This window comes from Lygodium microphyllum, chromosome 2 (assembly GCF_053477565.2).
Source record: "Lygodium microphyllum isolate KBCC chromosome 2, Lygodium_microphyllum_v1.1.10, whole genome shotgun sequence".
Lineage (NCBI taxonomy): Eukaryota > Viridiplantae > Streptophyta > Polypodiopsida > Schizaeales > Lygodiaceae > Lygodium > Lygodium microphyllum.
The window spans coordinates 104,238,055-104,310,143 of NC_141136.1; the positions used below are offsets into that span (position 1 = coordinate 104,238,055).

The 72,089-nt window shown below is 42.4% G+C and overlaps 2 protein-coding genes across 5 annotated transcripts; one reads left to right on the plus strand and one right to left on the minus strand.

Moving 5' to 3' along the window:
• Nucleotides 1-1,963: 1,963 nt before the first annotated feature.
• On the plus strand, nt 1,964-42,713 carry LOC148040124 (ferrochelatase-2, chloroplastic-like). 3 transcript variants are annotated; one of them, XM_087696852.1, is made up of 10 exons: nt 1,964-2,336; nt 2,914-3,223; nt 3,303-3,446; nt 34,948-35,049; nt 38,760-38,863; nt 38,966-39,092; nt 39,940-40,092; nt 40,200-40,300; nt 40,404-40,605; nt 41,540-41,711. In XM_087696852.1, exons 1-10 carry the CDS (start codon nt 2,251-2,253, stop codon nt 41,564-41,566), a joined length of 1,356 nt encoding a protein of 451 aa, XP_087552978.1. In that variant the 5' UTR covers nt 1,964-2,250; the 3' UTR covers nt 41,567-41,711. The 3 variants fall into 3 exon arrangements, with proteins under 3 accessions (XP_087552978.1, XP_087552974.1, XP_087552968.1); XM_087696842.1 differs by having other exon boundaries at nt 1,968-2,336; nt 41,520-42,710; XM_087696848.1 differs by lacking the exon at nt 34,948-35,049 and having other exon boundaries at nt 1,966-2,336; nt 41,520-42,713.
• A 1,476-nt stretch (nt 42,714-44,189) lies between these two features.
• On the minus strand, nt 44,190-49,115 carry LOC148040125 (DEK domain-containing chromatin-associated protein 2-like). 2 transcript variants are annotated; one of them, XM_087696862.1, is made up of 11 exons: nt 48,599-49,115; nt 48,306-48,339; nt 47,827-47,909; nt 46,463-46,522; nt 46,012-46,122; nt 45,857-45,934; nt 45,724-45,771; nt 45,188-45,641; nt 44,965-45,050; nt 44,849-44,879; nt 44,190-44,773 (listed from the first exon to the last, which is right to left on the minus strand). In XM_087696862.1, exons 1-11 carry the CDS (start codon nt 48,941-48,943, stop codon nt 44,607-44,609), a joined length of 1,497 nt encoding a protein of 498 aa, XP_087552988.1. In that variant the 5' UTR covers nt 48,944-49,115; the 3' UTR covers nt 44,190-44,606. The 2 variants fall into 2 exon arrangements, with proteins under 2 accessions (XP_087552988.1, XP_087552982.1); XM_087696856.1 differs by having other exon boundaries at nt 45,179-45,641; nt 48,599-49,114.
• Between the last annotated feature and the right edge of the window lie 22,974 nt (nt 49,116-72,089).

The window sequence follows — 72,089 nt, forward strand, 5'->3', positions numbered from 1 at the left end:
TTCGAACATAGCTGCCTAGCCCATCACTCCATGGATCGACATCTTGTTACCTCAAGTGGAGTTCAAATCCATGTTTAAGCATTAGGATGAGCTAATAGTTAAGTACCGAGCCAACCCTACTATTTTCCATCTTTAAAAAATGACATTTATGTGAAGCAACACATTGTCAACCTTTCCATCTTATAAAAATAGCACCTACTCAAAGCATTATATTGCCAATCGTTCCTTCTACCTTAACCACATAATTTTGATGTTCTCCTCCACAATGGAAGTAAAAACCCTGCATGTGATGCTGCAATCACTCCAAGTAGGATATCTCCTTTTAAAAAAAAGGCAAATCCAAGCTTATAAGACGTTTGTAGCCATGGCTTCCTTAAGGGCCTAAGTTTTTGTTTATGAGCCTTCCAATGAGTCTAAAAAAGCAAACCAATTTTCCATTGTAAAAGCAACCCATGTGGAAAACCTCCCCCAAGAAAGGTGTGTCCTTGTCATAAGGTGGAGTTAGACTTTGGCATCCTCATTTTCTCTTCATAGGGCTAACTAGTGAAGACCAAATTATATCATCATCCAGGCTCGTATATTGGCATCTTTATCTATAGCCTTGAATACCCTCCCAGGTTCTTTAGCTTTGATCTACTCAAAGATCTATTATATGTTAGGTTGCCATAGTATTGTGAGAATACATGTAAGTGGTCTCTAGTCTCCATAGTAGTAGACTTCTTCCATGACTCCTCTCATAGTAGAAGACCTTGGCAAAAGGCTTCACCAATAAGGGTTATATTTGACAATTTAGGTTTATCATATGGAAATTGCCTCTAGATTTGCGTTACATAATGATGTTGCAAACCACTTTCACCTAGGCTAGGCTCACACTTGTTATTTGAAAAAAGTTCATGATGAGGCACTCACCTAGCCTATGCATGACTTAGAGAAGGCCTATTAGGAAGTGATACACCACATGGTTACAAGAAGAACTTGAGTAGTTGCATCACCCTCCTTATGAGCAAGAGTCTTGCTGTGCTTTAAAATAAGAGCTGTTATTTGAGGCTCAAAGTAGTGGTACCAAACTATTGCTGTAAAGTAATCCAAACCCCACACAGCATCCAAGAAACCTCATTTGGAGATCCACAAGGAACCCCATAGAAGTCAACATGCAAAGTATTTAGAAGCAAATTGCCACATTTAACAACATTGGTAGCCAAAAGTCTCCTTATTCTAGCATTCTCTAATCCATATCTCTTGCAATTGCATCTATCTCTCGCAAGTTTGAATGGTTGCATCTATCTTCGTGTCCCAATTGAGTTGCAACTTTCCTCTAACCTCTAGCAACTCTTTCTTTCAAACTTGTGATGAGAGAGAAGATACACCAATTTGAAAGGAGGGGGAACTTTTATAGGACCTAATGGTTTATAACTAAACAAATTGAGAAAATGATCAAAACTTGCAACTCGAGGCTTAACTTCATTCTCGGATGAAGGGTTTATCCACCATGCATCATCTGTGATCTAATATTAATCCAACCTTGCAGCTTGACATTTGCATTGAATTCCATGCTTGTGACCTATCATTGGATTTTACAATTACAAGCTTACATTGTATGCACACGGGGTAGAAAACGCTGTACAAATTCATGATCCCTATTTGTCCAAAGTCTAGTTTAGTTAGGTGTATACAAAAAAGATGGTTGAGAGGTGTGGATGGCATCCCTTCTAGATGCATTGACCTTTTGCATGTTGCAAGCTAGGGCTTGCAAAAAATCATTTGACACGGTCTTCCAACTTCAACCCCTATTACATGAAAGACGGTCTTTCAACTTCAACCTCTATACATGATCTTTCAACGGCCACAGTACACAGTCTTCCAACTTCAACTCGCATTACCGACATTGGTTAGGTTCCCATCGAGGGTGATATTTCTAGTCTTTCTAAGACCAAGCTGCAACTTCTAATGTAATCTTCCAAGTGATAATAATTTACAGAAAATGAGCAAATTTGTAAGGCTCCCGTCCCCCATCTAAGGCTCTCTCCTCCTCGCGTATTCACACGCGCGAACAATGGAACTCTGTGAAAAGCGGCCTTGATTCCCATTCTTGTTAGAGCTGAGGCACCTTTCCTAACTGCAATTGAGCTCAACTGTTCAATCTCTCTCCCTCTACTCCCGTCCCCCCCGTCCCCCGGCTTCCCGCGTGTCTTAACAATTCTTACCAGTGATTCTGCAAACACATGCGTTTCCGTCGACTGTAAGATCAGAATGCAAGCAGAAGCAGCTCCCGGGGGACAGCTCGCGAGCTCTGTCTGTGGACCAAGCATTGCTCGACGTGCCAAAGGCGCCTGTCGGTACGTCTCTATTCTATCTGTGGAATGAAATCGAATTCTTATAGAAACGATACCTTCTGTCATTAAGACGTTCCTGCAAACGAAGTCTTTGTGGAGGGATGCAGCCCGATTTTGTAATAATCTCTTCAATTTGGAGAAAACTGATGCACACATATAATGCATATGACTGTTGTCAATTTCCTAGCCGTCTCATAAAATGATGGAATGTTATTCTGGTCGTGTGTCTCATAGGTGCTGCCATAATGTGTGCATATTTGTGTATCGGTGTATATGCACGCACATTTTGTGCATATGCATCATTGTGCTATATGTAGCCTACAAATGTCACAGCATCACATTGTAACCTGCCTTCATGTATCGTGGGGCTTAACATGTCTACAAACCGCCTCTCAAACTAAACGGCCAGTTTGCTGGCAGTCACATACAATCATGGAACATTGTTGTGAGTTTATGTTCATTGACTTAGTTGCTGTTGTAATGTGTGTATGTGTAGACAGGTGCGCATTTATGTATGTACATTGTTGTGTTTTTTGTAGCCAACAGCATCACATCATAACCTTCCTTCATTTATCTTCAGGTTTAAAAATGTCTGCAAACTGCCTCTCGAACTAAATGGTCTGTCATGCCAAGAAGCCTTAAAGAAGAAAGCTATATCTACAGTTCGAAGAAAGAACACACCAAGTTCAAGCACAGTCAAGAGGACTATATTTTGTTCATCAAACAAGATTCGGCTACATGCAACTGGTGCAGCAGTAAGTGCAGTTAAAGGGGCTACAGAGCGATCTAAGTTTGAGAAAGACAATATTGGGGTCCTGCTACTCAATCTAGGAGGGCCTGAAACATTGGAAGATGTCCAGCCTTTTTTGTTTAACCTGTTTGCAGATCCAGTAAGGAATCTACCTGAATCTTCTCTACAGCTGTAAATGGCATTGTGTTAATTGCAGTTCCTTATGTGTTTGGAAGCAGGACATTATTCGTCTTCCAAGGATTCTGAAGTTTCTTCAGCTGCCTTTGGCTAAGTTCATATCCATGATGCGAGCTCCAAAAAGTAAAGAAGGATATGCATCGATTGGTGGAGGCTCACCACTACGCAAGATAACTGAAGAACAGGTGAATGAGCTCATCTGTGCTATTTCTCACTTTCTTACTCTTGTGATTTACAAAGCAGTAGACTATCCCACGTCGAATTGATTTTATAGAATTGCGTGGTGGTTTAATGTGTAGTTTCTGATGTCCATACTGTGTCTTAAAAAGCAGTACACAAATTGCAGTACATAAGCTCTGATGATTAACATTGGTGTTCTAGTTGTGGAATTTGCTTTACCTTCTAGACATCTTATGATGTGCGAAAAGGATAATCCAACACTAACTTACTGCTTAAGCTGTCAAACGAGAAAGTTTTCATGAATTTGCCAGGTACTGTTCATTGTGTGCTTAGCTGATGTAGCTGCAAGTTAGATGTTTTTTCAATCTTTAGTAATCTCCCCTCTGTTCTGTCACATACATAGAAGCATTTGTTTGATGCAAGTTCATAACATTAATAGACCTTAGAGTGAATGGTTTTACTTGTTATCCTAGTTGTGTTAGAGCCTGCAGTTCGGAATGAAAAGTATTGCGGTGGCAGCAAAGAAGATATAGCTGGTGAGCCCTGTGGAAAAAGTCTAGTATGCAGTTCATAGGGTGAAAAGCACCCAAGGTGGTTGTCATCATTAGCCTTATGCACTTCCCCATACTTTTGTGGCTATGTTGCTGTGTGAATCACATAAGAGTGGTGTAAATAATAAAACTTGGTTCTCTTAGCCTTCTCCAAAACACAGCAAGGATTATGAGATAACACAATATGTATGCATATGACATCTCTTACATGCAAACTCTATACCTCAGAATGTGCACATTTCAATAGAAAGTTGGTATGAGTAAGATATTGGCTACAAGGCAGTAGCCTAGTGAAATTGATATTGACTATCACATTTGCCATGGAGATTTGCATTTTTGTGGGGCACAGTGTCACAACTTGGAAACTCCATTTTCTAATAGCTATCTTTGCTTTTGTTGTTTGGTTGTTTCCTAAGTTGGGCCAAATATCACCCAAAGATTGCTCTTAGTGCTTCTTGGTTGATCCTTTGCCAAGTTATGTTAGTGTGCCAGCTTTCAAGTTATTTCAGTGTGCTTCTCAAACTTTTTCCTTTCATACTTTGTGTCATATAGAAGTTTACATGTTGGATAGCATTTTCTGGACATCATTTGGTAGCTATTTCTTAGTCTTGAGACATTACTGGTGGACTAGGTTGGCCCTTGTCATTGCCGTTTCCATTGCATGCAACCATGTTTGGCAACTTGGGATCTTGTTTCTCTAGTTGTCTACACCATCTTGTGGTTATCAAAGAGCTTTGGCTTGGCTAAGAGTGGCAATGGAGTGGAACTATAGTGCTCATTGGATGTATCTTGCTTCCTCTTCAATTTCTTTGTGTCATCACTCAGCTTTTTGTTAATCTTGAGGGGTCCTTTCTTCCTTGGTGCATACCAAGTATGTGTAAGGCTTGGCCCATGTCCTTCATCTCAAAGCTCTTCTTGAGCAGAGTCTTTAAAGCATCCAACTCAGCATGAGCACTCCTAGCAATAAGCATATCATCAATGTAAAGCTCCAAGATAATAAGACTACCATCATGGGCCTTCTTTGTATATAGACGTGGATCCATATCACTTGGGAAATGCCCATGTGAATGTATGAAAGCATCAAACTCATTCCTAGTTCCCTTGTCGTTGGCCTTTTGGGTCTTATCCTACCAAGACAAGCTCCCATCAGCCACATGCTTCAACCTTGATAGGGTATATAGACATCTTATATATGCTGAGCTATCTAGTGTTGCTAAAGGGTTACCTTGGGGGATTTGTCCAGTATGGAGGTTATACTAAACTACCAAAACATGCCTCCTAAGTTAATTCATCCCACCCCCTCATCCTTTATCCATGTTTTGTGCTAGGCTCTCCACCATCCTCCTCTCATCAACCTGCTGCCACCACCATCTCTAGAGTGCTGCATCATCATTTGGAGGATTTTTGGTTAGATAACTTCATCACCAGTCCATGCATTATCTTCCATTGCTGGTGTCTCCCTCTAGGTTAGAAACTGGGTGGGGGTCCTTATACCTCCCCTTCCCGAGAGGTCACCCATCCTAGTATTGTTCATGCCAGTGCATGCTTAATTGGAAGTTTTCCATAATTGGGCTAGCCATCTAGCCCCCAAAACCTTAAGGTGATGGATGACCTCTAGTCTATTCAATTATGGAAACCTTCCTCCATTTGGCCTAGGATTCAAACCTAGTCTCAACACATCACTGCTACATTTATAGTGAGCTAGTTTTTTGTTGCAAGTGTGGATTGCATTTCCAGCACCTCCTTGGCTGCATTTTCATCATCATTCAGCTGCCTTTACTGTTGATCTACCTGTGGAGGTTTACTAGCAACTATATTTTGTGTCTCAGCACTCTTTTTCACCTGTAACCACTGCTGTTCAGCCATCTGCTCACCTTGGGGGCCATGTTTTCACCATCTGAGTGCTATCCAGCACTGAATCAACATTTGTTGCAGTCACCAGCATTCTCAGCCCTCTCTCGTGCTTGCATTTTGGGACTACTACCCAGCACCAACATCAACATCTGTTGCAGTTACCAGCACTCTCATCCTCACCGATGCTTGTGCTTTGGTTGCCAATTACTGCTCACTTCATCAAACTTTGTCGGCAGGCTATACATTGCTATGCACTTTCATTCCAACTTCATAGACTGCTGCATTTTTGACATCCAGCTTGCTACCTTACTGTCTTCAGACTTCAGCCCTTTGCACCAGGCATCTACTCCATGACATCATCTATTGAATCGATTGTCCCTTGGTGGTTGTGTTTCATCACTCTCAGCTCCAATCTACTTGATTGTTATCATTTTTAGTTGCACTTGGGATCCATTCTTGTAGAACGACACTCTCTAAAGCTTTCCTCAGTCCACTTCAACGAGAGAGAGTGGCTGATGGCAGTCTCCACTCCTTGGGCTCCCTACAGTTCTATTACATTCTCTTCATCCATTCATTTGTTAGCATTAATTCATCACTTTTTTGTTCTTTCCTTTTGCGTTCTTGTTTGAGATCATTGTGTCTTAGTCGTGTCTGTACACTTTGAGTGTTTTTTGTGTGCAAACCATAACATATCTTCACATGGCATCAAAGCGGATGCTCTTTTGAGAGTATTGTGCGGCTATTTTGAAAAGCTTTGTATGCATGAGTGACACATATCTAACTCATAATGGCTTAGATCTCTTCATCTTGGGATCCTTTGGTGTCTTTTCAAGCTAGTCCTTCATTGGAGCATAGTTGTCAGGTATGAAAAGTACGGTACGGTATGGTACAATAAAACACGGTACTAAATGGTACCTTAAGATTTTATAAGGTACGGTACGATATTAGTACGAGAAAAAAATTAACTTCATTATTTTGAACTATAGATGATAGAACAGATGTTTAAAGTCTAAATAGCAATGCTATTGGAGTATATAAGATGAATACTTGAGGGTAACATGCAAAACCTCTGTGGCATATGCTGCATGCGCAACATGCGCTACAACTTACAAGTACATATATAGGAGTGGATACATCATACATGAATGATCATACAAATAAGAGGCATGTATGCTTGAGAGAGAGAGAGAGAGAGAGAGAGAGAGAGAGAGAGAGAGAGAGAGAGAGAATGACATGAGATGCTTTATTAATGTCTACAAGAGGCCAAAATGGCCTGTGAGACCAACAGTTACCAAACAAACAACCAAAGGTTTTGGTAAAAGATTTATGAATTTTGTTATGGTTTTGTTTGGCATTGCTAAGGCTAAAGTAGCTACCGATGGTACATTCACCAATTCGTGTACTCTCAAAAGGTACATTAGGCCAAGCTATCCTCTGGCCTAGTTTTATTAGCAATGTGTACTAATGCTTTGGGTTGGGTGGTGCAAAACGAGCTGTGAACATAGGTAAAATCAATAGGATTAAGCTACTTGATGATTCTCAAATGGTGCTAGATTTATTTATTGATGACACTAACATATTGTGAAAAATGATGGGACATCAATTAGAAATGTTTGGAACTGCTTGAATACCTTATGTATGGCCTTTGGCTCTAGGATAAATCATAACAAAACATGTATGAGGAGTCTAATCAAGCTTCCACCCCCTTTCTTGGTTGATCGATCAAGGCTACAAAATCACCACCACCACCACAACAACAACAGTCAACAACCCAAACCACCACCACCAACCACGCAAAAAAGAAGAAGGTACGAATTCGTACGGTACGAATCGTATAGTACGAACCAGTTCGTACTACGTACGAGTGCAACTATGCATTGGAGACCCTAATGAGGCATTATGGTTTCGTTGTGGAGGACATTGTTCTATCATCTTGCTCCACTTATTTTTCACGTAGGTACCATTCACTAAAGCCCTACTTTTCTTCTTTTCATATTCCTTGTTTCGAAGGTGCTTCTTAGTTGAGGCACTCAATTGATGAGATTGGTCGGCTCTCAGATCAAAGACGATACAAAAAATACGATTGGAAATTTTAAGTCTTTAGATTAGCTGGACTCTTTGGCAAGTTCATACAATCCATTTTTGTGCCATCTTGATTCGGGCTATGTTGCTCCTTCTGTTATGTAGAAATCAGTTCTAAGCTACCATTGAGACCCAAATCACTACTAGTATTATTAAAGAGGAAACTGTGCGATCAAAAGTGCTCCACAAGGTACACGCATACCTTCTGTTCCATTTAAGTACGAGTTTGGTTCAAGGAAATGCTCGAGCACCGATAGATAAACACAAAGCATATGACAAACACTGTATGTGGAAGGTCAAGATGTAGAATGCATAGATGATTGAATGAATGAGTAATTCCTTGAATATGCTACAAGGACCTCAAACCTCCACATCTTGGAGATTAGGGTGAGGTGATTGAGAGTGGTGTGTTAAGAGACATGGGGAACAACTTTGAGATGTGTGCCATACTCGTGATGGATCCCGTAACACAGCAAGAGTAGTCCACCAGGCTAGATGATGATGTTGATGACAATTGAGGGAGCAAAACTCAATTCTCCATAGTTAGTGAAAAGCCAGGATCATAGTGGTAGTGTAACACATTATAGATGCTAGAAAATGCAACTTTGATGATGAGGATGATGGTGTTAGTAGGTCATATAGCAGTAGTAGATGTGATGTCAGCTTATTGGCATGTCTGAGTAGGTACAACTGAAAAAGTCTGCTTGGAGCAGCCAAAATGACAGTGGCAATGTTGAGCCACTTAATTAGGGTTTTCACCTAATACTAGATTACAATGCATTAATCCCTATTTAGTTCTCCTTAAATAGTCCCCAAAAGCAATTATTGCTTGTTACAAAAAGTGAATGGTTTGAAGAGTTGGACAAATTTACCAAAATCCTCTATTACTAGACTGAATTGTTAGGCATCCCTTCATCCTCGATCATTCATTCTCCCCAGCCTTTCGGTCCCCCATCCTACTACCCTAACATTGCTGACCATACTCATTCAAAGGAGCTGCTGGTCATCTATCAGTTGTTGCTATCATCCCACTTGCTTCTGTCCATGTGGAGGACATTGCCATCGGTGGAGAATCATCTTAGCTTGCTGCCCAACCAGCCACCATCTGCATGACCTATTCTCGTTGCATTTTGGTGGTTGCATGTTGTGTATTGCTGCCCTACAAGTCATGCCTTGTTGGCGACCTCGTTTCTCAACACGGTGACCTGTTGGTGACCAACCTATTAAGAAAACTGCTAGGGTTTGCATTGAGGACACATAGAGTGTATGACCACAACAGAAACACAAAGAGACAGACACAGACACAGAGGGCAAAACTCAAACCCTAAATGCAAAACTCAAAACTCAAACCCTAAACACAAAACTAAAAACTCAAACAGAGAAACTCAAACACAAATAGAAGAAGGGAGAGAGAGAACACAACTATGAAGTGAATGAATGCTGTAAATGAATGTAGTGTATAGTGTGCTCAAAGGTAGAGCAATGTCGAAGTGTGACGTCCACCGGAGATGGATTCCAAGTCTGTGACCACCAGTCGGAGTGTAGGAGTGTTGAATAGTGAATGACAACAGGCTGGTCACCAAAACACAGCAGTCTCGAGGCTGGAAACTGGTAAATGCAGCAGTGTACCATCGATTGGAGGCTGGAAACTGTGCACAGTCTGCTGTAAACAGCAAGCTGAAATAGTGTCTAATGTGGCTGGCGATAATTGGATGATCAGATCGCAGTAGATGATGATGTCGCCAACAGCTGACTTCAACATGGATGAAGGCGCCAGTAGCAGGAGCAAACACAGATGGAGTGGTAGCAGTCTTGAGGGTTGGACAGCCACGTGGGAGGAGGCTGATGGCTGAAATCTGCACGTGGAGTGAGAAACTTGCACAGACGGAATTAGGGCTGAATGGGGGCAACTGTGTATTTATAGATGAGGAAGGGTGCCCCAAAAATTCGAGTTTCCACTGAACTTTGTCGAACTGCTCCCCGTTTTAGGGTTTTACTCTAAAAGAGCATTTTTTCATGTGTTTTGGGGCTGTTTAAGAGGCTAATCAGCAAGTAATGCATGTTTTAGATCAACACCCCATCTCAGGCCCAAAACTGAGCCAAAAGGATAGGCCAACCACTGTGATGTTTATTGACCCTAAGGTGTCCCACCCCAAAGCAGCCAGGGCATTGGACAAAGGGTGCACGTCGGCTGCTCAGTGGCCTATCAAGACTACATAGGTGATGGTTATCTTACATGGAACCACATGGAACTTTTTTTTTGTTTTTAAAATTTTTTTTAATAAGGGAGGTAAATTTTATGGGATGCGGCTGATTGAGTAAAAGTGACCCAGAAGACGGGAGTAGGGAGGGTATACCCAATACATCACAAAACAATACAGGCTAACCCATCCACTCAGGATGTTGATGACGAGGAAAAATAGGTGATGAGGTATCCATGTGATGAAGGAGAATGGTGGTGTGGTAAGAACAGCCACCGGTGGAAACAGCTTAGGATCCACTCAAGTGGTGCTCTGCACAATGAGATGCAAAGTATGCTACATGCTGAAGAATGCTCATGCAGTAGGTGCCACTTGGACAGTGTCCCTCATGGGAAATTGTTCACTTGCCCAAGCGCCCTAGTACAAAGATAATGAAATCATGCAATGCAAAGGGTAAGGTACAATAGGGGGGAAAAAGCCGATATCGAAGACAAAGTGTTGAAGCTTGTAGAATACCAAGAAGGGTAGGAATCCCCCTCTCAACTTGGATATAGATGCTGAAGAAGGAAGAGAAGTCTAATATCGGTCTTTGTATGGTTCTGAGAACCATAAGGAATGAAAGAAGAGGAAGTGGACGAAGCTCCCTACTAGAAGAGCAAGGTAGAAGTCACCACCATGATAGCATCGAGAGAGATGCTGCACGATCCGTCTCGGGAAGGGAAACCCCGATGCTGGAAGAAGAGCAAGCACTCCTAGGATGATGAAGCCATAAAGGAATGGTGCGCATCTCCACGTCTCTACCCTAGGTAGACCAAAGCAATCTGCAAGTTAGCCCTACACTGAAAGACAAACCTTGCAAAAGAGATGAGAATCTGCAAACATAGAGATTAGTGGTGAGATGCTCCAAAGCAAAACATAACAGAAAGGAAATCTAACTCAAAATAAATGCAATGAATGTGTATGTGTGTGAGTAAATGTAGCAGAAGTCAAAAGAATGGAAAAGCTAAAGACAATGAATCCTATGGGCCTGACTCTAAGAGCGCGAAAAATGAATCCTAGATTGACCTAGGGTATCGGAAAGGACCTAGAGACATGTGAGTCTAAGAAGGTGGCCACCATCGCGTACGTCCAGTAGCAGGGCTCTGCCAAGGGAATGCTTGACGAGATGGGGAGGAAGGTGAGATAGATGCATGAAGAGCAACGGGATCAGAACTTGCAGACCAATCAGCCAATCCCTCAGGGGTAGTGAAAGAGATGCGCTGCTAAGGCTGTACTCGAGCCACATGTCTAGCAGCAACAACGGGTGCTAAAGGAGCAGATGAAGCAGAAGCGGAAGGCGTAGCCCCGTTGGACTGTGGAGTGGTTTGCTGAGGCTTTTTAGGTGGAAAACCTTGGTCCTTAGAGCGACACTCCTCGTCCACATGGCTTGCTCTCTGGCAGTGTGTGCAAAATCGTTTTTTTTAGGGAGTTGCTGCCAGATAGGTCTAGATTCTTTGGTTCCATCTGAGGAAGAGAAGTCACCCTTTGATTGGCTTGCCTTCTCATCTTGTGAGTTTTTGCCACTGGTGGTTTTCTGTAATGTGTCCGCCTATCAGCTTTTCTAGCACGTTTTAGTGGTCCATTGAGAAACGAATCTAAGCGTCACCGCCCGGCACTCCCATGGAATGTTCTGTGGTTTGTTGCCTAGGGTTTCTCGAGTCCGTCTCGCAACGGAACGTTCACGGCCAAACCCACTAGGATCGACTTGAAATCTGGGTTCCTAGGGCCAAGGTTTCCTAACAACATTCCAGCGTCGGGTTTTGGACATTCTACTTTATGCAGAGATACTCAATCCGAAGCAGATCCATACCGCACTTGGCTCAAAGAGAATGGGAAACGTGAGGGATGTGCCGCTCAACCTCTCTGTTCGTAGGACATAGTCCCATTCTGGTCCCCTAAAACGGCATGAATCGAGTTCTAACTTAACAATACCTAAAGTCGAACGGCGCTAAAACCTTGTGAGAAGCCTCCTAGTTATCTGGGACTACCCTGTCGTAGAACGGACCCGTCGGGGATTTCGTCCATCTGCTTTTCTTGATAGCTTTAGTTTTCTAATTACGTCCTACTACATTTATGTGCAACATTTACAATTAGCTTCATTAATTAAGCCTTTTAGGGAATAGGGTTCGTTCGCGTAATTTACAGCACCAATACGAAAACAAGACAAGCAGTCCTTTTGACAAACAAGTTCCTTAACTTATCTTCAAGTTAATCTTTGTCTCTTGCCCATACAGGAGAAATTATATATTCCCTTTTGTCCAATAGAAGTCCCGGTCCAAATCACATGGCACCATAATTTCCATCCATTATCTAGAATAGGATCTTTCAACGCCCTAGATGTTGGGCTCGTGGCAGTCTACATCTCCGTTCTGGGCTTAGCAAGGGGTGTCCAGAGCTCCATTGACCCCTAGCGTCCTAGGAGTGAGACACAACATTCGTGGTTGGCCTTTTTATCACTCGATCTTCGGCCCGTGAATCGAGCAGTACCCTCTCGGGTTGAAATGCGGTGTAACCTTGGAGATGATTCACCTGTGCAAAATATCCGTCCTTAATTAATCCAATTTAGAACCAAGCACAATCAAGGCAATTAGCCTAATATCATCTTCCAAGAAGATCATTCCTTTATTCCCATGGCATATTGTCATTACAAACCCCTGCCATGCATTTACCATCAAACACAAGCACTTGGAATAATCATCCAATTCACATCCCACAATTAGTTTAATGCAAAGACATTTAGGATGCTATTTAATCAATCCACAAAACAATGGTATCCTTTTTCCAAACATTACAGTAATAGTCGCGATAGCCTTCCATCGCATGTTCGCTCTCTCCCTTGGGATCTAAGCGATTCCATGTAGAAATACTTAATACTTTGGCTAAGACACATGCCAAGGTCTTACGTAAATTCTATTGAGCACTTATATTGATCAATGACCTAACTCTCTTCTTAGCAAGTTCGAAAGCATCGGCCTTTCCTTTGTCTCGGGTTTTCCTAAACCCTTGAGCTCTCTACTTGCTCTTGAGGGTCAGAGTTGTCTGTAACCAGTCCAATCCCCAATTTTGGATGGATAAATATAGTGTTTATTGGGCGGATCCCAAGGCAACTTAGCCTCTAATCCTTATGATCATCGTTTGTACTAGTTAAGTACAACGTTAAGATTCCCAATCTAACTGCATGAGCTACTAGCGAGAGTTCAGTCAAAGTCTAGAGCTTCGAAAACAATTCTCTTCTAGAATAAGTTGCTTGCCATGCAATCTATCAGACATGTGAGTTGTGACATATACCTTTGAAATGATGAAAATTGCACCTACTATTGCGAGGACGGAAATCTGACAATGCTCGAGTCTTTTATGAATTCATCATATAGCATTTAAATACAATGGTCTTCTCTTGATACGCGCATTTGGGGAATTCGGTCTGTCGAATACTTGCGATGCAATTTATCCTTCTTAATGTCCTATCCTCGTACAAATCTAATGCATTTCATGCGGGACTCAAAGCAAGCATTTATCAGATTGAAAATACATTACTTACGATTGGCACCGTGGTTGGATACGCAGTGATGTCCTCGCTCGAGGCTTTCGTTGGGGGATTGCCATTTGGGTGTGACAACTTCCGCTTGGGTGCCATCCCTGATCCCTTCTTTTTAGACGTGCTTTGCATAGGACTTCCGCATCTTGTATTCAATTAGCAAGGCCAATTGGGGAGCGAGATGAGCTTGTGGTTGAGGGATAATCACGCGGAAACGAAGTATCGGTCCGTGGCATACGGGAGAGAAGATATGCATGTGAACACCCTCTACGGAAGGGAAAGGCTCCTTCTTCTCCTCTTCTTCTCCCTCTCTCTTCCTCTCCCTATCTGTTTTTCTTCTTCTTCTCTTCTTTTCCCTCTCTCTCCCTCTCTTCTTCTCTTCTTCTTCTTATTCTCTTCTCCTCCTCTCTCTCTCTCTCTCTTCTTCTCTTCTTCTCCTCCTCTCTCTCTCTCCCTCTTCTTCTTCTTCTTCTTCTTCTTCTTCTTCTCTTCCTCTTCTCTCTCTCTCTCCCTCTTCTTCTTCTTCTTCTTCTTCTTCTTCTTCTTCTTCTTCTTCTCTTCCTCTTCTCTCTCTCTCTCCCTCTTCTTCTCCTCTCTCTCTCTCTCCCTCTTCTTATTCTTCTCTTTATCTCCTCTCTCTCTCTCTTTTTTTTCCGTAAATCCTCTCTCTCTCTCTCTCTCTCTCTCTCTCTCTTCTTCTTCTCTTCTCCTCTCTCCCTCTCTTCTTCTTATTCCTCTCTTCTTCTTCTCCTCTCTCTCTCTCCCTCTCTCTTCCTCTCCCTCTCTCTCTTCCTCCTCTCAGGCCAGCAGCAATTGGGGGGGGCAAGAGGTGGTCTTTCTCCCTCTTTCTCCCTCTCCTCCTTGCAGCGTCATGGCCCCCTCTGTGCTGTTCTTTCTACGTGCCGATTGGGGGGGGGGGGGGTTTATAGTGGAAAGGGTGAGGGGTATTATGGGGGGATGTGGGGAGGAGGTGGGGTTACTGGTGTCTCCCTCCACCCACCTCTCACAGGTGCATGGCGGCGGGGGTTCTAGGTGGCCGCGGTTGGTCAGGGGAAATCAAGGGGGGAGGGGTAGGCCACATGGCCTTACCTCTCCATCGTTGTCATCTCTGTCTGCGTCGATGACTCCCTTCCACCCGCCACGTCGTCCTCCTCTCCCGTCATCTTCCCCTCGTTTAGTCATCCTCGTTCTTTTCTTCCCTTCCTCGCCATCTGTCGTTGGCGATGACAGGGGGGAAATTTCCTTTAATTTTTTTAGGGAGGGGTGGTTTCTCTGTGGGACATTACATCCTCTCCCCCTTAGAGAACTCGAGATGTCCTCATCTCGGAAGAATTGGGGAAGACAAGCGCTGTTGGGGCTCAAGGCCTATGGGTTAGGATCCACCATGCGTCCGCTGTGCTACTCTTAATGATTCAAGTAGTGCAACTTGTATTATCCCAATTAACCACAGGCACAAGAGTAAAGTTTATTCAATACAAGTTGTATTTCATGTCGACAAAATTTCTAGGATTTCTAATCATCCTGAAGAGATGTTGTAGGTTCTAGGTCTTCGTCTTCATGTGATTCCTCTATATATCCATAGACTGCACTTGTGTAGCTTCGTTTGCTTGGAGGCTCAATGTCTTTTAGACTTAAGTCAGGACAATCAGCTTGGATGTGTCCTAGCTCATTGCAGTGGAAGCATTGACGGTAGGGACATCTCCTACGGATGTGCCCTATCTCTCCACATGTGTGGCATTTCTTGCCTTGATCTCGGAAAACATCTTTGTCACAATTGCTCAACCCAAGTTCTTGGACGATTGGCTTTGCTCGAAGTAATGCATCTTGCAAGTTCGTTGGACGCATTGCTTCCAGACGATGGTTCAGAGGAGTGTTTAGGCCATGGCAAAACTTGGATACTTGCTGTGCAATATCCACAGGCGATGCGTATTTTAGTAGGGTTACAAACTTTGAGTAGTAAGCTTCCAAGGTTGATTCCAATTGCTTAAGCTTGAATAATTCATTTATCTTCAAAGTCTGGTAGGTCGGCGGAAGGTATCGTCCATGTACCGCATCTTTTAGCTGAGCCCAAGTAACAGGGGCTTCAGAGAGACCTTGATCTTTGCACCATTGCTTCCACCATAACCGAGTCTGGCTAAGTAGCTTAAGTTTGGCTATCATTGCTTGATTGGTAGAGGCAGTTCCCGAAGTAGAGAAATAGTCATTCATCGACTCAATCCATGTCTCCGCCTCTGTTGCGACGTCTAACCCTTCTCCATCAAACTCCGGTGTCCTAATTTGCTTGAGAATGAATTTTTTCTCTTGCATGTTAGCATTCGTAGGTGCGGAAGGTGCGTGACAATCAAGCCATACCACTTAGGTTATTCTGTTTAGGATATGTCTATGAACCATACATTAATCAGTCACGCAACATTACGAAGATTCGGTCTGATACCAACTGTAACGTGTCCGCCCCTGGGAATGTTTCGGGGTTTGTCGCCTAGGGTTTCCCGAGTCCGTCTCGCAACGGAACGTTCACGGCCAAACCCACTAGGATCGACCTGGAATTTGGGTTCCTAGGGCCAAGGTCTCCTAACAGCAGTCCGGCGTCGGGTTTTGGACATCCTACTTTACGCAGAGATAACCAATCCAAAGAAGGTCTATACCGCACTTGGTTCAAAGAGAACGGGAAACGAGAGGGATACGCCGCTCAACCTCTCTGCCGTAGGGCATAGTCTTATTCCGGTCCCCTAAAACGGCATGAATCGGGTTCTAACTTAACAATACCTAAAGCCGAACGACGCTAAAATCTTGTGAGAAGCCTCCCAGTTCTCTGGGACCGTCCTGCCATAGGACGGACTTGTCAGGGATTCCGTCCACCTGCTTCCCTTGATAGATTTAGTTTTCTAATTACGTCCTACCACATTTATGTGCGACATTTAAAGTCAACTTCATTAATTAAGCCTTTTAGGAAACAAGGTCGTTCGCGTAATTTACAACACCAACACGAAAACAAGACAAGCAGTCCTTTTGATAAATAAGTTACTTAACTTATCTTTAAGTTAATCTTTGTCTCCTATCCATACAAGAGAAATTATATATTCCCTTTTGTTCAACAGAAGCCCTGATCTAAATGATATGGCACCATAATTTCCATCCATTATCTAGAATAGGATCTTTCAATGCCCTCGACGTTGGGCTCACGACAGTCTATAGCTCCGTTTCGGGCTCGGCAAGGGGTGTCTAGAGCTCCACTGATCTCAAGCGTCGTAGAAGTGAGACACAACATCCGTGGTTGGCCTTTTCACCACTCGATCTTCGGCCCGTGAATCGAGCAATGCCCTCTCAGGTTTAAATGCGGTGTAACCTTGGAGATGATCCACCCGTGCAAAATATCTGTCCTTAATTAATCCAATTTAGAACCAAGCACAATCAAGGCAATCAGCCTAATATCATCTTCCAAGAAGATCATTCCTTTATTTCCATGGCATATTGTCATTACAGACCCCTGCCATGCATTTACCATCAAACACAAGCACTTGGAATAATCATCCAATTCACATCCCACAATCAGTTTAATGCAAAGACATTTAGGATGTTATTTAATCAATCCACAAAACAATGGTATCCTTTTTCCAAACATTATAGTAATAGTCGCGATAGACTTCCATCGCATGTTCGCTCTCCCCCTTGGGATCTAAGCGATTCCATGCAGAAATACTTAATACTTTGGCTAAGACACATGCCAAGGTCTTATGTAAATTCTATTGAGCACTTAGATTGATCAATGACCTAACTCTCTTCTTAACAAGTTCGAAAGCATCGGCCTTTCCTTTGTCTCAGGTTTCCCTAATCCCTTGAGCTCTCTACTTGCCCTTGAGGCCCGGAGTTGTCTGTAACCAGTCCAATCTCGAATTTTGGATGGATAAACATAGTGTTTATTGGGCGGATCCTAAGGCAATTTAGCCTCTAATCCTTATAATCATTGTTTGTACTAGTTAAGTACAACGTCAAGATTCCCAATCTAACGGCATGAGCTACTAGCGAGAGTTTGGTCAAAGTCTAGAGCTTCGAAAACGATTCTCTTCTAGAATAAGTTGCTTGCCATGCAATCTATCAAACATGCGAGTTGCCACATATACCTTTGAAATGACGAAAATTGCACCTACTATTGCGAGGATGTAAATCTGACAATGCTTGAGTCTTTTATGAATTCATCGTATAGCATTTAAATACAATGGTCTTCTCTTGATACGCGCGTTCGGGGAATCCAGTCTATCGAATACTTGCGGTACAATTTATCCTTCTTAATGTCCTATCCTCGTACAGATTTAATGCATCTCATGTGGGACTCGAAGCAAGACCGGAAATACGTTACTTACGATTGGTAACTTGGTTGGATGGGCGGTGATGTCCTCTCTTGAGGCTTTCGTTGCGGGATTGCCATCTGGGTGGGGCAACTTCCGCTCGGGTGCCATCCCCGATCCCTTCTCTTTAGACGTTGTCGTGCCACTACGCGGGCACAGTGTGAAAATCTCTCGAGTGCATCATCATCTAACTTCTTTATTGATGTAGAGTCAATGTGATCTGAGTCATTAGTGCTAGTGTCTGTGGTATAGATGGTCCAAAATTACTAGATTTTTGGACAATTTTAGCTTATTATTTATTGTAAATATTGAAAAAAGCTAGGAAAGCTTCTAGATTAGGATGGCATGCAAAAAGCAAGTTGCTTTTTCAGCTAGTTATTGGATTTTTCATAAAAAAGACAAATTGGCGAAATTGCGTGCGTTGCGATCGCTGTTGACAGGTTGAAAACTGCACTTTGAACTGGAAGAAGAAGGAGTGATTTGGGAGATCTCTGACCAGGCGTCCAGGGGCGTCGTGGGGTTTACCGCCCTTTCGGAGCCAATGGAGGCATTAGATTTGGGTTCCGAGTAGCAAAGAAGGAGATGTTATTTTGATGCATGTTTTGTTCTATGAAGAAGCTCTAGGAGCATAGAAACAGGGAACGGCCGTTCCGGCATGTTGGAACGGCCTAACGCGTTCCAAACCGGCCAAGGAGGTGAAACGACCAGGGAACGTTCCCTGCCGTTCTCTGCCGTTCCCTGCCATTCCCCCTGCCGTTCCCTGTTTGGAACGGCCGTTGCAGGCCTGTTGACTGAAAATTGACGTTTTTTCCTGTTTTCTTTTTTTGCTTGGGTCACAGTCCTTCTACCACATATTCACCCATCTCCATTGCCTAATGTGCACACACTAATCTCTCTCTCTCTCTCTCTCTCTCTCTCTCTCTCTCTCTCTCTCGGGTTGAAGATTCAAAGTGTCAAGACAACCCACAAGCTAATTAGGAGTCCATGCAAAGTTCAAATTTGATGCATTATGAACTCTTGCAAATCAGAATCAAATTTCAGCCGATCCTCAATTCCAAGGTATTCATTCATTTATATTATCTAATTTCAAGGGAAATTGGGATTATTGGGGCAATTCAAGGCAATTTGGAGCTATGGGGGTAATCGAGTCGATTTTGGGACATTTGGGTCAATTTTATGCATTGACGGGTATTGGGGCAATTAGAGGGACATTCTTTGGGGCAATTTGGGTCATGTAGGGCATATTTGGGGCACTTAAAACATGTGCCGTTCCCCCCGTTTCCGTTTTCCGACCTTGGACGTTCCCCCCGTTCCAGGGAATCCCGTTCCCGTTCCCCGTTCCAGGTAACTATGTTTAGGAGATCTAATGCCTCGATATTGCTTTTGAATAGTGCAAAGATTCTAGGTTCTTTTAATACATATTGATTTAATTCATTGTGCTTTGTCTTTGTTGTATTTATCTCTTGTCTATTCTCTTTCTTCTCTTCCATCTCCTATCTCTATTTCCTTCTATCTCTGATCCCCGGTGGATACGACCTTTCGACAAAAACCTCTTTAACATTGGTGAACCTGACGTGAAAGGTTGTCAGAAGAAAGACAAGATGGAAGAACCTTCGAACACAATCTCCAGTGATGTTTTGTAACAGTTGGTGCAAAATATGAATATGCTTATGCAGGTATAACAACAACAATAGGTGATGCAAGCTTTTATTCAAATAGAAAGTGTTGTGATGAATGCTTTGCAAGCAGTTGAGCGTGAGGTGAAGTTATTCAATGGCAAGAATCTATGCTCAAAAGATTGAATTCTTTGGTGTGGCTCAACTCGCATGGAGCCGGTATTTTGTATGTGTTATTGTACATGCACTGAAAGCGCGAATCATTGAATTATATATGCAGGATGCTGATTGGGTAGCTTTCAAGAAGACATTCAGAGAAGAATTTTACATTAAGGATACCAGTTTGATTACGCGCAAGACTTTTTAGGAGTGGGTTTTACAACCCAATAAGGGTCTTGTGGCTATAGAATTGTTAAGAGAAATTGAAAGTCAATTTGAGCAGTTGGATCTTGCAGAACAGCAAGCTCTTGCAAGTCAAAAAATTGAATTGTTTCTACAGACAGCTGTCCTGAGCTTCGAAAGAAGCTTGATGATTTATTGGAGGATCAGACTACAAAGATAGGTCTTAAAACAGAGTGGAGATATGTCAAGGAAGTTGTTACTGTACTTGTGAAGAAGCAGAAAAGAGAAAGATTGCATGTCTCTAGCCTGCCCACTGTTATGGGCAAGACAATTGATGTATCCAGTAAGCCATCCACTTCTATGGGTAATCCTATGGTTGTACTCGCTATTGTTTCCTCTGTTAGGGAAGATGTCTTAGATGAATTGGTCAAAGGCATGCGGGATCTTCAATTGAAGGTTGCAAAACTGGATGAAAAAGGACAAGAGGATAGGGAACGGACAATAGTCTCTAAGCGAGGAAAAAGATGTATGTGGTGTGATAGATTGCAGCATGAGAGAAAGGATTGTGCTGTCTATCAAGAGGCCTTGGCACGACAGCTCATCTTTTGGAAAGCTGGCAAGATCCATACACAAGAAACGGGATTGTCTCTTGCTTTGAATTTTGAAAAGGGAGGCATGCAAAAGTTGTTGGAAGACTTGGCTGTCCGAAATGCTTATGCGACGGTACATGTTTCTACTTTTGGTTTACCGTTGGATAGAATGCATGGCTAAGTGATGGTCGGTCAAAAGGCTGAAATATGGACACATGCTTTATATGCAGTTGAAAAGAGAAAGGTTACTGATTGTGAAATGTCTCATGCAGGGCAAGACATTCATGATATAACTGGTTGGGAATCACCGGTAGATGCATATTCAGTGTATGCATATTTAGCAAAGGTACAAAACACGGATATACTCGTGGAAGAAAAATGAAAGAGAGATGAAGATAATGCAGGGACATCTAAAAGAATGACAAGAAGAAGTGTGGATCAGTCTAAAGCTACAAATCAGCCATCTCTCGAGCATGTTATGGAAGAGGTTAGTCAGGAGCAAAAACAGGATAACAAACAAGAGGGCAAAAATAAGGGCAAGTAACCAGGATATAAGTTACAGTTTGACATTGAGACAGCCGCAGATCTTAAGAAGGTTCTTGAAGAATGAATCCTAAATAGTCGGGTGGAATTCACCTTGGGAGAGGTACTTGGCATTGCCAAGCGAGAATTTCATGATGAAATCATTGACATAATTAAGAGGAAGCGTCGGTTTCTTGGTGATACCAATAGTGCATTGCTGCAATTTGAAGAGAAAACTGGTTTGTTGGATATTCGGATTGAATATGAGCATGAAGTAAGTATTGGATTATCTATGTAGGATGCTACTAATCAATGGACAGCATGTGGAAAAGAGAAGAAAGTGGCTGGAAATGTATTGTCTTGTAGCAATATGCATGGTGGAGTAAGGCAGATGCAACAATATGGGGAAGAGACTCTAGGATTTATTCCTCGAAGTCATTACACAAGGAATCATTGGGCTAGGGCTACCACTGAAATGGTAGTGAAAATAGGGGAACGTGAAACTCCTTGTATCGCTTTACTTGACCATGGGTCAGAGATAAATGTCATTGAGCGTGGATTGTATGAAAATGGTGCATGGCCTGTAAATACTGATCATGGTTGGTGTACGAGGGCTGCAAATAATTCTTTGGGAGAGCTCTATGCTGCATGTCCTAATGTAAAAGTGACAATTGGTGATGTACAAGAAGAGCAACACTTCTTTGTGCAAGACAATTCCTCATATGCAATGATTTTGGGACAGCCCTATATTACAGGAGTGCGTATGGAAACAAAGGTACTTGATGTTGGTTCTGCTTATGCAAGAGTTAGAAGCAAGGATGGGAGGAAAGCAATCCAATTTCTTACTGTTTGTGTTAATCATCCTAGAAATCGGGATACGCTTCGAGAGTCTCCTTTGGTTCCAAATGCAAGGGAATTCAAAGACCTGGATTTTCATTAAGCACTGGTGTAATGCAGGGCTATAGTAGTGCTGCTTAGAGGATGTACTCGCCTCTTGATGGAATGAAGCATATATTTACTATTGATTATTCTCAGTTTACAGCAAATAGTTCATGTTGGTTTAAGTCTATGGAAGCTATGTACAAGGCTGAACACATATCTATGAAACAAGCTACTAAGGAACTGAGAGCATTGGGATTGTTAGCTGAAAATGAAGGCATTTCAGCCATCTTTTATGGGCTGAATATTAATGACACTATGGCTGAAATTTCAGCAACTATATATGTAGAAAATGAGGCTGAAAACAAAGTGTTGTCAGTATGTTCTTTGGACATATATGATGTTATAGCATTGTTTGCTCAGTAGGAAGGATTACAATGGGTTGAAGTACTTGTGGAGACAAAGTATAAGACAGTTGACAAAAATGTGAAACCAATTGCTTTGCCACTTCCACCAAAGAGCGAGGATTTGTATGAAAAAGTGTCAAGGCAGCCAAGCTTATGAGATCCTAAAGATAGAGGTCATCAGTTTACATCTGAAACATTAGAGAAATTGAAAGTTGGTGCAGAAGGGTTTCTTTTGCTTGCTGAGAGAGACTGTTTTATGCGGATGTTGGCTAGGCATGGAAAGGCATTTGCATTTCAGCCAAGTGAAATAGGTTGTGTGGATCCAAATGTTGTCTCTCCTATGGTAATATTTACTGTGCCACATGTACCATGGAACTTGAGATCTATTCCAGTGCCTAAAGTTTACTTGCCAAAGCTGGTGGATTTGCTAAATGAAAAGATTCGCACGAAGATATTGGAGCCTTCTTTAGCCCCGTACTCAAATCGTTGGTTTACTGTATCCAAAAAGAATGGGGCTTTGAGATTTATTCAAGACATGCAACGGGTCAATAAAGTGACCATAAGAAATATGGGTGTAGGTTCTGTGGTTGATGAATTTGTAGAGGCTTTTGCAGGCAGAGCAATCTATTCTTTGGGTGATCTTTACTCGGGGTAAAATCAGTTTCAGCTTGCAATTGAAAGCAGGGATATCACAACCATGAAGACTCTCCCTTGGGGTTAGTACGGATGTGTACTCTCCCACAGGGTGCAACAAACTCAGTGGCACACATGACAAATGCTATGAATAGGGTACTCAGGGATTTTATACCACAATTGACAATGCCCTTCTTGGATGATGTTTCAATCAAAGGGTGTGCAATGGATGAAAAGAATGAAGAGATGGACGCTCATGGATGCAGACAGTTTGTTACAGACCATATTGTGGATTGTGAGAGGATTTTGACACGTCTAGAAGAGGTGCATTTAACTCTTTTTGGACAAAAGTCTGTCTTTGGAGTGGGCCTTATGGGCGAAGACCATCACCAGCAAAAATAGATGGGATTGATAGAATGCAAGATGTATGCACAAATGTATCAGAGGTGCGTAGATTCTTGGGTGCATGTGTGTTCTATTTGATATGGATTCCTTACTTTGCACATGTAGCCGATACTCTTTATCAGCTTCTGAGAAAATGTCGGAGATTTCATTGGGAAAGGAAGCATCAGAAAGCAATGAAGAAATTGACACATCTCTTAAAATCTGCTCCTACATTGAGAAAGGCTAACTATTCATATAGAAAGCCTATCATTATTACTCTTAATACAAGCCCAATTGGGATTGGATGGGCAATTGGGCAAGATGATGAGGAAGGGCAAAGATATGCGATTCGCTTTGGTACTAAGTATTGACTGAACGACAGAGGTATCCACAGGTAAAAAGAGAATTATGGGGAATTGTGACAGCCCTTAAATGCGATAAGCAGTATTTTATGGGTGCTCATGTAGTCATTGAGACCGATTGTTTGTCGGTATTGGGTATGATTACTAGTTGTGCTACCCCGGACATTGCTATACTTCGGTGGATTGCATACATCAAACCTTTGAACCCTGAATTTCAGCATATTGTAGGAAGAGATAACCCAGTGATATACATATTATCTCGAGCACGCTATGAGAATGAAGATGGGATGATGGATGAGGAGGAAGAAGATGACTTTCTTGCGGTTGAAAATGATATTGTAAGAGTGAATTTAGCAATGCAAGGTGTTGCTACAGCATTAACAGAAGCTTGGACAACAAAGAGAAGACACTTTAGATGTTTTGCATCTTGTGTAGAAATGTTTCTGGAAGACAAATATGCAGGAGTGGCTGAGAATTTGTCAATACCTCAGTACATTAGCAAAGAGATATGAATGGTTAGATGAGGAGTTATAAAAAAAGATTAAGAGGAAAGCCTATGGGTTTTTCTTAAAAGATTGATACTTATGGAAACATGCTAAAAAGAAACAGAGTATGCCATTGCGAGTTTTGGGTGACACAACTTCACAAGTAAATGTTATGCAAGAATTTCATGAAAGCTTATGGGCTGGTCATAGAGGTGTTTGGGGTCCTTTTGTAAAGATCAAAGAAAGATATTGGTGGCAGGGTATGTATAAGGATGTTGCTCACTTTGTGGAAACATGTACGACATGTCAAATGTATTCATTTGTGAGACATCGGGATGGATTGCTGCCCACATATCCATTGTCTCTTCATTTTAAGTGGGTAGTGGATTTGGTGACAATGCCTACAGGTCTTTGGTAATCAATGAGGTATCTTGTGCTTGCCTGTGAAGACTCGACTAATCAAGTGGAAGGAAGAGCTCTACGTACTAAGACGACAAATGCCGTGTGTACTTTTCTCTTAGAAGAGATCTTTTGTTGGTATGGCTGTGTGGGAAAAATTACAGCAGATAGGGGTGAGATGGATGCAGATGAAGCTCATGATTTCTTTACACAATTGGAGATAAAGCTTGCTTTAACTTCAGCCTATAACCTTGAAGGAAATGGAAAAAGTGAAAGAGGTCATCCATCTATTGTGAAGGCATTGGTAAAAGCATGTGGAGAGAAGGTAAAAGAGTGGCCACGATTGCTCCCTTATGCTTTGTGGGCTGATAGAACAACTCATAGTACTGTTACAGGATATATGCCTGCAGTATTGTTGTGAAGGCATTGGCAAAAGCATGTGGAGAGAAGGTAAAAGAGTGGCCACGATTGCTTCCTTATGCTTTGTGGGTTGACAGAACAACTCATAGTGCTGTTACAGGATATATGCCTGCAGAATTGATGCATGGTCAAAAACCTATCGTGCCAATAGAAGAGATGACGGTCATATGGAGTGTGCTACCTCGGGAGGAGGAGTTGAATCAAGAGGAGTTGTTGGCCTTGCGCGTTAGATAGTTGAAAAGGAGGTCAGAAGACATAGAGGCAGCAATTGCAAAATTAAGGGCAGCAAGGATATAGAACAAGATAAAAGGCATAGACTGAGACCAAGAACCATACAAGATGGGGATTGGGTATTGGTTTATGATAGCAGTTTAGACAACCTGGATAGTGCCATGCGTAAAGTTTCCAAAAGATGGTTTTGACCCTATGTGGTAACACAGGTGTTTGATAATTCTACTTATGTATTAAATGATGTGGATGGGACAGCCATAAAATTTCCGGTAGCAGAAAAAAGAATCAAATTATTCAAGAGGCGGGAATCTAATGCCTATGAGTTGCCAGAATTGGAAGAAAACAATGGCCATGATACAAGGGGTAACCAGGAAGATATGGAAGATGAAGAAGCAAAGGATATCATTGCAGAGGATGAGGAGGACTTAGAATCTAGTGACAACTAGGTTTTTTGGCACATACTGGAGGATGTGCAGGTTCAAAGGGGGTGGATGTCGTGCCACTACGTGGGCACAGTGTGAAAACCTCTGGAGTGCATCATCATCTAACTTCTTTATTGATGTAGAGAGTCAATGTGATCTGAGTTATTAGTGCCAGTGTCCGTGGCATAGATGGTCCAAAATTACTAGATTTTTGGACAATTTTAGCTTATTATTTATTGTAAATATCCGAAAAAGCTAGGAAAACTTCTAGATTAGGATAGCATGAAAAAAGCAAGTTGTTTTTTCAGCTAGTTATTGAATTTTTCATAAAAAATATAAATTGGTGAAATCGCGCCCATCACAATCGGCCAGAGACCTGCACGGGGGGTGCTATAATGGCCAATCATGGACTAGTGGCCATAGAAGATGGAGCACAAATAGAATGATATGATGTTGGTTGGGAAGAAACCTAGTCACAATTCATCCTTCGATCCACATCACAATCACTATGTCGATCTCAATAGTCTTCACAATGATCCGCAAGGTCACAGCTATGTGAACACCAGTCTTCTCAATCTCAATCATCATTTTGATTGTCCTCACAGCCCAATCGGCTTAAGCCCCCCATTCTACTAATCTGCGATATATATCCTTCAAGAATCCTACAAAAAAACTCAAAACTGCCGCTGTTAGTGGACAAAGCAACCTAGAAGATGATGACTTCAGCCATCTGTCTCTTGTACAACAGATCTGATGGGGTCAGCTGTGAAACATAGGAAGTATCCAAGGCTGGAAGATCAAAACCCAGCTGAGCATAGGCACGGGCCAGCAAAAGCAAGGTAGACAAGTGGCTGGAGCAAAAACACAACCTGTTTGACAGGCTGAAACTGATCAAACAGCCCTGAAAGCTGCACTGCTGGCTGAAACACAGCTTGTTCAGCACCCAAATGATAGACATCAGCGGCAATGAAGTGTCGCCCAGCACTGAAAGACTATCACCAGCTGAAAACGCAGTTGTTTAGGATGCAGCCACTAGTTGGGAGAGGTCGCCTGGCTAGGGAAATAGCCACCCAGCATAAAACACAGACTTTGATAGATGTCCAAGCTGAAAATGCAGCTGTTCTAGCATAGAAGACAGGCTGCCCTACAAATTGGGTCAGCCTGCACAATAACAAAACGTCCACCGTGCTGGAAATGAAATGCACCAGTGTCATCTCCACCTAGAGTGTCTAGGACTAATAAAATGACACAACATCTTCGTGTCAAAGCTCCAAATGTCCTCATCCTAACTTAGACTAAGGGTCACAGGCATGAGACGGCCATACATGACATACATGACTACTAACAAAATCTCATGAACCAACAAGTGAATGAGAGGGCTTACTTTATTTTCTTGAGCCACCTCATTTAACATTCACAAAGCAGTGCCAATTGAGGTTATCATGAGTACTTGGACATGTACTGCACACATCAATGGAAGTAAATAAAGAAGGATTATCTAAATTTAAAAATTTGTTTGACTTTCACCAAATCTGATGGGTTCGGATAGATTGGATATCACAAGGTTCCCATGTCGATGTTATGAGAATACATAGTTGAAAGGAACAATGAGCACAAAGTGAATAGAGAAGAAGGAAACAAGAGGAACACGATGAAAAGAAGGAACAAAACTGACAAAAATTTGAATGATACAAGGCCAGTCAGCCCTTACAGGCAGCACGAAGCATCAATGAGGCACCAAACAAAGGCAAGAAAAGTAAATGATGGGAAGGGCTGGCATACAAACTGAAAGTGGCTGAATAAATGATGGAGTGAGAGGAAGGCAGCTATAAATAGGCAATAAATGCTGAAACTGGCCAGCCTGCATTTAATGTAGGTAGGACCAGCAAGGAATGCAATAAATGCTGCTTGTGTGTCCAATAAAATCCTCCTACCTATGGCAATAAATGCCTGCCCAAAAATGAGAAACAATCTGCCAGGTGACAAATAAAAGAGTGAATCTCCACCTAAAATATCTGGGACAAATAAGCTAATGGACAAACACATTATCAAAGCTTTCAATGTCCTCATCTGACTCAAATTGAGGCTCACATGATAATCTCAGCCTATGAGGGGCCCTCTTGGCTGTTGTACGGCAAAAATCATTGATGACATCAGCAGTAAGAACATAGGGTATTCAAGATAGAATTTCGAAAATACTGCTGGACATAGATGCATGGCTGCAAAAATGCAAAATGAAAGGTGCTGAGACAGAAAACATGGCCTTGAGAAAGGCTGTCTGATCAAATGCAGCATGTTGAGGCCCTTTTAATGTGAAATGCAGTAGTACAGCACATAAAATGCTAATGCCAACAAACTGAAATGGCTGCCCAGAACACAGATGGTGCAGCCCAGCAAAACACAGCAAGGATGGAGAATCCTCTTTAGCAAACTCCAGCTCCCACCAAGGCCAATGATACCATGTGAGAGTGTGCAGCGAAAAGGAACAATGAACACGGTATGAATAGAGAAGAATGAGACAAGAGGAACACAGTGAAAAGGAGGAACACAACTGACAGAAATTTGAAGGATACAAGGCCGGTCCATCAGCCCCTACATGCAGCATAGCGTGTCCATGGGGACACCAGACATAGCCAAAAGACGAAGATGAGGAGGAGGAGGGCTAGCACATGAACTGAAAGTGACTGAATGAATGATGAAGTGAGAGGCAGGAAACTACAAATAGGCAATAAATGCTAATATTGGCTGATCTGCATTAATGCAAACCAGGCCAGCAAATAATGCAATATACGCCACCCATGTGCCCAATAAAATCCATCCTGCCCTTGGCAATAAATGCCTGCCTGGAAATGAGAGAGACAAGCTGCCAGGTGATAAATGCAAGGATGAATCTCCACTTAAATGTCTAGGACAAAAGAAAATGATGCACAAATGCATTGCCAAAGTCCTAATATCCCCATCTTACTCAAATTGAGGCTCACAAGCAAGAGATGACCATATGAGACACACGACTACTAACAGCTCTGTCCTCCTTGGGTTGGGTGTTCTGGAACCTTGCCAATATCATACTTTGACTATTGTGTACCTCTCTCCAAGTTGTATACATGGACACTAGGATGTATGTCAAAGGGTTATTAGTGTTGAGTAGATTTGGAGCATAAGGGCTTGACTCTTGTGTCACAAGGACACATATTTTTAGTGCTTTTCTTTGGCATAATACAATTGTGCACATGTGAAGTGCAAGTAAATTCAGAAGGTACCTAGCTTCTAATCAAGCAACCTAAGTTCAAATCCTACCAATGGAACCATTAAACCAGTCTTCTTGAATAGGGTGACCTGGAAACACAGAAATTCATCAATCTGAAATATGACTTTACCACAAAAGTCTTGAAGAGCCGACACCCAATTGGCCCCAATACTAGCGTCGCTCACAATGTTTCTTTAACTGTATTGCCTTGAATTTGTAGTACACTCAGATATAGACTGATCTCTCTACAAATTCCAATATATTGGGCTTTCACCGATGACCAGTAGCATCAAGATCCAATTTGCCCCTTCATTCTCACACAATTCAGGCAAATTTTGAATCTAGAACCCTTGCATGGAGGACAATAAAAGCATAGGTGTGCAATACTCTTCAGATCGGCTACAATTCCTTGAATTTCAGCTGCTGCTCTGATCACTAAGCCTCCTCCCAAGAAATGAGCATGTTTCCCGAGGTGACTGAGAAACTCTGATTTCTGCAGAAAATTAGGGTTTGATAGCAAATGCACTAGTGTCCACCTCCAATCTGCTGAGAATGGCTGAGGACTTATCAAATAGAGAGATATTATACTAAAAGAAGAAGAACTGGACTGTTTTGTCTCCAAGAAATCCCCAAATCTTCCGCTTTCCACTGCCAAACAGCCCCAAAAGCTATCCCCTACAGCTCTAGGACCCAAAATCCCATTGATCCTAGAAGGCAGCAAAATGTTGTACCCTAATGTCCTAGAGCCTTTTCCTAGCTATCACCTGGTTGTAACAGAACTTCCTTGGCTGGAATCAGCTGGTGCAACAGCTGCCTACTCCAGAATGGAGGTCCGCTGCCTCAGCTAGCCCCAAACAGCTCTCCTCCAGTTTGCATGGCAGGTTCTCTCCTTGATTGCCAAGTGGCACACCTTTGAATGTGAAACTTAGCCTCTAGACTTAATTTCCAGCAATTAATTAATGGCTGAAAATTAATTGATCTCATCCCTGCCCATTAATTGGCCAATGCTTGAAAGTTCTTCTAACTTTCATTAGCCTGAGTCTGGCATTAAATGTTTCAATTTTGACTAGCCCAAATGACACCACAAGTCATCTCCCGCAGCCCATCTAATGCTCTAGACCAAAACAATCACTAAGCACCCACAAGTACCTATCCAGCATAACTTATCAAACTTTAGTCAATGTCCCCCACTACCCAACTTGGGTTTTGGACTATCACCATGCCCAAATTTACTTGCACTTCACATGTGCACCTCACATGTGCACAGTTTAATTATGCCAAAGCAAAGCGATAAGAATGCACATTCCTATGACACCTTTTAGGAGCTCTAACATGTCTATCACTTGTTTTGACGGAGGAGGTACCTCATTCTAGAGCAACTGTTTCATTGCCTTTCCGTGCATTTTCTTTTTCAGTTAGGCTTTTGTGTGCATTTCCCGGGTAGTTTCTACGTACATCAATCCGTCTTTACTTGCTTGACACTGTCCACATTTGCCGGGATTTTCCTCTGCCTATCTAATATTATTTCCAGCATTAAATGTTGGTCCGTCATATTTTAGGCCTTCAGATGCAGGTCGACCAGCTTTTTAGGTGTTTGGCTATATATAGCACCCCAAGTTGGCTGGTCCTTGGCATTCTTCAATCTTTCCTTTAGCAGATACACACTCCAACTCAGTCATCTTCCTCCATCTCCAATGTTGCTATCATCATCAGCCTAATTTGGTGCCCTCACTAACATTGTGGCCTGCATGCAAGTACTAATCAGTCGTCCTTATATTCAGCATTTGCTCCTTGTTCAATGCAATTTTCTTCTTTTCTTGCAATCTCTCTCTATTCCTTCGTCTCTGAGTTCGTGTTTCTTTTCCGCTATGCGCACACATGGATTTAGAGAGAGAGAGAGAGAGAGAGAGACAGAGAGCTGATTTTACGAAAAAAAAAAGAGAGAGCTGATTTTACGAAAAAAAAAAAGAGAGAGAGCTGATCTATCATAGAAGAGACCATCCCCAACTGCCAGGCAGCCTTGCCACATCAGTGTGTTGCTAAAAACGTAGCTTTCTGCTTGGAGGCATTAGCTTTTCTTGTGCCAAGTACCTGTTTTGCTGCCAACCCCCTCTCCTACTAGAGCCGACATGCTTCCTTAGTCAGGCCACAATTCTTTGCAACCAACACTCGTGTTTCTTGGCCAAACAATAGCTCTCCTTAGCAAATGCACCATTCTTTGTGCAAGAGAGAATATTTCTCCCCCACGTGGACCCTCTACATTAACTTCCTTGTGTTCTTGTAGCCATCTCCTCCTATTTTAGGGAGGTCTACAACCGAAAACCGGGTTTCTTGTGGGTGTCTTGCAAGATATCAAAGATGTCTTACAAACAGTTTTGTGGCTTTGATGATACAAACGAGGAGTATTCTCACCTCCTTGGGTTCCTCATGTGGCTACCATGCCCATGCCTAGTCAGTCCATCCCTACCTATGGATCCACCTTGCACACTACCCACATGCCTAGTGGGCACTTTGGGGCCCATTCCCAAGTGTACTCCACTCCCCCATCCTATCTCCACTATGCTTTATCACGCTATCCATCTCCGAGTACTACCATTCCTGTTGGAACGGCCAAGAATGCCTTCACAGATAAGACACATTTTAATGGGTCAAATTTCACCACTTGGTCTAATTTCATGCAACAAGTGCTTGAGTCTCAAGGTCTTTGGAACCTCCTCATTGGTCTAGAGCCTATGCGGGACCCTCGACTAGCTCACCCTGATTACATCCCTCAATGGAGAGCCCGCAATGCCACAACCAATGTTGAGCTAATGCAAGGATTGCTTCCTGAGTTTCACTCTCAGTTGTAGCACTTCCCGCTCACGTCAGAGCATTGGAGTCACCTTCTCGACCGCTATGCGGCTCGTGATCGTACTCAGCGCATCAATCTTGACTTTGAGCTTCAAGAGTTCTCTATTAAGGAAGGGGATGATCTAAAAGTCAAACTCGTTGAATATAGGCGGTTACTTGCCAAGTTAGCCACTACTGGCTCTTGAAAGTCAGATGACGATCAAGTTACATTCTTCTTGAATAAGTTGCCCGAAAAGTACTTCAATTTCATTCAATACATCATCTCCCAACCTCGATTGCTAACCTTCTACGAGTTTGAGTGCCAATTCTTGCGTTACGCAAGGATGCATGATCAAGTCCACAAGAAATCCTCATCATAGCCTTATTCAGAGCAAAGTGGGTTGGTTACCTCTTCTTCAGGAGGGAAAATGTAATGTCCTACGGAGAAACCACCCCTCCCTAAAAAAAATAAAGGAAAATCCCCTCCCCCATCGTCGCCTACGATAGGTGGCGAGGGGGGAGGGAAAGGACAAGGATGACTGAACGAGGAGAAGATGACGGAAGAGGAGGACAATGTGGCGGATGGAAGGGAGTCGTTGACGCAGACAGAGATGACGATGATGAAGGGGGGAGGCTACGTGGCCTACCACCCCCTCCCCCTAATTTCCCCCGACCAATCGCGGTCACCTAGAACCCGCGCCGCCATGGACCCGTGAGAGGTGGGTGGAGGGAGACACCAGTGACTCCATCTCCTCCCCACACCTCCCCATAATACCGCTCACCCTTCATTATAAAATCCCCCCCCCCCCCCCGATCGGCACGTAGAAAGAAAGGCAGAGAGGGGGCCAAGACGCTGCAAGGAGAAAAGGAAGAAAGAGGAAGAAATACCACCTCTTACCCCCCTAATTACTGCCGGCCTGAGAAAAAGAGAAAGCGATAGGGAGAGGAAGAGAGAGGGAGAAGAAGAGAAGAAGACGAAGAAGAAGAAGGAGCCTTTCCCCTCCGTAGATGGTGTTCACACGCATACCTTCTCTCACATTCGCCGCGGACCGATACTTCATTTCCGCGTGATTATCTCTCGACCACAAGCTCATCTCGCTCCCCAATTGGCCTCGCTAATTGAATACAAGACACAGAACTCCTGTGCAAAGCAAGTTGTCGAAGGGGTTTTTGTAGAAAGGTCGCATCCTCCGGGGATCAGAGATAGAAGGAAGTAAAGATAGGAGATGGAAGAGAAAAAAGAGAATAGACAAGAGGTAAACACAACAAAGACAAAGCACAATGAATTGAATCAATATGTATTGAAAGAACCTAGAATCCTTGCACTATTCAAAAGTAATTTCCAAGCATTAAATCTCCTAGAGCTTCTTCGTAGAACAAAATGTGCATCAAAATAACAGCTCCTTCTCTGCTGCTCGAAACCCAAATCTAATTGCTCCGCTGGCTCTGAAAGGGGGGTAAAATCCCGGGACGTCCCAGAACACGTGGTCAAGGATCTCCCAGATCACTCCTTCTTCTTCCAGTTCAAAGTGCAAGCCAAGTAGAAGAAAGGAAAGAAGTCTAGGAAATCGGAGTTATCTTTTGACTTTGATATTACTACAAACTTTGTGTTCTCTCAAATCCATCAGCCAGGAGGAGCCTTTTTTAGATTCCTCATCTTCAAAGAAGCCTCGGCTTATCAACAGTGGTGCATTGAGTCAGATTACTTCTTGAGGAGACTGGCTCTAGGATTTCTGTACTCATGAGGGTACTGTCATTGTGCTTATTTGTGGTGTTGGCACCTTGCCTCTATTTCTCAAACCGTCATCATTTGACCTCCATATCAGAAGTCTTACATGTTCTAGACTTGGGCTTCCATCTCCTCTTTGTTCATGGCCTTACTAGACTTGGTACTTGGATTGTGTTCACCGAGTAAGCCATGTTCATTGAGGAGTCTTAACTCAGGAGCCATTCTTGTGACATGTTGGTAGGAGAGGGGACTATACAAGCTCCATTCCTTTGAGTGTAAAGGGCCCTCCGAGGCAATTTTCTTGTGGCATCCATTCCCATTTGTGCACCAATAATCCCAAAGGTTCTAGCCCATCTCCTCTAGTAGTTCCCTCATACCCCCATCCCTTGTCAAAAGGGAAGATGTTGGAGATGTAGGTGTGGATTCCATTGCCCTTTGTGTTTCTTTTTTTTTGGGGGGGGGGGGGGGGGGGGGTGTGATTTGAGGATTCCTAGGATCGTGAGGAGATTTTGTTAGGGTTACAGTCTACTTCAAAAGGGGCCTTGCTTCCCCAAATATACCCATCCATTTAGAGTTCTTTTTCCAAAGCAAGAATCAGATAGGTTGAGTAATTTCCTGTAAATTAGACTTCAACCAAGGGAGTAAAGGGAGGTATAATGAAACCATCGATACCATGATTGTTTGAGCTATTTTCAATCTTACATAGAGAGGTCAAGCTTGTGAATTCCAATATTTCCAATACACAAGCTTATCCATAATACTTGAGAAATCTCTCTCTCTCTCTCTAGCTATGGCATCTCTCATTTTACTGAAACCAAAAGCTTCTTGGCAGACTAAAGTCATCTTTTGATCTATACCGCACTCTTGGATGAAGAAAAAGTGATGAGTACTTTTGGTTGCTGGTGGGGTCTCAAACTTTGCGTTGGTGGAGTTGAATGGAAAAGAATGTTAATTTGGTGGGATTTTCACGTGTCAGACAGACTTTCAAACATTTATAGATCTAAATGTGCAGCAAGGAAAGCTCTTAGCTGTTCTCTTTTGAGAGCAAACTTGCATATCAAACTTTCCATCAATATCTCTTAGTGGCAGATCAATGCCTTTGACTGAATCTTCTGCTTTCTCACAGTGGGGAATGTTTCTATCAGCTACAAATGCTACCATGCATGTGGATAAGTGTAGTTGGTATTCTTCCTATGATAGCAAAGAAGTTTCCAAAATGCATTTTTGGTTTTCAATTTATCAAGAGAAATGATACAAGTAACACAATGCAAGAAGGAGCATTTTTAAAGTTTTTTATATTTGAGATGTACCATAACTTCTACCTTGTTTTTTTGCCACTTTGGAAAGAGTCATTTTTATTGCTTACTATTAATGGTTTGACTTTGCTTGAATGGTTTCTAGGCGAGTGCATTGAAAGTGGCTTTAGAAGAAAATAATCTTCCAGCAAAGGTGTACGTTGGCATGAGATATTGGCATCCTTTCACTGAGGAGGCAATCAAAAGGGTATACCCTTTCGCATATAAGATTGTAGATTGATGTTTCAATAAGGAACCTATTAGTGAACACTGAGTGCTAATTAGAATTGTAATTGGTGTTTTTATTTGGTTATAGGCACAGTATGGAAATTGCTTTTGATTGTTGGTCTAGTGCAGCATTTTGAGGTTTGGATACTGAGAATTGACAGTGCAGCATTTTCCTGGTTTACTCTGTTCTTGATTGAAGTAGTTCCATCCAAAATCCTCATGCCATGTCTACAGCCTAGAATTCTGTCTGAACCCCCCTGACTCTCCATCTCAAATGTGGCCTGTTGCAGCCTGCAGAAAATGTCAGCAAGCTCATCTTAGAGGATCGGGATTTGGAATACAACCAATAGTAGGAGCTAGGGTCTTGCCAAAATTTAGTCTCATTCTGCCGACTTCTCTTATCCAGTGAGCTTGTCAATTTATGCAGAGGTGGAAGCTCAAGGAATTCCAAGCCAATCTTCAAATGAATTTGTTGGCTCTGAATTAATGAGTCTCAAGAGAGGCTGGGGTTTGATATGTCTCCTGAAAGGAGAGTGACCAAGAGGTTTCAGACTAGCTGCCCCCGTATCCTCTTCTCCTGAACTGAAGGGGCTATCTGAAAAAGTGCAAGATAGACACTTCTGAAAGCTTTTTTTTAAAGGTTGTCCAAACCAGTGCTGAGACTTGTTGTGCATAATAACTTGTTTCGTACAATTTGAAACATATGAAACTATGCAACTCTTTCATACTTATGGAATGTCTTACAGGCCTGGTTCAGGAACTTTTCTCGATGGGACATGGTGGATTTTTCCTAGTATTTTATATTCTAAGTTGTATTGGATGCAAACTTCCATGATTTTGCATGAAACTTGTCTCTTGCCATTTCTTAACTTACAACAAAGCATTACTACATATGAAACACATGTGGAACCTCCCATTTTTGAAACTCTTGGCACGTTGCTGGAAAACTGACTTGATGCTGGGCATCCCTAAATTTGAAGTCTATGCATTATGGGTGAGTGCTTATACCCTCACTTGTGTTCTAATCAATATCTGTAGTCAAGAGATCCTTCTACATTTTGAAGCTCACAGGGTGCCCTCTTGCCTCATCTCTCTTTTTAGCCTCCTCTACTTGAGTCAATACTGGAGTATCAAATTGACACATGAATGTAGTCAATGGTCGCATGAGCTACACATATATATATGTAGGTGCATACATATACTTGTACACATGTAGGTATGTAAGTATGTGTATACATATATTCATGCTTACGAGAGAGAGAGAGAGAGAGAGAGAGCACCACTGGCACTGTCAAAATTCTCATCAGAGTTACAGTTTTGAGAGGTCATACAGTCCTCAAGAGCAGCCTCTTTCTAGTGCTTAGAATCTTGGGCTGAGAATTTTCAGGATGGTCGAGAAGGAATCTATTGGTCGATTCTTCGGGCTTAGGCTTTCTGGAGGCCCCTCAGCCAGGCTCTCATCCTCCTCAACATGAGGGGTTTCAATGGATGCTTTCTCAAGCTATTTTAGAGAAGGAAGGCTGGTTTCATGGTTCCATCACCAAGGTACCATCAATTCCCTTGATTTGTTGGGCCCGTAGCAATTGATTGGAAGTTAGAAGCATTGCACTTGTTCTGAATTTGTGATTAGCTAAGTGCTATAGCAAACATGAGTCCATATTGTGAGTTGGAATCAAACAATGATGATACCTCTCAGTCTGAAAATTCACAAGGTGAAGGTGGAAATGCATTGGTTGATCTTGGACAAGGCACTGAGCATGGGCAGCAAGCTGATAATGTTGGTTTAGACCAAAATGTGGATTCTTCTAGGCCTCTTGATGCTGATGACCAGCAAGAAGATGAAGAATACAATGACCAGTCTAAGAATCGGTTGAGGACAGTAGTTGATATATTTGCCCAATTCACAAAAGATCCTAAATTTACACAATTCTTGAATTCATCAAAGAAGGACAACAAAGGAAAGAAGAGGAAGTTGTCTTCTAGTGCTTTGGGTTAGCAAGATGCAGCCTTATGATGTTCCAAATGTGGCCGATGAACAAAAGCAATTCATGCCAGTGGGGCAATCAATGCAAATGCCAGGCCAACTTGGAAGTGCCAATCCAAAGGTTTTTGAAAAGCAAGGCATACATGCTAATGTGGGTCATGTGCTTTGGAGGTGGATCAATTTTCCAAGGGAAGGCTGGTAATGTTTCAGTCATGGGAATGCATGGATCAAATGTGCATGGTATGCAGCCACTTATGTAGGCTATGCAAGGTCCAATGTATCAGGGTATGGTAAGTCTAATGCCAAACCCAATGTATAGCATTGTTGGCAAAATACTTGGGTCACAAAGTGACATTTTTGATAATGCATTTGCTAACCCTGTGTGTTTGGTTAGAACATTTGTGATATTTCAGTTGTGGATGTGTCCCATGAGGTTCTAGCAGCAATGTTGAATTCTTTTTGTGAATCTACCAGGGTAGGGACCACATGTATCTTCCCACGCTGATACCACTGTTGGGTATGGAGCTCTGCAATTGAGACCAGCAGGCTATGGTGGATGGAACTCCATTTTTTGGGGGGCCGGGGGGGGGGGAGAGAGAGAGAGAGAGAGAGCTCTTGCAAGTACACAAGCTGAAGCGGAATGAAAATGATTGTTTGATTGATACGAAAGTACAATCGATAGGGCCCGAATGTGTAGGCTAAGGTGTGAACCTAACCTTTTGACCCTTTTGTTTGCCTGGAGTTCCGCCTAATACCCGTTAAAGCAACTCTTGGTTTCAGCTTTCCAATCCTAATTGTTGTAAGGCTTGACATGAAATACTGTTTCTGGGTGGCTTACAGCAACATTTTATGCTGAGCAAGTCTTGGTTTCCACTTTCCAATCCTAATTGTTGCAAGGCTTGACCTGAAATACTGTTTCTTGGTGGCTTACAGCAACGTTTTATGCTGATGCTGACCATGAAATAGTAGCAGTACACTCCAAATCTTTGCACATTCCTAACTGCACAGGCATGCCACCTCCAGTAAATCTTGTTTGTGACTGTACTGCATTCCTTCTTTTTCATTTTTGATTTTTCTTAGCATCCCTTTGTCCATGTATGCCCTCAAGTATGTCAGGTGAGCTGTAGGTTCTGTAGTGGTTCTGTTATCATCATGTTGTGGAGTGTCTACAGTTCTTTGGTTTCCTGGCTGTGGAGTGCTCACACTTGTTTTCATTTCCTGAAGTATTTGTTTCAAACAGTTCCTGTTTAGGGAGAAGATGATGCACCTGGTCTCTGATAAAAGGTTTTCAATCTTGGGCATAAAAGGCGTAATTGTTCTGGCAGTACAACTCTCCTAGACTGGAACTTAACATTTGGACAGCATTCAGACATGACTTTGTTTATCAAACTGGTGCAGTTAGTTTTTTACCCTTACGTCTTGAAAACTGCAGGATGTAAGTTTCAGCAAGTGTATCTGTCACCTGTGCATAATCTGAAGTACTGGCATGTTCCTAAGCATCATTCTCCATATTTCAAGGATTTGCAAGTTTGATTGTTAAGACTTGATTTGCAAATATGTTGTTTGGAACAATGCTACATACACTGCCTCTGAACATTTTCAAAGTAGAATGACGACATTTTCTGTTAGGTTCTCTTGCTGTAGTTTGTGGCACTTGAGATAGGGTGACCTGTTATTGTTTTCACAGCTTAAGGGTCTAATTACAGATAAAGAAGGACCGAGTCACAAAACTTGTGGTTCTACCACTTTATCCACAATTTTCAATCTCCACCAGTGGATCCAGTCTTCGGCTTCTAGAAGAAATTTTCAGGTGGTTGCAGTAAATTATGTTTACAAAATGTGTTTCTGTTGACATGGCTTGCATAAATTATGAATTTCGATTATAAGTAAATATAAATTATGGATGTAACAGGGAGGATGAGTATCTTGTAAACATGCAACATACTGTGATTCCATCTTGGTATCAAAGGGAAGGCTATGTGAAGTCAATGGCAACTCTGATAGAAAAAGAGCTGCAGGCTTTTGAGAAGCCACAAGAGGTAATCAATAGTTTGTCCATTAAGTGATACATTCTTTGCTACTGAGTTATGTCCTCAATTGTCTTAACTTCTCTAATTTTGTGAGTTTGACTATTTTTGTGAAGAGTTTGTCATCCCAATGGCAGGGCTAGTCAATAACCATAGTTATGGAATGTTTGGAATTTGCTGAAAATCAATGGTTTGGTTTCTCATTTATGGGTTTTTTTGTGTTTAGGACAGAATACATTAAACAAAAAATTCTCTACCTGCTCTTTTAATCTGTTTACTTCTAGCTTATAAACATGGCATTAAGACACTTAATCTAGTTCAAAGAGTAGAATTTTAGCACTAAAGCACAATCCTTAAGCAACATACCTTTCAAGACTAAAAGGAGACATATTTGGGCATATAGCGCTCTTTCATTATTGGCCTAACCTCTGTGCAGCTGACATACCAATGAGAAATGCTAGTGGCTGCTGCTTGCTCTGCAAGCCACTGTCCAGATCTCTGAGAAAAGTCAGCAGTGATATCTACACTGAACTTGAATGACAGTCTTTCACGTGAAAGAACATATTCTGACTTGGCAGGCGCTGCATGATAAATTAATAATTGGTATAGTCTCAATCAACTTAAACAGGATAATTCAAAGGAAAAGATCCGGTTAGAGGCAAACAACACAACACCAAAGTAGAAGGGTCCTACCCCTTGTTGTTTTAAGATATTACTCCAATATCTTTTAAGGAGTTATTGAGCAGTACTAGAACAACATAGCTTTTCCAGAAGCATCCAGATTCCATTGGTTTGAGATGCATCTGCAGTACCTCTGCAAGTTTTGAAGTTATGATGCCAGCTCACGTATGGTTATCAGGTTATGATTTTTTTTTCTGCACATGGAGTGCCTCGTGCTTACGTTGAAGAAGCAGGTGATCCTTACAAAGATGAGATGGAACATTGTGTAAGGCTCATAATGACTGAGCTACGCTTGAGAGGAATACCCAATGAACACACTCTTGCATACCAGGTATTCCCTTTCAAATGTTGACTTGCCCTTTTTCTATCTGACTGCAGGAATTGAACTCAGTAACTTTGTGTTAAATGTAGCTGTTTTTTCTCCATTTTCTTTGACAGAGTAGGGTTGGGCCTGTAGAGTGGTTGAAGCCTTATACTGATGACACTATTGTAGAGCTGGGCAAGAAAGGCGTGAAAAGTCTTCTGGCCGTTCCTATTAGGTGAAATTGTTGGTTATTTCATTGGAGATGCTACTGTTCTCAATATCTGAAGAGTGTAGCAGCTAGTTTTTGACTGCTGTTAAACCTTCTGTGACTCTTGCAGCTTTGTAAGCGAGCACATTGAGACATTAGAGGAAATTGATGTTGAATACCGCAAACTGGCATTTGAATCAGGCATCAAAAATTGGGGCCGTGTACCTGCTCTAGGTTGTGAACAGACCTTCATCAAAGATCTTGCAGATGCTGTCATTGAAGCTCTACCTTATGTTGGAGCAATGGCTGTCTCCAATATTGAAGCTCGACAGGTATGGGAGTACACCCTCCTGCCAATATTTTACAAGTATTCTAGGGTAGGAGGGCAAACAAATCCAGTGAAACTCAATATTGTTCTCAAGTTTTTAAATTTATGTGTGGGTTATCCATTCTCTAATTTTTGTAGAGGACAAATGACTGAAGTTTGTTCCCAGGGTTATGAAACTTCCAATGTATGAGAACATGATTGTCGTTAATGTTGCTAATGAGGCATAAACTGATATTATAGGGTAGGAGTCAGAGGGCAAACAAATCCAGTGAAACTCAAGAGTGTTCTCGAGTTTTTTAATTTATGTGTGGGTTATCCATTCTCTAATTTTTGTTGAGGACAAATGACTGAAGTTTGTTCCCAGGGTTGTGAAACTTCTAATGTATGAGAACATGATTTCCATTAATGTAGCTGGGATCATATTTGAATTTAATTATTCATTTTTAGTTGTACAGAGACAAAATCAACAGAGGTTTTGATATTGCATAGTGAATTGCACATACTGGCAGAACCTCAGCAATAGGTAGTACATGTAGGTAGAAAATTCGTCCAAATTCATACTGATGGAGTTTAAAGTGGTGTTTTGAGTATGGAGGTATGGCTTTTGTGCCTGTAACATGTTGCACAGGCAAGAGTAACAGTGAGTCCAAGGTTTAGTTATAGGTAATGAAATGTCAATTGTGGCATGGATGTGTTCTATTGATCAAGAAATCCAAGATTGCTTACTTCTGCGTTTTGTTTGTGGAAACATTGGGATAACAAAGCAAAAGTCCTAGAACATTACTGGATGGACTACATAGACATGCAGAAAAATTGCACAAACATGTACACAAGCCTTCATGATGTATCTAGACCACATGCACTCTGAGCATCTTATTCATTTTACTATACTTTTTAGCTGATGATTCCTCTGTTCAGTCTTTGATACCACTTGGCAGTGTGGAGGAATTGCTTGCTACCTATGACGCTCAGCGAAGAGAACTTCCACCACCTGTCCCTGTTTGGGAGTGGGGCTGGACTAAAAGTGCCGAAACATGGAATGGAAGAGCAGCAATGCTAGCAGTTCTTGCTCTGCTGCTACTCGAAGTCAGTACTGGTCAAGGAATCTTACATCAGATTGGCATATTACCATTGTTCCATTGAATGGTTTATGCTTTCTCACGATCTTAGACCAGTGATACAAATGAAGAAGTTCTTGAGTGTTTCAAAGGGGAACTGATCGTGGAGTATTTATAATTGGAGGTGCTGTGTTCAGAGTTTCCAACAGGAGAGGTCAGCTCTCTTTGGCATCTCCACCTAGATGCCATGTCAGTCATGAAATGATATATGAAATTATATGTGAAAATCTTAGCATACGGCAGTTATCCAGTCTTCCCATCCCAAATAATATTCTTATCCTTGAAAGGACACCTTCCAAAGATCCTCTACAATGTGCAAGGAAGTACCATACCTGCTTAAGTGTATAATATCAGAAGTTTTGTAAAGCAATTTTGTAAAGCTGGCTCTGTGATATGATGCTAGCCTTTTCTTCAGACTTACAAATCCCCATGGAGCATAAATGTTCTTAGTGTGCATCACTTTATGAACCAGGGTTCTGTTCACTGTGTTCTTTTGTTTACTGTATGTTCTTTTGTTTTAGAAATCCAAAACAAAAGTGCAGTCCAAAATATTCAACTTTTCAATGTATCAAGCTGCCCTGCACATCTTGTTAAATCAAGAGTAACCGCAGAATTATTCCAGGACAATGCCTTTCCTCTCTGGAATAAGAATGTTCAAGAGCTGAATGGATATAAATGGCTGGTCTACTTGGAAGTGTACTGGCTGTACAACATACTTCTTCTGCCTGGGATTTTTGCTCTGCAACACGGACTATAACAGACCTGCTGCTCGCTACATTCCTGCACATTGCTCCTAAGCACTTAATTCTGTTAAAAATTTTGTAGTCCTGATCGCTGTGTCATCATGTTAAGTATGGTGGGATCATTGTGACAAGGAAAGCCATATTCAGGTGTTTTTCTCACCAATAGAGGCAGATCCCTCTTTCAAAAGGGCAAAAACAATATGTTTATCTTTTGGACCAGACATATTGTTTACACTGAGGATTCTGCATAGCAATGTTTTGTATCTATGACTTGCTAAGGAAGATCATTGCAGTTTGTGGCAGCATGCCTGCGATAGTCTCTTCATATTCAATCTAAAAGGTGGTGGTTCGTGGAGAAGCATTTATTATAATTTCCATCTCAGTTTAAGAACTTTTACTTGGCATTTCCTTCTCTGCTTGGTTTCCCTAATATAACTTTCCGTATCTTTGACATCTCACATCACCTAGCTCTGAAATAAAGTGTGCCACATCCAAAGCCTACAACTTACACATAATTTCATTCTTTTCTGTTCAGTAAAGAAAGCCCTGGACTTTGATGAAAAAATGTTTAATATTCTTACAAGTTTATACATCTTCACTGATGAAAGGAAAAAAACACAGCACTTGGACCATAGGTTATTATTGTTCATTCTAATCACTTAATTCAACTACAAACCCTTTGTCTTATTGATGTATACAAATGGAGCACTAAACCTTTCATTGTATTAGAGCTCCATTTCTAGCACCTTTTCAATCAGGCATTTGTAGAGGGATTTCCCTATGGATGAAGTACAAGCTTCACTCCAATTGACAAATATGGCATCCTGAAGCACAAAAGGACTTAAAAGTGATGAGATAGACCACCACCTATCACAATTTTCTATGGTTCATTGCTTCTTGGAGCATGTGCTGGACAAAGACAAATTACCACCTTTCCTTGAGATGAGGATTCCCCATACTCTATCTCCTAAGGTGAGCAAAGTTATGAGATGGGATCAAATACAAATGTCTACCCCAGACAGTACATTGGATCCCCTACAAGCAATTACTTGCAAATAATGGATCTATGAATGATCCAGCTATATGGATGTACATAGTCCCATCCTATGAGGCATGTTATGGCTAGATTACAGAATATTGTCAACTTTGGTGCCTATCCCAAAGCATAGGTTGGGTCCCCTATGGGCAATTTCTTTCAAACAATGGATTTATTAATGGCCCAACTGTATGGATGTGCATAGACCCTTCCTACAAGGCATGCTACAGTTAGACAACAGAATATTATCAACTATGGAGCATATTATCAATTATAGCCAATGTGGTGGAGATCATACGCACAAGGTTAATAGAGTCTTTGCTTAATGCATGTTAATAAGAATTCCCATGGAAGTTCAAATCCATATAGGCCCAACCAACTTTAAGTCTATTAATAAGGATAGCCATGGAGGTTCAGAGTAGCTCTCACATGAATGACATGATTCATAATCAAAGACCTCAAAGAGTACAAATATGGGTTGTGGTGTCTTCCAATTTAATGACGCCCTTCATCCATTAATTAAGACTGTTGACCAAGTTCCTTGGCATTTAAACGTCCTCCAAAATGACAACACCTAATATCCAAGTAGATCTATCCGACTATCTAAACAGTAAGCATGAAATTATCATCTGTACGTTTGTGCTTTTATGCCAGTTCAGTTATGTCCAAAGCACTATCATACATTTCATGCTAGAAACAACAAAAATCTTTGTTTAGTCGTCGTCATTCCATCAAGTGTCGTATAATTGTCTACATCTGCCAAGCTTTGAAAAGGCACAAAAGCAATTTGTAGATCTACCCTTTATATCCAAAACAGCAGCTCAACTGGGAATGTGCATACAGGAATAAATGCTCGATGTGTCATGATTTCAAAATGCACATATCCAGTATGTTTGTACAGTGCCATGGTTACAATTCTGGAGTACCTCGCAGCAACTTCTCTTAGCTTAGGACACATCCTTCAAGTTAGAATAACGCTCGCACAGTAGGTGAATAGGTCATGTATAAGGTTAGTCAATGTCACTGTAAATGTTGTTAATAAGCCAGTATACAACACGGCACAGGGAAGAAAATCCAACTTAGAGCCTGGACCAAACCATTGAGATTATCATTCTTTGGTGCCTTCATGTTGCTCAGAATGGCCCCCGATGCTTTCATCCATACCATTATCATGATCACTGCTATCATCTCCGTCAGCAAATTTGCTTATTTCTTCTTGTATGAGGATTTTTACATGAGCCTTTTCCTTAGAGAAATCAACACCAAACGTTTTCTCTGCAGAAACAAGACACAAAAATGTGAGGAGAGTTCACTCAGTTGATATAGACTTTAAAGAGCATGTACACTTACCAAGCTCCTTGAGAACATCTGCAAAAGTCATCTGCAAAATAAAAAGAGCATATATCAATTAGTCAAGCTATGTCTATCAGCCTTTCATTATCTCCACATCCCTTGCATAAACTTACCGTGCTGAAATCTGCTTCTTTCAGCAAGTCACAAATTACTGGACGTAACTTGTCATCTGATGGAATTAAGGATGACTTAGTTCTCTCTGCAAAAGCATGAAGGCAACCAAATGAATCACAAACAAGCCCCAAACAATAATTAAGCAAAACAAGCAGATTGCACATGTTTTATTAACATCCACATTTTTGACACCAGAAAAGAATTATGCACAACCTTTAGGACCTGTTTGATCATTTTTGCTCTCCTCCAGTCTTTCTTCAACAGATGCATCCTCACTCACTTGATCCTTCTGTCGTTTCCTCAAAAGCACATGAGAAGAATCCACCTTCCGCTTCCTTTTCCCTTTGATTGGGCTTGGCACTGGGACCTCCAATTTGGAAGCTTGCTTCTTTGACACTTTGACTGGTGACTGTGCTCTTGTTTGCTTCTCCTCCCTCTCCTCATCTGAAACTTTTTTGGACTCCTTAGATTGTTTTCTAGTTGACTTCATTGAATGTTTGGGGCTGGATTTTTTCTGGATCTCAGCATTGTCATCTTTTCTCAAAGACCTTCTCTTCTTTACAGACTCCTTTTCAGGTTCTGCTTCAACATCATCATCATCCTCATTGTCCCGTTGCCTTTCCTCTTCCACTGTGCTTTGTTCCTCCCTTGAAGGTTTCCTCTCACGCTTTTGCCTCTGGAGGAGCTTCATAAATAAGTTATCAAGTGATAGCAAGATGGCAGTCTGTAACAATGAGACATGCAATGTAGAGTAGCACCTTCTTTCCAGCACCTTTTGAAGGAGTTTTCTTGCGCTTGTCTTTAGACTGTAAAAGAAGAGACACACTATTTAGCAACACAGACATCCATAAGTTGCTACATCAAAGGAAAATATTCAAATACAATCAATACCAGTCCCTCTTGGAGGATCTTCTCAGTTGTCTTGTTAGGACATTCCAAAAACTCAAACAGTCTTGTAACAACATCTTCCTGCAACAGCAAAGCTTGATGAAAACACGACTATTCAAAACCATAGCCATGTTGTGCAAGTATGATCCTCATCTCACCTTCCTGGTGGTCGTTTTCGGTATGTTTAAGTCTAAAAGGTCACTGATCTGTAAAAGACTTTCTTTCACACATTTATCAAGCTTTTCTTTGACTTTAGTTTTCTCCTTCTCCTGAAACATGCAAAATAGGAGTAAACACCTCAACATGTGGGTAAAGACATTAATCTTTCTCACTAGAAATCCATGAGTATGCTTAAGAGAAAGCAATCAATTTTCTTTGACTTCTCTTATTTCCTTATCCTTAAGGATCCAAAATAGAAGTAAACCACCTTAACTCCTGGTAAATCAATTAACCCTTCCTGTCTAGAATACAAGAGTGTGCGAAAGGGAAAGCCATCATCTTCAAGGATTTTTTCAAATTTGTCTAACCATCTCGTTGAAACATAGCAATAAACACTTGCAGTGCGAACTCAGGGTAAAGAACTGCATAGTTCATTCAAGATTGAAATACCTCGTTACTGCTCCAGACAAATCCTGAAAACTGCAAGATGTTTGGCTTAGTATGATGAGGCTGCAAAAACCAATACCAAGTAAAACTGGGTTAGACATGGGATAACTTTTTTTAATAAATTTACACTCATATGAAGAAACAAACAGTGACTTATTATAGACAACACAATGATTCAACTTTTAACTTGTCAGAAGCAACAGGACTCTCATGATAATCAACATACCAATTCAGCTTCTAGGTTTTCAAAAGACAAGGAGAGATTACAGAAACGTGTAATGAGAGTGGTGGTGTTTATTTGCTATACAGCCTAGACTACAGCCTGCCATTAACTAACATAAGCATCAATTGTACCAATCTAAAAGATTTACAATGGAGTTAGGCACCTGGCCATAAGTTTTAGTCTATCCAGTATGCATGTGAGAGCAGGCCACAATCATCTACAACAGCCTTCTGATGTCACTTCCACCAGCATTTTTTGGGTCCAAAGATCCCAACTTGGATTGCTACAAGTGTTCATATGGAACAAAATCTTGAAAGTTCACAAGGGATGATATCTCTACCTAGTGGGGCCGGCAATAATGGGGCCCACAAAGACCATCCACAGCCTCCTGGCAACCATTCAAGGGTTTTCTATGGAAGTTCCAAGGTTATCCTTGAACGTTTGCTGGTGCTGATAGGTCATCTTTCAAGGCTTCAAACCTTCATCAAGCACAATGTGGGTAATTAATCAATCATCATTGAAGACACATCACATGTCCTCTCTACTCACCCAAAGTTTACAGCTGATGATCAGTATGTTTCATGTGGCACATGATATGCATTTCACTTGATCTAAGCCATGGACCCTTACATGAGCATGAGAGAATACTCAACCCTGACCCATTTTCAGCAAACCTGGTCCAAAAGCTCAACAAAACCCACTGCAATCCATTATTGTCTGGTCACACTCCATGCCATGTGTATTGTTCCATATGGATGGAACATATAAAGAGGTCATTATAGCAAAGCATTCACCAGGGAACCTTCAAATCTTGCTCAGCCTCCACCCATGAAACCCTTGAGGTATTCTTCGGCTGAATAACTTGAGGGCTTCCAATGCTTGCCTCAGACACTTCATTTCACCTATCTTCTGCCCCACATGGCTTGTAAGGGTCCCAAGACATTGTGCCTAGAGTTCTATTGCTCATTCTAGGCTCCTTCAATATATTACTGTACCCAGTTCATGGCATCATAGCTCTTCCAACAATGAACTGAACCCTCCTAACTGTGCAACTTGTTGATGCATTTATTGGTGAACAACAGCCCAAAATCATAAATCGTGTTATGAATGACCATTGCAAATTCATACAGCCTTGTGTTGGTACCTTCATGCGCCTTCCATACAATAATTTGTGAAGTAATTGCAATAACTCATCGCTTCCTTTACGTTTTGAAAACTTGAACACCACTGCAAAACCTCAAACAAATTAACGTGAGATGGCATTCAGGGAGTGACAGCCTACTGACGAATTTAACCTGCATGCACTATAATCAGTTCAACAGAACAAAAACATGAAACTCATTCAACAGCACACTTGAATTGTGAATTTTCCAAGATTACATTTTAAACAGCTAGGTCGCTCTATAATTGAAAGTCCTTGTAAAATGGAGCGCTGAGTGTTAGTACCAGCATAATTGTGCAAGCTTTGAATGTTGGTTTAAGCACATATGTGCTGGTATATAGCATAAAATTCAAGACATGTACTGCAGATGCCGCAACAATGATTGTGTATGCATCACTGTGGGACAACTAAGGCATGAACCCAGAACGTTCATATTTTGATAATGACGTGAAGAAGCTTACCATTTGGAATGTCTTTCAGGCAGCAACCAGAGCCCTGCATGTCAATGGAAGTAAGGGGAGATCAATAAGCAAACCTGGTGCACTTATGGCGTTCCTAAGAAAATGAGTTAGTGCCAAGTGAACTGCTTCTTTCAAAATTAGGGTCAGTTAGGATACCATGTTACAAGAAAGAGCTGCAAAACCATAGCTTCTGTGTGTGCACGGGTGCAGGGGCGTGTGCCTGCACATGAATAACAGAGAGAGAGGGAGAGAGATGCTTGTGTGCATGTTGTACGACAAGCCTTCGCACTCACCTGCTCTATCTTGAACCCTCTGGCTTTGTCTTTCTCAACAGACTCTACGGAATCAGCAAAACGGTTGACGGACTTCTTCTCACGAGCAGGCCTGTTCGCCGAGAGAGGCGTGACAGGCTCGTTCTTGATCAAGGAGCTGTCCTGCTGGTCTTCTGATTTGCCGCTCTTTCTTCTCCCGCGGCCCCCTTTTCCCTTGCGCTCGTTAATCACAACGCTGCCGTCCAGAGAATTCTCAGCTTCCGTTGCCTGCTCCTGATCCTCTTCGCTGCCACCGTTTGCGTCAGAATGTGCGAGGAGCTCCTCGCTGCGGGCCTGTGCCTGCGTCTGCACTGCACCATCTCCCATCTTCCTCACCAGAGACCGCGCAAAAGAATAACCAAGCTCGTGCTGCGACGTTTTGTCTGCCACGCAAAATTGTACGACAGGAGGAGATGGAGGGGTTGGAGAGGGGAGGGGAGGGGGAAGAGGGGGAACAAGGAGGGAAACTACGTGACACTCTTTCAAATGTAACACTTCGATTAATAGAACACATATATACCCCCCAAACGCCCCCCGGGCCAACAAAGTAGCTTATAACACCTCTGAATGCATTGTGTGAGAAACCATTTTCGATTCCCAAGGATAGACATGCATGCGTTGTGCGAGAAGCCATGTTCAATTTTCCAGGACCAATTGGCGCGATGAGGTGTTGTTAAGGACTAGTGTACATGATAAGTTAGGAGAAGTGGAAACCACGTTTGATTCCTGAGGACAAATTGGTGGGTTTCTGACTCTACCTAATAAGTTAGGAGAAGTGGTAGCTACGTTTGATTCCCAAGGACAAACTAGTGGGTTTCTTACTCTACCAGTATGTGGTGCTATGAGGGACCACGGTACCTAATGAATTGGCAAAAATCTCATCTCTTTTTTTTTTTAGATATTGGTGTTGCTATGTTTGTTATTATTGCTGTTGTTTTATCATTTATTACTCATATCTAATTATTCATATATAGAGACATTTAAAGGATATAAATGAGACCATGTTTGTCTGTACAATTAACCTTTAGCAGTCTTTATTTGTGAAGAATGATTTCGATGATCCATGTAGGTAAAAGCAAGGATATGTGCAAGTAAATTATATGTAATCAAGCAAAAGAAATATGTTCATGGGTGCATCTCACTTTTTAAACTTTGAGTATCCTCAAAAATGGGGGTACTCCATTTTTTATGGAGAGTACAACCAATTTTGAGTGAACATTATTCATGTCCTTGTGGGGTATTTTCTCTCTCCTCCTTTCAAGGTCATCTCTCTCCTTTGTGGCAATGTGGGGTCCATGCAATGGTAGAAGTTTGTGTGGCACTGTAACCTTCCTCTTATATTCAATCCTCATGACACCTTAGAGTACTCGAGTATGCCATCACTAGTGGTTGCACCCATAGATCATAGTTACAAGATTCTAGCCCCTTACTAACATGAGAGACATCCAAAAAAGGAGATGTCCATGATATACATGTCAATCTAGGGGGAGGCTCTAATTGAAATGAAGCAAACTCAAATTCGGCCAACAATAATTGACTACCCATGGAACAGTCTTGGGTCGATCCATTGAACTAAGGAATCGTACTATGTGATTTACATCAAGATGCATACGGCTTTCCAATTATGTTGCTATTCCTAGCTATGTAAACATTGAATTGCATACGAAGTATACAGGGAATTATGTGTGTGTAAGGGCTAGTTCTTTGTTTCCTACCCATTTGATAGCCTACTTATAAGGAGGCCCATATATCTTTGTTTAGTGTGATATTGTCCCCTTGCTCACATAGTTAATACTCGATTCCTATTGTTGCATGTGCTCACAAATCATAACAATGGCATGGCACACTCAAAATGTATGGGGATAGAAAGCTTTATAGCATGTGGCTCATTGAAAGACTCTTCCTTCACACTATGTGAGGGGGGGGGGGGGGCACACACACACACACACACACACACACATGTATGCATTTTTCTTCGCAACTAGTGAGATAAGGTTAGTCAATTCTCATAGAGCTATTAGGCCTAGAGGTGAAAACAAGAGAGATCTCCTTTTAGCTTCTAGGTATTTCTAGTTAATGTAAGTTTGAAGCTTATAGGCTTGTATGCCAAGTCCAAGTTTTGGGTCATGTTGTATTCTTTCTTCAAGTATAGAACTTCTTCCTCTGCTATAGTTTGTAAATGTAGCTTTCATAACTAATAAATAAGCCTTAAGTTTGAAACAAAGCATGTATCAAATATATCTATTTTTTAGACTTGTGTTTTTTGCACTAGTTTGTTAAGGAAGGTTGCAATTAGATAACATTTATTTTTGAGTAAAATTCAACTTTTAACAATCCTCTTTGATTTCATGCCAAATTGATGATGCAAATAGCATGTATCTCCTTCATTGCCTTGATGCAATAACTATCAAAGCATATACATGCTACAATTTGTTGAAATAGACATAGATTCATATATAGTTAGTGCTTTTGAAATCTATTATTGTCTATTATTATCCAATTAAAATAATATTTACCAAATAATAGAAACCATTCTCAAACTTCATTTTCTAATACAAGTAAGGTGTATTATCAAAAAATGAGTAAAGATTTGCATTACCCTAAATGGGAAAGATTAGCTTCTTCAAAAGATTTACTATAACCTTACATGTATCATCCATTGTAGTTAGATGAGACATAATTTATACAAAATCCCTAATTGCATCGTAGGCCAAGTTAGCTAGCACCTTCCGATTTCTCCCCCCAAGAGACAATGGTTCATGAGAACCCATATTGTCCTCAAGCTAACAGCTCTAATAATATTCCATGCCTTCCTTGATTCATAATTAAAAGAGCCCTTGTCACCAAGTAGGGCTTTCTTCCAAGTGAGTACATCGTGCAACCCCTCATCCTTCATAGACGTCATGACCTTACACCGAAAAAGGTCTAGCCTCCTTACAACCACAGAGCATATGCAATATATCTTCATCCTTCTATTGCAAATGACACTTTGGGGACACTTGTTAACCCTTAGACGAACAAGGTGGAACATCGAGAAACTCGAAAGCAGAGGACAAGGCCAAGGCAAAAGTGAAACAGAAGGTGAAGGCATATCAAGAAAAATATGGAAACACAAGAAGTGCAAAAAAGTCCTAAATCAAGGAGAAAGGCACACAAGAAAAAGCGCAAGTCAATACTTTTGTAAAAAAGTGCAAGGCACACCAAGATTTATTTTAAGAGTGCCGAGCTCCCACCCGTGCAAATTGTAAAGGTAGATGGGCGGTAGGAAGGAAGCTAGGAAGATAGGAGGACAATGGAAAAAAGGGCCTAGGCTATGACCGGCCATGTAAAAAGGGGATGACCACCCAAATGGGATTTAGAGCTTTGTATATAAAGTTCACAAGATGAATGAGAGCTCATTCTTTGGTGTGTGGCAAAGTGGACTCGTCTTCTTCTCTCCTTCTCTTCTCTTTGCTTGCTTGTGTGCCTAAGGGAGGGAATGTGAGAGTGTGAGAGAGTGAGTGTGTGAGGGTGAGGGATCAAGGAGGTGAAGCTCTGCACCATCTCCTCTCTTCTTCTTCTCTTCTCTTGTCTCATATGCGGCTATAGAGGATGGAGCTTGGAGGTGGAGGTTTGAGAATGCTTGAGCTTGCATCAAGAATCGTGGAGCTATTGGAGTGTTTGAGAGAGAAAGCAACTCAATCGGACATCAAGGTTAGCTCACTACATTTGTAGAGAGAGAGATACGGCGCATTGGCTATGTGAGAGGTAGCCATTAGTGCTCGCTTGAAACACTTGAATAATAAGCGGTCTGTGGGTCTTAGGAGTAGAGCTTGTGCTCGCCTCTACGTTTTGGTTTCATTGCCGGGGCCAATGGATTCAAGCTTGAGCACTTGCACGCTTCAAATCGAGCATCGAAGAAAGGGTTTCATCCCCGAACCGGAGCTTGAGGTAGATAGGATATTTAGGCATGTTAATCGTCGAAAACAAGTAAGTATTTTTGGATTTGGATGTGTGGATGAGTAGGTTTAAGAAGCATGAGTGCTATATGGTGATTTTTTATTGCATTAGGTAGGATAGGATTAAAACAGTGTGAGCACACAATAGGGTTTTGCTATTGTATAGCAGGATGAAACAGGGAGAAGAAGGGCAAAAAACAAAACCCTGGGTTAAATAGTGGTAAGAGAAGCAAGATTAAGGTGAATGTAGACCTGGGCAGGGCAATAAGAGGCCAGGAGTGGCAAGGAAGACCTCATTTCGCAAGAGAGAGAGAGAGAGAGAGAGAGAGAGAGAGAGAGAGAGAGAGAGAGAGAGAGAGAGAGAGAGAGAGAGAGAGAGAGAGAGAGAGAGAGAGAGAGAGAGAGAGAGAGAGAGAGAGAGAGAGAGAGACCTGCTGATCCACAGAGAAGCTCACGCACACTGATTCCAGTGTTTTCAATTGATTCAGGTGCGTAGGGATCTTCTTTACACGCCGATGGTGTGATCTAGAAGGCATGACAAGGGGCCATGACAAGTGCTAGGAGAAATCGGCCAAGAGTCCTCTCATTGCACTGTCAGAGTCGTAGTCAGACCAATGTGTCTTGGTCCCATTCCCAAAGTCGGACAGTTGGACCGTCCGATCGAAAGAATCGGACGATCTGACTACCAGTAGTCGGACCACTAGTCTGTCCAGTCGAACACAATTGGTAGTCAGACCAACTCCTTTTGTCCCGACCAAACCAACAATCTGGTCGAACACCCACCCATCCAATTGAACGACCTTCTCCAGTTGGTTAGTCGGACCACATGATCTGATCGGACCAAAGTCTGCAATCGGACCACATGATCTGATCGGACCAAAGTCTACAATCGGACCACACGAACAGTCGGACCAACTTTCGAGGTCAGACCAGACCAATCAGACCGTCCGACTCTGAGAGTCGGACCACCCAAAATTGGACTGTCTGATTCTTAGGAATTAGACCAGCTGGGCAGAAGACATAAGAAATAGGAGTAGGACCACCCCCCAGGGTAAGACCTATTGGGACACATTCCCAAACACCTCAGGAAACCCACCATGGCTCGTCAAAGCTAGGAACTAAAGGAAACCGTGACTATGCCACTTAAAGGTAGACTCTAGGAGCCCGGTTGCATAGCTGACTAGGCTTATAGCCCAAGGATTGACCTCCTGACTGTGACCTAGCCTTGATAGAGCATAGAGGGAGGAGCATAGTTCCCGTACTACCCTTAGGAGCGACTAGAGACTGCGTGCAGAGCCATACTAGGTCGTAAACACGAAGGGGGGATAACTATTGCATGATCATTTCATCAATTCACCCCACACAGTAATTTCTTCCACAAAAGTGCACTGGAAAAGGACAGAAAGCTTGATTTTGCACCATGCACAATGGAACACCCAGCATTGAGTGTACATAAGTTTAGGACTGTTTTCAATAACAAGCAATGCAGTTAGACTTAATAATTCAAGGAACACACCAATAGGAGGAGACCCCATAACATAGTCGGATGCTTTGGAGCCCTATCAATAGGACCTTCGAAAACGGCAGTGGGACCAAAAGGATAGCAAGATTGAGGGCAAAGCGCTACCAAAGGTTCTAGGACTAATTGACAACCTCGTGGAGCAGGAAGCAGGAACGATGTTAGGAACAAACACAGACCAGGGAGAGGACTCATTGATGCACCCTACATAGTAATTTCTTCCACAAAAGTGCACTGGAAAAGGACAGAAAGCTTGATTTTGCACTGTGCATAACAAAACACCCAGCACTGAGTGTACATAAGTTGAGGATTGTTTTTAATAACAAGGAATGCAATCAGACTTAATAACTCAAGGAACACACCAATAGAAGGAGACTCCATAACATAGTCGGATGCTTTGGAGCCCCATCAATAGGACCTTCGAAAACGGTGGTGGGACCAAAAGGACAGCAAGATTGAGGGAAAAGCAGAGCTACTAGGATTGATTAACAACCTCATGGAGTAGGAAGCAAGAACGATGTCAGGAATAAACGTAGACCAGGGAAAGGACCAGCTGGACCTCGGTGAATTCCCAGTCGCAGTCTAAGACATGGTTAACGAATATGACATGCTAACCAAGACAAGAGTCCTCGGTAAGCCAGTAGAGGAGGTGTTGGCAAGCTTGGAGGAAGAGAGGAAAGTGGTTAGGAGAGCACTGTAGGGCATAGCTGCCTACAACCGCGAGCAGAGAACTAGGAAGCTGCAACAAGACATAGATGTGCACGAGGCTTGACACGTGCTAGCCTTAGCCGGCAAAAACAAGGCAGGACCAACTGCGGAGAAAGAGAAAGCACTAGAGGTTGACCTCACGCTGAGCGAGCTTGTGACCAAGCGCCTCATCGACAACACAGTTGCTGAACAGAGTGCAGTAGCATTAGCGACCTCGCTATTCTCAGGTCTAGGAATTACTCAGGGGGCAAAGAGCTAATAAAAAATCCATGCGATAGATAAGTAGCTGGACAAGTACCAGCCTAGTAGCGACCCGTATAGTTTTGTTGAGTAGTTTGTGCAAGTTTGTGAGGCCAATGGTCTCACGGACCTAGCACAATGCTCCCAAGCTTTCGGACTCTGCTTAGGCGATAAGGCTAGGACATGGTACACCAGCTTAGACATAGCAGAGCGAGCAAACTTTGCTCGACTAAAAGATCTCTTCATTAAGAGATTCTCGGAAGCAGGATACTCTGATAACCTCATAGTCCAACTAATGAATGTTCGTAAGGGACAAGGAGGACATAAGGGAATACGTCACTTATGTGCATAGCCTCTTCAAGAAAATCCCCATGAATGAGTGACCAAAGGAAAGAGCAATCTCTACTGTGTTCATGAATGAAATTCGCAATGAGAAGTTATATAAGGCTTTGACAGGTAACTCTAGCCTGCAGCAAGACGTGTTGGCAAGGGTTTTCGATGAAGCGATTGGGGTGGATGACTAGTAGAGAGAGAGGAGCTCTCGAAATTCAAACCACGATAACTCCAGTCAGAGGACCTCAGAGGGGACCACCACCACCAATAAGGAATCAACTCCTAGCACGCAGGACAGGGGGAAGAGTACAGACTAAGGCCAGGAGCTAGCTGAGGTGAGGATGGAGTTAGTATAACTGCAAGAATTGGTGAGGAAACCAATGCAACCACATGTTCAATGCATGCATTGTGGCGGCAGCCACCTCCCGGTCGAGTACTAGGATCCCAGGTCTAGGTCTTGTGCAAACTGTGGTAAATTTGGCCACAATGCCATGCACTACATGTTGCCTAGGAGATTCCCCTATGTCCAGTAGTAAAACCTGCTGTACCTGGGGAGCAAGTCACCAAATTTCCTTGGGAGAGGAACACAATTTGTGCTTCCAGCACCGAATGATGCAAAGCCCATCATCCCTAGGATGGAGATCAACCCGACGTGCATACCCTGACCACCAGGACCCTATGTGACCTACCCATCGAGTGATGCTCTAGTCCATTACGTGAAGGAGCCTAACGAAGATGAAGCCTATGTAAACCCTTATGTCCCATACAATGAAGAGGGCAATCCAGTCCTAATGGACTATCAACTAGTACCGGTGATGGCATTAGGTAGAGGTAGGGGAAAGGGATTCACAGGGTTGACCCAAGATCCAATCTCATGTTGGACTTTCGGTCACCTGGGCCACATATCATCATGATGTTTAGAGAGAGAACAATTGAATAAGGAAAAAGCCAACCTCAGATGTATCGAGTGCAGCATCACTCACCTCTTTGCTGATTGCCCTAGACAGAAGCCATCCCCTAACTCGACAAATGTGCCCTCAGTGCCCTTGGGGCTGTTTGGAGTCATGACATTCGAGAGCAAGGACATACCCATCTCGCTGCACATCATGACCAAAGCACAGACAAAGTAGGTGGGAATATCATTACCTAGGCCCAACAATGTAGATGCAGCCTCAATAGGAAAAAAGAGCCGACGGAGAAGGAGGAAAAAGACTAACACAAGGGTCACTCTTAACTGAGGGTGCGACAATGCTAGTGACCATCCAGAAGGTCATGGATGCAGAGACATAAACTACCACTCCAAAGACAACAGAGAAAGGGAGTGCCAAGGTAGGGGAGTATCCCCATCCTAGGCGCCAACTCGAGGCAATAGCCAAAGTCAAGGAGTGGGTAAAAGAAGCCCATGAGCACCTTAAGGATGTTGAACCTATCTTGGAGGATGAGATCGAGGACCTCTCTAGTGTAAGTACGCCAGTCTCACTTCCACAACCAAGGTTAAGAGATGCACCCATGCCACAGGTGGCGCCACCTAAGCCAAGTTTAAACGCCACAGGCCGGTCGATCAATCAAGACCCGTAGCCAAGGAGCACAAAGCTAGGAGAGATGCAAGCAACCAGCAACCTTCTTGCGACATTAGTGACCTTCCTAGAGACCCTGAGTTTGGGAGATCTCCTCAAACAACACCCCACACTATGGTAGGAATTGAAACACTGGGTGGATGAATCGGTGGAGCGTGTTGCCGTTGACTTGCAGGATCATGACGCAGTCATGCAGATGCCCAGCTTGACACTGCACTCACTGCCAAAGTCACTACACATTAATGCCTTTTGGGAAGGCACTGAAACACATGCAGTCTTGCCTATCCTAGCCCTAGGAGACGTCACACGGAAAGGAATCGTAGATATTGAGGCGCGAGTGAATGTGTTGAGCCATATTGTGCTCCAGGCTTGGGAAAATCCGCCCGTCGAAACTGCTAGGGCCAATGTCACTCTAGCTAACGAAATGAAAGTAAGGCCATTTGGAGTCTTAAAAAATTGGCCATTGAAGATCACGGGTGTCCAATTCTATGTGAACTTCATTGCCATGAAGGAAGTGGACTATGACATTCTACTAGGACAACCCTGGATGAGGAAAGCTCGAGTCATTGAAGACTGGGGCAATGGTCTAATGTTCCTAGGGAACCGAACTGAAGCGATAAAGGTTGAGATGGACACTTGGAAGACAACCCCTATCAACCTGGATGCCATCTATGCCATGCTCAGGGGTGATGCACCAATAAGGAAGTCTCATGGATCCCTGACCAGATACATCCCTTGTCTTGACGAAGAGCCAGATTGGATGCACGTAGTAGCAACCATCAATCTCCCATTCTCAGACGAGGAGGAGTCGCATAAACAGGCTACAAAAACCGTAAGTATCTCAAGGAGGGAGCCTGGTAGTGCCACTTTGTATGATGGCCAGGAGCTCAAGTAGCTGACCTAGACCTATCCCATTGCTAATCTCGAGCCCCTTAGAGACCTCTTGAACGCTCCTAAGTGGAGATGGACTAAGGTGCATGGCCTGAACTTAATGTACAATTGGGCCTTAGTTACCAAGAAAGGATAGGCTAGAGACGAGAGTCTAGAGGATGACGATCGGACAGAAGGAGCCGATTCTGATGATGAGTACAAGGACTACTACTCCAGTAGTGAGGAGACCAAGGGGTAGACACCGTAGAATACGACACTAAAGGAAGGGTGATAGAACAGCTCAAGGCCGACCCCAAGCCCCAAAAAGGGAGTACTCACAGGATCAAGAGGGGAGTCATGTGGATGGAATGCGATTGCTCCTAGCTGGAGCATGTGGGAGCGATCGATTACGAACAAGCAGGGATAGCCCAATCACTAACAACATCCTTGCTTAGGACAGATGTACCCACCGAGGTCCAACCACCAAGGGAAGCTTCTTCCTCTAGCAAGGATTGCGAGTTTAACTCTGAATCGGAGGTGAGCATAGAGAGCGGCCCAGAGATATCTTGACCCCCAAGGACCAAACGTACCAAGGGGGATGTGCCAGTCCACCTAAGGCATCGACGATTGAAGGAAAAGAGGAGAGAATAGGCGAAGACGAAGGAGGTTGAATAGCAGAAGAAATCACAAGACCTATCAAGTCGCTTTATGAAGTTTAAGAAGGGCGACATTTGTTGAGAGAAAAGAGACAAGGACAGACAAGTGAGGTGATCAAGGGACCTGCCAAGGTCAAGGAAGTTGATGGGACCTAAAATGGGCCGGCACTGGCTATGGCACTAGCCGGGGACCTCATGCTCATAACAGACAAACACACCCTCACGGCCTCGCACACCAGGAGCATCTATCTGCTGCTAAAGGACAAACTGTCCTAAAGCCTAATCTATGTGTTTATAGTTTTTGTATTTTTGTAGTCCAACGTTTCCCTTCCTATAAACTCCACAGAGGGAGAACCCATACACATTGGCAATAAATACCACGATAATCACATACACGGAGGCAACCTCTCGATAGAAATACCGCGGCCCCACTGCAGCTCTCCTACATCGCAGGGATTAGCCCCTTGATGCACTACTCAATATATAAAACAAACGAACACACTCCACTCTTTTATATTTCTCGTATTTCTAGGAGATACCATGTGTCCTTACTTAACAGTCCCTTAGGAAACTGACCCCCTATCCTATGGCAAGGGATAACCTTACGCTCTCAATCGTGGGTCAAATTCCTAAGAAAACAAGTGGTATGCAGTCCAGGAGCTTTTCCGTTGATACCATGAACTATGCATAGTGCATAATGTAAACGGTTTAGTGCACAAACAGAAGAAAATTAGCATTGTGCATTGTGCGAAACCATTCTTTTCATGATTTCCATGCTAGCATTTATGTGCTGCAATGAGAAAAGACATCGAGCCTTACGCTCATGCTACCTTTCCCTTTATTTTAAACCAACATCCTATAGGCATGATGCAACACATAAACCAGATTTTAGTTTATGTTTTGATGCTCAACCTCCCCTCTCACCCTGCCGTTTAATGTTTTGCATTCGTTGATAGGTGAAAGGGTCATTTTATGTGTGTTTCCTTACAAAGAAAGCGATAAACATGAACAGAAACATAGAAACGAGGGTAAACCAAGGCCAACCTCATGCTTTACCTTCATTATAAGCTACACAAACACACATGTAATTTTTTAAAATTTTTCTTTTACCGTTTTCTAATTTTCTCCCATTTAAAACCCATTTTTCACCATTTGTTTGGTATTTTTTCTCTATTTTCTTCAATAAAAAATGACTAAAAATTAAGATTGATTGTGGGCCGTGGCCCTTAGGTTCCTTGACAGTAAAATTTCAGGTTTTGTAGGCGTTATGTCTCATGTTTTCCATTTATTTTGCAAAAACCCCATTTTTACCCCTTAAACGCGTGTTTTTCGGGTTTTATAACATTAATTTCAGCCATATCGCTTATGATTTTCTGATTTTCAAATTATAAGCTGTTGAAACTTATAGAAAACAATATCATAATGAATATTCATCCCATGGGAATAATGTTTCATCAAGCAAATGGCATAAAAACTCATTTTTCTTCATAAAAATTGAATTACCTCTTAGATTTCGTGTTTCGGGATTTCGGTTTTACTGTGGGACTGCGGATCAGCCCACGTTCAATGTCCAACATCTTCACAATTAGCAATCTTCATGTCTTCGTCAACCCGGAAGCAATCCGGTCCCAACCGGACAATCTTTCCTTCACCGTTCTTCATTTCCTCTTGCACGCAGGAATAGCCCTTTAGAGGAGAGAGAGAGAGAGGAGAGAGAGGAGAGAGAAATACTAGATCTGGTTCTCTTCATTTAGTCCATCATTCCACGAGTGAAGGGCGGCGATAAGACCAGCAAAGGGAGAGAAGTTCAGCCCCATGATCAGTTGTATGGGTTGCATTCAGTCTACATACTCCATCTCCATGAATGAGGGCACATTTTTTGGGCGCAGCCTATTGCCATATCTCCACGCCTACATCCCACGTTTTTCCTTCATCTTGATCATAAAATTTTTGGGGGGGTCCAAGGCTCCAAGAGGCACCACCCCTTTTGGCCAAACCTTTTCATATCTTACCAATTTTGTGGCCATTTCTCCGTCTTGCATCCGATTCAAGCTCTGAAAAGTCCTGGGCGTCCAGCTTGACATCCCGCACTGATAGCAACTCCTGGCATCCCGCACTGCAATCGAAAAAATTATCAAAAATCCGCAAGTGTCTCTCGGACGCCTTTTAAAAGTCGTCTTTACTTGGTACTTAAAATCGTCCTAGCTGGAGCCGCCGCCTTCGATGTTAAATATTTTTCCCCTACCAGATTTTTGGCAAATTTTAGGCACATCCCGGGCTCAAAACTCCGCTCTCATTGGCGACCACGGGATAGGGCGACTCAGCCCGTCGAATCCCACAACAGATCTGCACAAAACAACCAAAGGAAGCATCAAGCTGATACGGAATAGATACATATTAAAACACAGCACAATGCTCACCCTACCCCCTGACAAAACCAAGGCATGAAATCCACCAGGAGTAGGCCTAGCATAATCTGATAGAAGGTTCAAAGCTAGTCACTAACCAACTGCTCCAACACGGCCAAACTAAAAAGAACTATCAAAGAGGTTGCCCTAAGTGGTGGTCTAAACTACCTACCTAACTAAGGACAACACAACTAGGTGCTCCTACTAGATGAGGACTCCTATAGCCTGATCAAGAAGTATTTTCTTTTAGCACATTCCTTCTTTTAGGTTTTTAATGTCCCATACTCGGGCATGTAAAAAGAAGGGAGCTGAGCGTAGTGACCCAAGGAGAACAGGGCATCAGCCTCGGGTCTAGTCTCGGTACCCAAGAACATACCAAGCCCTCGCAAGGCGACACTTAATCCTTTTCTGACGCTCACTTTTATTTTCGTTCCAACCTTCCTTAATTCTTTATTTTCCAGCAAGATGCCACCCCTAGGAAAACAAGGCATCAGCCCGGAGTCTGACTCGTCCCCAGGAACCTACCAGGCCTTCGCAAGGCGATGATCAACTGCTTATAAATTTTCCTTTATTTTATTTTCTATTTTTATAGGGGTTAGAACCCCTTTTTACACACCTTTGTATATATTTATTGTCTTTAAGATATTCACGGTTTTGTTTCTCTCTATAATCAGCATCATTTTTCCTCTGGCAGGCTTCTCTAACTGCCTCACAACTAACAAGAACTCCTAGAACGGCTGCCTAGCAGGCTAGCAGAATAGGGTCACCAGAACGACGTCTAAAACAGGTCTTTTGATGCCTGGCAATGTCTTTACAGGAGGCAACGACTACTCAGACCTCCCTCAGACATACGTAACCTAAACCTGGGACTTCAGGCCTTGGACGCCGGTCCCCAACAAGAAAAGAAAATCCCCTACAAGTACACCGACACATATAGGATAAAAACACGGTACTCGTAAAGAAGAAATAGCACTTGGATAGGGCCACGAGAAGCTTCCGTGCAACAAAGGCTCCTTCCAAGCTCTTCTTCGAACTTGTCTAGCACAAGACTAAAACAAGAAACCATGAACCGCACCTGTACTAAACAGACGACTGGCCCTCTTGGCCTAGTGAAATATAGCATTTCACTATAAAAACTGATCGGCCCTCTTGGCCTAACGAAATAAAACATCATAGCACCTACACATCCCTCCCCGAAATAGTATAGACATAAAATAATATGCTCCTTTCCAAGGAGGAAAAACCAGGGCTCACAGCCCTAAACTAAATGTATAAGATTATGACCCATCCCTCCTGCATATATAGCAAGAGGCGTACACATAACATGTTGTCTAATTAACCTATGGGTCCAGGATAACAACGGTAGATTGGTCTTGGCTACTCTTTGCATCACCCATATCAACCATCGCCTGCCATATATTGCATGCTCTGATAACATTCCCCACAAGCGACTGGGTCCTGTCTCATTATTAATAGCAATATCCAAACTAGGACCACAGTTGAAGAAAATGTCTTCTTCATAAGCAAGATTTGCCAGTGAATCCGCAAACTGATTCCAGTAACGTGGAATCAGCTGAAAAGACACTCTCTCAAACTCCTCAAGTAGGGTCATCGCAGTTCGATGATACGGATTACTACTCCAACACTCCCTTTTTTATTAGGGCCCCTAAATGCTCTGTCAAAATATAATGTGTACGTCCACAATGGGTTTACACAGCCTGCCATCACGAACTCCTCTATTCGTAATTATGATAATCAAAATTTAGCATGTTTAGAGGATGAACTGACGGCTCCATCCTACCTTCTTCATTGAACTCAACAGGGATACTTGTCAACAGTCGTAAGCAGTGATGGCAGAAGACTTTGATCTCCCACACAAAGGTTCCGTCTTCTTACTCAATCACTTTGTATCCTTTGCTCCACTAGATAAGTTTTCCCTGATGGTATCTCTGCTCCAGATATGGGTGCTCCAAATAAGGAATTAACCGCCCCATCAACCAGCTTTAAGCTCTTTTGCATGTCTCAAATCAGCCCTAGCATGGACCTGCAATGCATTTTTCTGTGTTAGCATATTTAGAAATAATAAGGTTTAATCTTATTAAGATTAACCTTATTTTTAAATTCTACTCCCTACAGATTAGCTACTAGAGCCGTAGACCTATTTTTCCCTATCCTAACAATCTTGTAGGGGCCATCCCATCTAAGTTCCAGCTTCCTTGGAAATAGCTCCCTACGCGCATCGTAGTACAGAACTAATTGCCCTTTTTTAAAGGTATACTTCTTTGCTTTAAGGTCATGCAACTCCTTTATCCGACGTTTAGCTACCTCCTGGTGTAATAAACTCTGCAGTTTCAGTTCATCCAGATGGGCTATGGTCGTGAAACATTCAAAGAGTAAATCCTTATCTCCCAAAGAGTAGTTATTTGCAAACCGTATGGTTGGCAACTCGATTTCGAGGGGTAACACACACTTTTCTCCATAAACTAATTTAAATGGAGTATGGTCGGTAGCTCGCTTGAATGTTGTATAGTATGCCCATACTGCCACATACAACTTCCTATCCCAGTCTCGTTTCTTGTCCGAGACTATTTTAGACAAGATACCCACAAGCTGCTTATCAGTACTTTCGACTTGTCCGTTTGCTTGTGGATTATAGGGGGTCATTTTATTATGCTTGATTTGCTAAGCTTCAGTCAAGCTTTTGATCACTTTATTCAAAAAGTGGGTTCCACGGTCCGATACTAGTTCCTTTGGTGGACCAAAACGGCAGATAATCTGCTCTAAAAGGAAACTTGTAGTCTCTTTTGCATTGTCCTACCTCATCGCCCGCGCTTTTGACCATTTTGTGAAATAATCAGTTGCTACTATAATGTACCTCTTCTGGGTAGTAGACGACGGGGTGATAGGACCCACAAAATCAATGCCCCACTTCTTAAATGGAAGGATAGCCATGATAGGCATAAGTGGACGTTTCCTGTTCTCTCTGCTGTCATGTCTTTGACAGGTATCACATCTCTAAACATACTCAAAGGAATCTTGGAAGATGGACAGCCACCAATATCCAGCTCTTAAAGCTTTCTGTGCCGCCAATCGTCTAGCAAAGTGCCCTCCACATGTAGAGTCATGGCACTCCTCCAAGATGAAAGGAACCTCGTCAGGCATCACACATCGGTGATAGATATCATCAACACCCTGCCGATATAGTGTTTCTACGATCAAGGAAAACTTTAAAGCCTGTTGTCTGATTTTCCTCTTTTTTGATTTTGATAAACCAACTCCAGTCTCTCCCATTGATAGATAATGCGTGATAGCAATATACCAAGATGGAATAGAAGCTGTATCAATTTTAAACATTTTTTCAATATCACTTCCTTCAACCAATGTCTCTTTCAACTCCCCAAAATCCACAAGGCATTCCACAATACCCTGTAACCTCGGTGGCTTACTCTTAATATCATAATCAAACTCCTGCAAAGTGATTAACCACTTTGCCAAACGATCAGGTGGCTGTAGCTTGTTCATAAGCAATCTAAGCCCTTCCACCTTCGTATAGAAAACTACCCTCTCATAGAGGATGTAGTGCCTGAATTTTTTAGTCGCAAAGACCATCGCAAGGCACAACTTCTCCATGTAGGTGTAGTTAATTTCTGAAATGCCCAATTTTCGACTAGCAAAAGCTATCGGATGATACCACTTTTCCTCCCAGATTTGGGCTAAACAACAGCTGATACTATGCATGGTAGGTGTTGAAAATATATAAAATACCTTGCCTCTTTTAGGTGCTTTTAAAACTGGTGCTTTTACTAGCTCCTGTTTCACATCCTCAAAAGCTACCTTACAAGGGTCGCTCCATACAAATAGACAGCTAAAGGACAATAAGTTCGTTACTGGCAACGTTCTTTTTGCCAAAACATTTATAAACCTCCGATAGTACCCTATCGATGACAGAAAGCTATGTACCTCTTTCAAAGTGCATGGTGGACTCATAGTGACTATGACCTTGATCTTTTCAGGGTTAGTTGCGATCCCTATTGAACTGACTACATGGCCTAGCAATAGCCCATAAGGCACTCCAAAGACACACTTCCGTGGGTTAAGAGCTATACAAAATTGTCTGCAGCGCTCAAAGCACTTTCTTAAGATAATCAACATCCTTTCCCTTACAGTGGCTGCCCCTAGGTCATCAATAAACACTTTCAACTCATCTGGGGAGATGTCACCAAAGGTCTTGTCTGCTGTTCATTGCCATGATCCAGGTGCATTGCACAAACCAAAGGCCATCACATGGTATGCAAAAGTACCAAAGACAGTAATGAAAGTCGTTTTCAACTTGTCCTCTTCTACAATTGCAATCTGGTTATATCCTGCAAAGCAATCCATAAATAAATATATTTTCCTACCCGCTAATTGATCCAAAATCTGGTCAATAAATGGCAACGAGTAGTAATCCTTAACCGTCTGCTTATTCAGCTCCCTAAAATCTACACATAGTCGGATCTGGTTGTTTTTCTTCTTCTTGATAACAACTGGTGAACACCATTCCGTATGCTATACAGAGAAGATTAAACCAGCTTTTCTTAACTTCTGTAACTCCTCAAACAGCCTGTCCCTCAATTCAAAAGGCATACGCCTTACCTTCTGACGCACAGGACGACTGCCTTCTGGAGGAATGCCTCTCAGCTCATCATAACTCCAAGCAAAAATGTCGCGGAATTCCTGAATCAAGGACACATAGTCTTCCCTTTCTGCTGAACTGAGCATGGAACCTAATTTAATTGGCCGCGAATCATTCGGTGTGCCAAGGTCCAACTCAATCATATCCGCGTCTCTTATCCTATCTTGCGGCTCTATCGGCTCATTTAGAGTTATTTGATAAATGTCCTCTGTAGTGGACCCCTCTTTAGATTCGTCACTGGATGATGTCTCACTACCAGATGGATTATCTGCTGTTTCTAATTCAGTAGAGGATAAATGAGCTCTCTCACTCTGAGGAGACTCAGGGTAAGCATCGACTATTACTCGATTAGCACCTCTTCCTAGAACCACTCGATCGGCGGGTATATCGACTTGGCAATCCGTTCGTAAGATCCAAGGCCTGCCTAGCAAGACTCGATAGCTAGGACGCCCTACAAATCTTATCACCCTAAAGTCCAAGAAGCATTCTACACTTGCCACTGTAACATGGACTTTAGTAACACAACCTTCTGGTTGCCTTAGACTATCATCAGCCATTCTAAGAAGGGTGGAGCTATCTTTTTGGATGCCTAGACCCAACCTCTCCATCAACTTTGAACTCATGATATTGACGGAGGATCCAGTGTCTATAATAGCATGTTCCACTAATATTCCATCCATGTATGCAGGAACCCTAGGGCAATTCTTTTCAGCATGATCAAACCAATCTTCGCCTACTCGTGCTATGTCCAAAGGTTCTACAATATATCCAATACGCAGGATCTTCTTGAATTCCTTGTATACTCCTGGAGATAATTTAATCAACTGTAAGAGGTTTACATCTGGTTTAACTTCGCAAAGAGAACTTGCTAAATCAAAATCATGATAAGTAGCCAAAGCTCTCTTTTCTCGCCAAACCATTCTTTCTTTTGGTCTCGGGATCGTCTTTGGTGCTTCTCTTTTCGCTCTTGCTTTCTGTCTTGGCACTTCCTCATCCTTCTTAGGATCGACTTTTCTGTCAAACAGGCCTTAGAGGTCCACCTTCCACGCCAAGATTTAGGACTTGCGTCCCCTTATCCCCTTGCTTAGGGTTTCCCTCAACCGGTTTTGCATTATCTTTATCACCCTCTTTAGCCTTTTGGCCTCTTGTCACGACTCGCAGGTTAGAGGTTTCAGCACCATTGATGCGTACAGCCTCAATAAGGCTGACTCCAATGCCTTGTGGCAACTCTTCTATAGTGGTATTTCCCCTTTGCAATATTTGTCTTGGTCCATCATTTTGCTGCAGGTTATTACCTTGCGCTCTATGATTAACTGAACCTGGCTGTTTACTCCCTTGTTGGAGGGAACTAATCTTACTTCAACAGGTAGCAACTAAGTGACCCGACTTCCCACAAATATCACATTTAACATTTGGACAGTTTCTAGGGAAATGTTGTCCGCCACACCACTTACAGCTGAATCTTGAGGGACCACCCTCTTTAGGGCGTCGACTCCCTATCAGATTCTACTGCTTCTTTAAGAAATTGACATCAACATCTATTTGCCGATATTGTTCGAAAATCATGTCGGTGTAATGCTTCATCATATCCTTAACTTCGCCAAGGACATTAGAGGCACTCGACTCATAGCCTTGGTCATCTACTCGTCATTTCAATGGCCTAACAATTTGATTGGGCATTGGTCGTTGACTCACAGGAATAACATTAGGGTTCAAAACTTGGCCTCCAACATTTGGTGGAGCCAACTAACTAGCCATAGGCATAGTCACACTGGGAGGAGCTGGCAGCAAAGGTACATTTTGAACCATGCTTCCTCTCCCATTAGGGTTATTCATAGGCATCCCTTGACTTCCATTTGTCAATGGTAAATTGCCTCTAGGTACTAAACCCGCATTAAGATTTATTCGAGAGGAGTAGGTCGTTTGTAATCGTGACTCTACTCCTTCTGCCCACGTAATGGCGGTATCTATATCAGCCAAAGCCACACTGCTCAATTGTACCTGAATATTGAAATCCAATCCATGTAAGAACTATTGCAATTGGGCAGCCGACAGAATGGGAATGTAAGTTTGTAACTTACGAAACACTTCCTTAAGCTTCTTAGCATAGGCTTTCACATTCTCATGGGGGTCTTGGTGCATTATATTCAAAACACGCAACCAATATTGGCCACCTCTTTTAGGGGCATATTCTCCTTGGAAAGCTGCATAAAATTGGTCAATTGTAGTGATGGTTCCAGTCTCTATGCTATGATACCATACTGCAGCCCTTCCTTTGAATGTCATGTTAAAGAACATCGTGAGATGTCCCTCATCTTGGATGCGGTAATTAAACATTAGTCTTTGGAATTCACAAATGTGAAACTCCGCATCTTCTTCGGCTAACCCATTAAAAATGGGCAAAGGAACTCCTAAAGCTGGCAAATCCGGCGTCCTTGCAGGAATTGCAATGGGTTGTGCCATAGCGATAATCGGATTGACAATAGGAGTTTGAACTAATGGAATCACACCCCCACTTGAAGTGGGTTAACTTGGTGGAAGAGAGGAAGAACTTGCGCTTTCTCTTGCACCTAAAGGACTATGTGCAACAGTTGGGTTACTAAGACCACTGCCTCTTATGCGTATCGGGCTACTCCTTTGAGGAGAATAGCGACTTACAATCTCCAACCGCCATCTAGCCCTCTCAGCACGTTCTCCTTTTTGTATTTCAGCTTGACGGTCCTTGTCAGAGGACATAAACCAACTTTTTGGTCCCTAAAAATCCTAGATTCGAGAACCACCACTTGTTGGTAGCTCCCGGCAGACGCACCACTGATGGGACCTAAAATGGGCTAGCACTGGCTATGGCACTAGCCGGACCTCATGCTCATAACAGACAAACATACCCTCATGGCCTCGCAGACCAGGAGCGTTTATCTACTGCTAAAGGACAAACTGTCCTAAAGCCTAATCTATGCGTTTATAGGTTTTGTATTTTTGTAGTCCAACGTTTCCCTTCCTATTAACTCCATAGAGGGAGAACCCGTACACACTGGCAATAAATACCATGATAATCATATACATGGAGGCAATCTCTCGGTAGAAACACCGCGGCCCCACTGCAGCTCTCCTACATCGCAGGGATTAGCCCCTTGATGCGCTGCTCAACATATAAAATAAACGAACACACTCCACTCTTTTATATTTCTCGTATTTCCAGGAGATACCATGTGTCCTTACTTAATAGTCCCTTAGGAAACCGACTCCCTATCCTACGACAATGGATAACCTTACGCTCTCAATCGTGGGTCAAATTCCTAAGAAAACAAGTGCTATGCAGTCCAGGAGCTTTTCCGTTGATACCATGAACTATGTATAGTGCATAATGTAAACGGTTTAGTGCAGAAACAGAAGAAAATCAGGATTGTGCATCGTGCAAAACCATTCTTTTCATGATTTCCATGCTAGCATTTATGTGCTGCAATGAGAAAAGACACCGAGCCTTATGCTCATGATGCCTTTCCCTTTATTTTAAAATAACATCCTATAGGCATGATGCAACACATAAACCATATTTTAGTTTATGTTTTGATGCTCAACCTCCCCTCTCACCCTGCCGTTTAATGTTTTGCATTCGTTGATAGGTGAAAGGGTCGTTTTATATGTGTTTCTTTACAAAGAAAGCGATAAACATGAACAGAAACATAGAAACGAGGGTAAACCGAGGCCAACCTCATGCTTTACCTTTATTATACGCTACACAAACACACATGTAATTTTTTGGAATTTTTCTTTTACCGTTTCCTAATTTTCTTCCATTTAAAACCCATTTTTACCATTTTTTTGGTATTTTCCTTTATTTTTTCAATAAAAAAATGACTAAAAATTAAGATTGATTGTGGGATGTGGCCCTTAGGTTCCTTGACAGCAAAATTTCAGGTTTTGTAGGCGTTATGTCTCATGTTTCCCATTTATTTTGCAAAAACCCCATTTTTATCCCTTAAACGCGTGTTTTTCGAGTTTTATAACATTAATTTCAGCCATATCGCTTATGATTTTCTGATTTTCAAATTATAAACTATTAAAACTCATAGAAAACAACATCATAATGAATATTCAGCCCATGGAAACAATGTTTCAGCAATCAAATGGCATAAAAACTCATTTTTCTTCATAAAAATTGAATTACTGCTTAGGTTTCGTGTTTCGGGATTTTGGTTTTGCTGCAGGATTGCGGGTTAGCCCACGTTCAATGTCCAGCATCTTCACAATCAGTAATCTTCATGTCTTCATCAACCCGGAAGCAATCCGGTCCCAACCGGACAATCTTTCCTTCACCGTTCTTCATTTCCTCTTACACGTAGGAACAACCCTTTAGAGGAGAGAGAGGGAGGAGAGAGAAAGACTAGATCTGGTTCTCTTCATTAAATCCATCATTCCACAAGCGAAGGGTGGCGATAAGACCAGCAAAGGGAGAGAAGTTCAGCCCCATGATTAGTTGTATGGGTTGCATTCAGCTTGCATACTCCATCTCCATGAATGAGGGTGCATTTTTCGGGCGCAGCCTGTCGCCATATCTCCACGCCTACATCCCACATTTTTCCTTCATCTTGATCATAAAATTTTTGCGGGGGTCCAAGGCTCCAAGAGGCACCACCCCTTTTGGCCAAACTTTGGTGCGGGGGTCCAAGGCTCCAAGAGGCACCACCCCTTTTGGCCAAACTTTGGTCCACATTTTCATATCTTGCCAATTTTGTGGCCGTTTCTTCGTCCTGCATCCGATTCGAGCTCTGAAAAATCCTGGGCGTCCGGCTTGACATCCGGCACTGAGTAGCAACTCTTGGCATCCTATACTGCAGTTGGAAAAATTATCAAAAATCTGCAAGTGTCGCTGGGGCGCCTTTTAAAAGTCGTCTTTCACTTGGTACTTAAAATCGTCCTAGTTGGAGCAGCCGCCTTCGATGTTAAATATTTTTTCTCTAAATTCTGGATTTTTTGGCAAATTTTAGGCACATCCCGGGCTCAAAAACTCCGCTCTCAGAAGTCAACTTGGAAGAGGAAGGCGAGAAGCCTCGTCCGGTGTTTATAGTTGATGCCTTGACCGAAGAGGAAGAGGCAAGTCTTGTTACACTCTTGTAGGAGTATGCGGATGTGTTCACCTGGTCCTTATATGAACTCAAAGGCGTGGATCCTAGAGTGGTGACACATAATATACCAACGGTCCCTGATGCGGTGCCAGTGAAACAACGACCGTACCTTATGAATTCCAAACATGCCCATATCGTCAAGGAGGAAATTGATAAGTTAATGAGGGCATGATTCATCTATGAAATACAGCACACAGGGTATCACCAATTGTGATAGTGATAAAGAAGAATGGGAAGATACATGTGTGCGTGAATTATAAAAAGGTTAACGCTGCGACAAAAAGGGATCATTATCCATTACCATACATAGAGCACATGCTTGAAAGGGTAGCAGGCAAAGAGGCCTACAACTTTTTGGATGGCTTCTCAATATACAACCATGTGTAAGTACACCTTGACAATAGGCACAAGACCGCATTTGCTACTGAGTGGGGTGTTTTCTCGTACATTGTAATGCCCTTTGGATTGATGAACACACATGCAACCTTTCAACGACTAATGTGCACCATCTTCAAAGATATGCTTAGGCGAGACCTAGAGGTGTTTGTAGATGACTTCTGTGTGCATTCTAGTTGGGCAGAACACTTGGAGAAGCTGTGAGCAATCTTTGAATGTTGCAGACTTTACAACTTGTCATTGAACCCCTGAAATGCCAGTTCTGGGTCAAGCATGGATGCATCTTAGGGCACGTGGTGTCCAAGAATAGCATAGCCATTGACTCTTTGAAGATCAAGGTCATTGTCGACCTGTCGCCACCAAAAGACTATAAGGGAGTTCAATGCTTCTTGGGTCACACATGATACTATCGACGCTTTGTGTTGAATTACGCATTGATTACAAGACCATTGTATAAGCTATTGATCTTATTCGAGTGGACTAATGAGTGCCAACGAGCATATGAGGAGTCGAAGAAGGCTCTTGCAACTGCACCCATCTTACGCACCCCAAATTGGGACATCACCTTCCACGTGCATATAGACGCGTCTAAGTGTGCTATTGGAGCTGTCCTGTGCCAGCGAGGGGAGAATAATTTGGATTACCCCATGAGCTTTGCTAGCAGATAGCTCACGGACATGGAGATGAACTACTCTACCACAAAAAGGGAAGGGCTGGCCATATGGTATTTGCTGTAAAGAAGTTTCGACACTACCTCCCGGCCATGCCTTTCATCTTCTTCGTAGACCATCAAGCATTGCTCTATCTTGTAAATAAGTCATGCGCTATTGGACACATTGCTAGATGGCTACTCCTTCTTCTAGAATTTGATTTCTTTGTGGTCATACACAAGGGTAAGCAACACTACATGGCTGATCACATGTTCTGAATACCTACAGGAGAAGTTGTTGTGCAGGGCATAACTGATGATTTGTCGGACACTCACCTTTTCAGTGTATCTAACGAGAAAGATTTGTTCAAAGCCAAT

Excerpts from the sequence above, each read along its gene's own strand:
- LOC148040124 (XM_087696842.1), top strand. The coding sequence starts at position 2,251 with ATGCAAGCAGAAGCAGCTCCCGGGGGACAGCTCGCGAGCTCTGTCTGT. Across the intron at positions 2,337-2,913 it reads CGTGCCAAAGGCGCCTGTCG|GTTTAAAAATGTCTGCAAAC; the intron begins GTACGTCTCTAT and ends ATTTATCTTCAG. Across the intron at positions 35,050-38,759 it reads CTGAGGAGGCAATCAAAAGG|ATAAAGAAGGACCGAGTCAC; the intron begins GTATACCCTTTC and ends GTCTAATTACAG.
- LOC148040125 (XM_087696856.1), bottom strand. The coding sequence starts at position 48,943 with ATGGGAGATGGTGCAGTGCAGACGCAGGCACAGGCCCGCAGCGAGGAG. Across the intron at positions 46,123-46,462 it reads TTGTCTGGAGCAGTAACGAG|GAGAAGGAGAAAACTAAAGT; the intron begins GTATTTCAATCT and ends TGCATGTTTCAG. Across the intron at positions 45,772-45,856 it reads AGATCCTCCAAGAGGGACTG|TCTAAAGACAAGCGCAAGAA; the intron begins GTATTGATTGTA and ends CTTCTTTTACAG.